General features: G+C 35.6%; 1 protein-coding gene across 2 annotated transcripts; it reads right to left on the bottom strand.

Annotated features, from left to right (window-relative positions):
- Nucleotides 1-22,375: 22,375 nt before the first annotated feature.
- LOC149542596 (large ribosomal subunit protein eL43) lies at nucleotides 22,376-31,533 on the bottom strand. 2 transcript variants are annotated; one of them, XM_089797490.1, is made up of 5 exons: nucleotides 31,405-31,533; nucleotides 23,427-23,466; nucleotides 23,204-23,292; nucleotides 22,895-22,977; nucleotides 22,376-22,701 (listed from the first exon to the last, which is right to left on the bottom strand). In XM_089797490.1, the coding sequence occupies exons 1-5, from the start codon at nucleotides 31,405-31,407 to the stop codon at nucleotides 22,638-22,640; spliced, it is 279 nt and encodes a 92-aa protein (XP_089653616.1). In that variant the 5' UTR covers nucleotides 31,408-31,533; the 3' UTR covers nucleotides 22,376-22,637. The 2 variants fall into 2 exon arrangements, with proteins under 2 accessions (XP_089653616.1, XP_089653615.1); XM_089797489.1 differs by lacking the exon at nucleotides 31,405-31,533 and having other exon boundaries at nucleotides 23,427-23,475.
- Between the last annotated feature and the right edge of the window lie 40,556 nt (nucleotides 31,534-72,089).

Raw genomic sequence — 72,089 nt, forward strand, 5'->3', positions numbered from 1 at the left:
TAATTTTTTTTGTTTTATAATCACTGACCTTACACCCCCAGTATTTGACTAATATCTCTTTGATGCTTTCTGGCATTCCCAAGCTATCTACTAGGGGATACCCATCCCACGAATCTTCTAAGAATAAGGCTTCATCACCCTTTCCAATGTCCCAAGTTAGATATTTACTAATAAGGGCTCGGCTTTTAACTATAAAGTTCTAGCTTTCAGATCCTTTAGGGAGGGTCCTCATCCTAAAAATGGAATAGGGATTAGCTACATTAAGATATTTGTCAAACATAATTTTAGCCCATTTATAATCTCTTTTTGCAAAAAGGCGCCAGGTGAGTTTAGCCCCTAATGCTTCATTTTTCCAATTTAAGTTTTTAATACCTAAACCTCCAAGCTCCTTTGGTTTACATATGTTGTTCCATCTTATGAGTGCCAATTTTTTTGAGTGATGACAATCATTCCAAAGGAAGCTTCTAAGTTTTGCCTCAAACTTCATATTGATATGTTTAGACAAAAGAAGATAGGAGAGTGGATACGAAGGAATAACAGACAACACTGATCTAATCTTGGTAACTTTATCAGCTTTTGTAAGAAATTTATCTTTCCATCCTCCTATCCTAGCATCTAATCTATCTAGGTACTTTTCCATGCCTTATTAGATTTACTACCTTTTTCTAACTCAATTCCTAAGTATTTACGTGGGAATTTTATACCCCATGGTGTCGTAGATATGCATTTCCATTTCAAGTTTGGTGTTAATGAAAAAGATTTCATATTTTGTTGCATTCACTTTTTGACCCAATGCTTCCATATACTATTGAATGATAGACTTGATGTTTAGGGCCTCTTTTGTTGAACTTTCACTTGGCAAAATGGTATCATCTGCATATCGTTGATGGGTAATGTTGGAGACATTTTCAATAATAGTAATTCAATTTATTTTTCTCTCATTATGTGCCTTGGTAATTTCTCTATTGAAGGCTTCTGCCATGATAATGTATAGGAATAGATATAGGGATCTCCTTGTCTAATACCTCTTGAAGTGTCAAAGAAACCTTCACAGGTTCCATTAATAAGGACTGAAATTTTAGTAGTAGAAATGCATTGATAGATGAAATTAATCCATTGGTGCAAGAATCCAAAGTCTTCTAAGGTTTTAAATAAGAACCTCCAATCAACCATGTCATATTCTTTTTGGATATCCAATTTCATAAACATGCTAGCTACTTTACTTTTCTTGGCAAAATGTAACATTTTTTGTATGATGAGTATTCCATCTAGAATCGATCTACCTGGAACAAAGCTAATTTGTTCTTCTAATATAATCTTGGGTAGAATCAATTTAAGTCTATTTGCTAAAATTTTTGATAAGATGTTATAGATAGTATTACATAGGGCTATAGATCTAAAATCCTTGGGGTTTTCAAATTCATCTTTTTTAGGAATCAAGGTGAGAAATGTGTAATTGATTTCAAATAACAATGATCCACCATTTCTTGAGGCTTCAATGGCTTTCCACAAATCAACACCAATAATGTCCCAACATTTTTGGTAGAAGAATGTTTGGAATCCATCTGGACTTGGAGATTTGTCAAGGTTCATGTTGAATAACACCAATCTGACTTCTTGCAAGGAGATAGTTTTGTTTAATGATTCCATCTGGACTTGGAGATTTGTCAGGGTTCATGTTGAATAACACCAATCTGACTTCTTGCAAGGAGATAGTTTTGTTTAATGATTTATTATCTTCTAAACGTAACCACTCTAGGCATAGCTTCGTGTTTAATGATTTATTATCTTCTAAACGTAACCACTCTAGGTATAGCTTCGAGCATTTTTGCTTGAGCTACCCTATTTGAGCAATCATAGTTGTTCAATAAGTTCTGAAAGTGACTCACAAAAATCTCAGCTACTTTGTCTAGATTTTCAGTGGTAGTACTTAGTGGATCTTTGATTTTTAGTATTTTTCTTTTGGCTCTATTATGAAGGTTGGAGTTATGAAAAAAAATTGTATTTTGGTATCCTTCTTCTAATCATTTTTCTCTTGACTTTTGTCTCCAAAAGACTTCTTCTTCTTCCGATACATTTGCCTACTTGGCAAGTATTTCTTTTTCTAGATAAAAGCTATCATTATTCATCCCCTTTTTAATTACTTCTAAATTTAGTTCTTTTAATATTTCCTCACTCTCTAATTTTTCTTTAAATATATTACTAAAGTGCTCTTTGTTCCATTTATGTTTGTTTTCTTTAAGCATTTTCATTTTGGAAACAAAAATATAAATTTTAGAACCTTTAAAATTACCTTTATTCCACCATTCTTTAATACGTTCCAAAAAAAATGTCTAAAAACCACATTTTTTTGCACTTGAAAGGGTTTCTAACAAGTTTAAATGATTTAGAGTTCAATTCTAATAGGGTAGTGGTCTGATCCTACTATTGGTAGAATTGAGGATTGGATATTGAGATTTAATTCACTTAGTTCTCCTTTGAGAAAAAATCTATCCAATTTCTCAGCTATATACGAGAAATCCTTCCTTCTATTATTCCATGTGAACTTCCCATTATTAAGCGGGATGTTGATCAAGTTGTTAAGGTCAAACTAGTTTTTAAAATCTTTTGAAGCTTGGGAAGTTTGCTAGGTGCCACCAAACTTTTCATCTATATTTAAGATAGTGTTAAAATCCCCACCTAAGAGGATACATCATTACTATAATTATTGATAAGTATACTAATTTCATCCCCTAAGTTTTTTTATTTGTATTATAGACTAGACCATAAATGTTTATGAAAATGAACTGTAGGTTAGTTTTGATGCTTTTGACTCTGCTGCTCATTCACAAGTTATTTGATTTTAATATTTTTAGAGTGACTTTCTTGGGGTTCCAAATCATACCTAAACCTCTTGATGCTCCTCTAGATTCATGTATGTTAATGTTCCAACTACCTAACTTATTTTCTAGCTTAGTTCCTTCTTCCTTATTCTCCTCTAGATTCATGTAAGTTAACGTTCCAACTACCTAAATTCTTTTCTAGCTTGGTTCCTTCTTCCTTATTCAATTTTGTTTCTTGTAGTATAATAATTTCATATTCAAATTGTTTTAGGTTATGTTTTAGTAATTGTTTCTTACTAGGGGTGTTTAAGCCCCTAGCATTCCAAGTAGTGATCTTCATGCTTCCTTGGGAAGGATCTTCCCCTTCCCTAGATTAAGTAACTGATTGATCTTTTGCTACTGTTTTGCCTACCCATCAGCTTCTCTGAGTTCCTTAAGATATTTCCTACCTCTTTTAGCTTTCACTTTTCCATACCTAGGAGAAGTTATCCCTTCTTGGTTCATCTGAATACCTAGCTGCTCTATGTTCCCCTACACATTTAAAGTAATTTAGGATTATTTTCCTTCTTTTTCATCTTTATCTTCATTTTTCAATTCTTGTAATATTTGTTCTGCAAGGTCTATCTGATCTTCTATAAGTCTATCATTTGTTAATGGTAACTTCCTGATGCCACTCTCCTCAAAGTCATTACCTTGATCTGTCACTAGAGCATTTTCGGATATCTGTAAGGTTTTGCTATTTTTTTCTTTACCCTCAATAATTAGTAAATCTCTTTTTAAGTCTTCATAAGAGTTTTTGTCTCCACCTAGTTTTCAAACTCACCGCATTAGATCCTCTTTCTGTGACTTACTGCTCTTGTCTATATTCTCAAAGCTAAGTACTTGAATCAGTTCCTCAATTAGTAATTCCAAATTATCTTTCTCAATCTCATCTAAAATTGTCATTTCCAAGTCTTCATCCATTGTCGAATCATTGTTTAAAAATTCTTGAAATTCTTGTGTTAAGGTTCTCTCACTCTTGCTCTGATCACTTCTCTTTGCGTTGTGATCATTGGAGTTAAGATCAGGGGATTCTGCTCTTGTGTATGGAGTCTGCCAAAATTTAGTAAACCTGTTTATTGTCTCTTTATTGGATATTCTAGTTTCCTTCACAAGTTCTTCTATCTGTTTCTGTGGAATTTCCATTTCCTCTTCTATATACTTAAACTTTCCTTGTTATGAAGCTTCATCTACAAATAAGAGTTGGTTTTCTCTTTCTTCGATACTATTGACCAAGTTATCCAATGGCTTTTTTTTCCTAAGGTTTCGAATTTTTTCCTGATGATTTTTCACCTCATTTATTATTCTTGTATACTTGTCCTTTTTAAATTTTTTTGATCTTTTCTTGAGTTTTTGGCTACTGATGATTGTTCCTTGTCATCTTATATTAGTCATATCTTGATTAACTTTCCCTTTTTCTCTACTAAGTTCTCTGGAACTTTGATTTACATAAGTAGTCTATATTTTTTAAGTAGGATTGATTCCTATACAATCCTCCATATTTGGTAATTTAGTAATTTCTTTGTTGTTTTCTGAAATTGGGAGTTTTTCCTCTTCTATGTTTTGAGATTCTTTCTTTTTAGCCTCTTGTGTTATCTCTACTGCTTTCTTCTAAACTTCCTTGGGAGTTAGAGGTAGGTTACTTCTGATCTTTATCGATGGACTTGGCCTTGTTGTCTTATATGTTCTTACTACACCACTCTCAAGTATTGGCTTTTCTTTCCCTGTTGCATCCTGACATATCTTCTAGAGACCTTTCTCATATATGCGATTCCTCTAATACTCTCTCTAATTCCTTATGTCCATCATAGGGAATGTATTTTTAAGGTTCGTAATTAATTGCAACTTTTTAAAGAAGATTTTCCTCTCATTGTCTAGTCTAATTATCTCTAAGATTTTACCTTCACATCTATGGCAATTTAAATGATAGATTTCTCTATTTATTATTACTTTAATAGGTTTAAATTCCAAATTATTTACCTTACAATTGATCAAAAGTTTGATGTTATTGCAATATTTAAAAGATGCATCCATTCCAATCAAATCACCCATTAAGAGCCCTATTTTCCTGATATTTTCTACATGTACTAGTTTCAGTGGGAGTGATTGAATGGAAATCTAGGTTGGGATCAAGAAGTCTAATATTTCTTCCTTACAATTCGATGACCACTCAAAGAATTTCACAACATAACCTTTAGAATAACAGTCAGAGACGAAGAGAAAGTATTTTTTGACATATTCATCACTATAGTGAATATATACTAATATATCATAATGGTGAGAGATACTTGGCTGTTGTTGAATTCTTGTAACCAATTGATGAGACTGATCTTTTCAGATTTTGGCCCATTCCAAAATACAAATAAACCAACATTTTGACACTCATACCAAGGGTCTTTGTTATCTTGATTACTAATAATAAGGAAATTTTCCTTAAATTTGTTTGAATTGGGTTTAGGAGCCAAGAGGGGTTGATTGTCAGGATGAGTGGGATATTTAGATGCAGAGCTTCTGTGATGAGGAGGAATATATGTATTGGGTGTAGCAGAGCGGGAATTGAGACTTATGATCTTAGTCTTACTAGGGTGACTCTTGTAGAGATCTGGGGGATCCGTGAAGGAATCAGATAGAAAACCTAATTTTTGAGAAACCAAAGCATTTTTATTTTGTTTTATGTATTTAGTGAGATTGAAAAACTAGATTTGATTATCAAGGCTTTTCATAGAGAAAATGATAGGGTGAATACTATGTGGGCCTAGGGAGTTGAAAAGTTTGGAAGATTCATAATCAGGAAATTGGGGTTTTATTAGAGGTTAACTAATCTTCTTCGATTCAAATGGAATAGAGATACCTTATTCAAGACCAAAGTGGATCTGGTGTTGACATTCCCATCTACTATTGTCAAATTCTTATATCCTATCTTCTTTGCATTCTTTGCCGAAATTTCTATTGGAGTGGCTCCTGATCTTTTGAAGTTTATTCACTTCGCTTCTAGATGTTCCAATCCACTTTGCTTGTCTAGAACTAAAAATGGGTTTGATCTTTTAATAGTGTAGTTGATTTTTGTAGGGAGATTGTTATTGAAGCGGGGTGCATCGGTGCGAATTCTCCCCAACTTTTTCCTCTTCTTGCTAGGATTTCTGAATTTTGGCAATGGATATGACACTGAACAAACATTAGGTTTTGATTTCTTCTCAAAAAGCACTATCTTCCTAGCTTTCCAACCTTGATCGCATAGTCATTTGTCTTTTATCACAACAATCGTGTTAGGATTAAACTAAGGATAGAAATAACAATTACATGCAAATATAAACAATATCAGAAAATAATAGATCACACAAAAAAGAACACGACACCAATATTTAATGTGGTTCATCCAATCCCTGGGCTACGTCCACCAAACAACGAGTCCAATATTATTACAATACAGTGATTACAACTTGATTATAATCTGTAATACCTTACAGCTCAATACCACTGCAAGAACCAATTTTTGCATCACAATAATTAAACAATCCCTAACCCTAAGCCCTTTTATACAAGTATTTTTATGCCACTTTAGGGTTACAACATGTTAGCCATATGTCAACCATACGTTGTCAACAACGTTGGCCATGGTAAAAAAAAAAATTATGAAGTATGTAAAGTACTTCCCTAATTAGTCACCACAAACTAACAATCTCCCACTTGGGGACTGATTAGACTCCATACTAGACAACAATTTCCCACTTGGAGACTGATCTTGTAGCAATACCGCTACCACATGGGGCTCCCACTAGATCAAACCACCCTGAACTTTGATGTTCTTTTATTCTTATTCAGTCTAGAAGACCAACCAAAGTTGAAGAGGAGTTCAACTTCTCCCTTGTTACTACCTTTATAAACATATTTGTTGGATTATCATCTGTATGTATCTTATCCAGCTTTAATTATCCATCATCCAAAACTGACCGAATGAAATGGTACCGCAAGTGTATGTGTTTGGTCTTTGAATATAGAGCTGAATTCTTTGCAAGGTGAATGACACTCTGACTATCTATAAACAAATAATTATTCCTCTGAGGGTGTCCCAACTCTTCCAAGATTAATTGAAGACATATCATCTCCTTGGTTGCCTCTATAGCAGCAACTTACTCTGCCTCTGTAGTGGATAAAGCATTAACCTTCTGTAACCTAGAAACTCAGCTCACAGTTGTCCCACCAATAGTAAATACATAACCTGTAGTACTCCGCCTGGTATCAATATCCCCTGCCAAATCTGAGTCAACATAGCCTTGTAAATCAGTAGTAGAACCCCCAAAGTGTAAACACTTATTGAATGTTCCTCTCAAATATCGGAGAATCCATTTGACTGCATTCCAATGCTCAATTCCTAAATGACTCATATACCTGCTAATGACTCCCACTGCATGTGCAATATCTGGCCTTGTACATACCATAGCATACATCAAGCTTCCTACTGCTGAATTATAGGGCACCTTTGACATCTTATCCTCCTCTTCTTGTGTCTTGGGACACATCTTCTTAGTCAACTTCAAATGATCAAGTAAAAGTATGCTAACAACTTTAGCATTCTCCATAGAGAAACATTGCAACACCTTCTCAACATAATCAGCCTGAGATAGCATCAATTTTGTGTTCTTCCTATCTCTGCAAATCTTCATACCAAGGATTTGTTCTATTTCCCCTAAATCCTTCATAGAAAATGCATGTGCTAACTGGCATTTCAACCCCTTAATCTGATCCATGTTAGACCCAACTACAAGCATATCATCAACATATAAACATAAAATAATGTAGTTGTCATCATCCAACCTCTTAAAATAAACATAATGATCTAAATGACACCTATTGTATCCATGCTCATGCATAAGACTGTCAAATTTTAGATATCATTGTCGAGGTGCTTGCTTCAAGCCATATAAACTTTTCTTCAATTTGCATACTAAGTTCTCCTAACCTTTGACTTCAAAACCCTGTGGCTAAGCCATATATATCTCTTCATCCAAATCACAATGAAGAAAGGTTGTTTTAACATTATGCTGCTCTAAATGCAAATCTTCAATAGCCACAATACTTAAAATAGTACATATAGAAGTCATTTTAACAATAGGAGAGAATATCTCATCAAAATCAATGCCCTATTTCTATGCAAATCCTTTGACAACTAACTTGGCTATAAATCTTTTCTTACCTCCATCCTCTTCTTTTAACCTACAAACCCATTTATTTTGTAAAGCTCTTCTACCTGCAAACAACTTGCATAAATCCCATGTCTTATTCTTCAGCAAAGAGTCCATTTTGTCTTTCATTGTAGACTCCCACTAAATCTTATTATCCACTTGCACAACTTCATCATAACATTTAGGTTCACGAACATCAGTTAATAAAATAGAAGACAAAGAGGGAGAAAATCTTTCTGGAAGTCTAATTTACCTTGTTGTCAGTCTAACATTCACTGGTGTGTGTGGTATTTTTTGTTGTGTTTGTTGCACATCATGAGGAATGGCTGGAACATCATCTTTTAGAGTATCATCTAGCACTACATAATCATCTTCTTTCTTCTCATGTTTTTGCAACAGATCTTTGTACAATACTTTCTTGATCCGTACTTTTCGAATAATTTATAGAGTATGTACAGTACTTCCCTAATCAGTCACCACAAACTAACAATTTGCATTTTTTGCATGAATGTTATTTGCTCTGCTTGCCATTTTTCACACATATTTTTGAGTGAACGTTTCACAACATTCTCTCTTATGTGATTACTAAATCAAATTATGACAAACCAAAATTAATATTTTATTTACATTTATATTATCTAAAAAAATATTTAAATTAATTAATACTTAGATTTTCACAACAAAAAATTAAATTAAAGTAGATAGTAATGTACACATTTATTATAACTCAATCTACTATTTTTAAAAGAAAATTTGAATTTAAACTAGAACCCAATTAAATAAATTAAATTATTAAAAGGGATAAAATTAAAACTAACATGTTGAATAGAGCTCCAATCGTGAAACAAAAAACTAACCTAACTATTGTGTACATCACAATTAATTAAAATCAAGCACAATTTATATTTCTTTAAATCTCTAAATAAAAGTTCTTATAAATTATAATTTTCTAACCAATCGAAAAAATCCTATTCTAATCGTCAGACCTTTTGTAATTTATAATTCATAAAAACTACAAATTAATTAAATGTTAAACATGTAAGATGGTAAATTATTAACTACTCGCTCAAATGCTATAATAGCATTTTGTCACTTGTTTGATGTAACACATAGTTCATTGCAAATGGATAAACAATAGAAAGAAAGCTATGGATTATAATCAATTCTTCTAAAATTAAGGAACTCGGTCTTTATCCATCTACTTCTCAACGTTTGCTCACTCGATATTTTCACAATCATTATGGAATTAATGACTCCAATGCGCAATCATCTTCAGCATTCCCTTATATGAGCTTGATAAACTCATATTGACCTCAATGGTCCATAGTCCACAAAAGACACTAGAGGACCATTGCACAATCTTAAACTGTTGATTCTTTTTATGTCAAATATATGGATTTATGTTGTCATTCACCAACTGTACTTTGTGCTTTGTGAAATGCACATGGTGCTTCACCAACCACTCAGCCTCCTTCCAAAGAATATTGTATAAAATTCATGCTCTAAGATAGTGACAAATTGTAATAGTTTTAGATTTAGGTAAAAACAAGTTTTGAAGGGACCCAAAACCCTTTAACAAAAGTAAAAGACCAACATTTAGAACATACAAAGTTTTACAAGGACCTGAAACCGCAAGTTTAAATCAAACACACCTAGGTTTTACAAGGACCTGGAACCTATAGTTTTAAACAGAAAGCTAGAAAATAAAAAAATAGAACCAGCAAATCCACTCAAACTAGCAACCACGACCAACACCTACAGCAGTTCCTTGATGCTCTTTTCGACCTTCTTGCTTGCTTCTACAATACTCTGGATAATATCAACTGTAGCAGAAATAGGAACCTTAGGAGCATCAGCGATCTTTTTCCTCACTCATTACCCCAACAGTGCCTAGAGACATGATCTCCTCATTGCTTTTCTTGCCTAGACTGGTCGCCACAACGCACACACTGGAAGTAACCTGCTCCATTCTCTGCTCGCTATCCATTATAAGTTGATTGAGTTTCAACTCATAATCCTTTAGTTTTTTAGGGATGTTCCCAACTTTTTTCTCTAGGTGGGCTCTCGTAATGCAGGCTCTCGTAACGCGTTCATGGTCCAGCTCTTTCTAAATGACCCCAACTTTTTTTCTTGAGCGTCGTGATTTCATTATATAGCCACGAGTCTTCTTGTAGGGATGCTTTGGCTTTTAGCTTGGCAGTATGAAGAAAAGAAAGCTTTGCATGGTGAGGCTCATCCCTATTTCCTTCTTCAGTCCTAATCGCAACGTCAATGGTAGTGTTATTGACCTAGATGTCTATGTTAGCATCCTACTTCTAACATATTATAATAGTTGTGGGAGGGAAAGAGATTGGAAGCAATGACATTTGAAGCTCGATCAATGGTGTTGTTAAAAGTAGTGATTTTGAGGTGATTCATGGTCAGCGCAAGTGGCCTCAACCTCATAAATGTCACTCTTCTCACCCTCCACAATGACGAGAAGGATGATTTTATCTCACATAGCATTGCATACTCCGACACTATTAATATCTTGTAGTTGTTATAGTACATAAATAGGTTTAGCGTTGAAGTTGAGAGGGGCAAGTAGTGTTCAGCAACACCCCATTGTAATGGAGCTCCATATGACCTTTTGCCTCCCTATAGAGCTCAATCATATGCCTTCACTACTCTTCCACTTCTTTACCCAATGCCCACATATCCATTTCTACCAAGCAGTGGAGAGTGCAGAGAGTCGCTAGCCAAGTGAGCAGCGCATTTACAGTCCTTGGTGGTTGGTTGCATCAAGCGAGGTATGAAGGGGGTGTCTTTATTATTCTTGTATGCTATTTATTTGCAATGTATCTCTTCCATTGTCAAATCATTTAATAAATATTAGAGGTGGGTGTATTGGGTTTTGTTATGTCAAATCTCTAAGGCGGGCCCAAGACAAGTAAATTCCTACGCTCCCAATTCCTTATGATGCTATAGTCAATTGAATGACTGTGATTTGTTCGATGGTCATCCAGCATTTGCATGTATTTTTAACCCTCAATTTTCTAAATCGGGTACTTCACTTCATATTGGGAACACCTACGGTGTAATTAGTTATTAATCAGTGGTGGTTATATTTTTTCATTTATTTAATTATTTAACTAATGATTAATTTATATAGATTTGATAAAAATATAATTTGTATTGATAATTATCTACTACTCAATTATCTTAGAATACCTAATGTATAAATTTATTTTATTTATTAAAAAATCAATTAACTATTATATATCATTCCTATTTATTACAAGTAAGAATATCAATATTAGATTTTATTAATGGAGGGGAATATTGCACTATAATTTACTAAATAGATATTATTATTTTTAATATTTCCTTTAAAAAATATAAATTGATTTAGTCTTTTCATAACACCTCAATTTGGAATATATTATTTGAATACTTAAACTATAATTATTTATGTAAAAATCTTTAAATGAATGGTATTTATAAACTATATATGTGTGTGTGGGTAATAGATTTTGTTAAAATATATTTTATATAGAAAATTATTATAAATGTTTAAAGTCGGGGTTATTTTATAATATTGATTAAATTACATTATTTATTAATTTTTAGCAAAACTTTATATTTATATTAATAATAACTAGTTCAAAAATGGCTCCCAGAGAAAAGAACCAAAAAAGAAAAACGCTGGTCATTGTCTAATACAAAAAGGATGTAGAAGAAGAAGGACTCCATCTAGAGAGAGTATCTATCAACACTAATGATTCTTGTCATTGTGAATCCCAAATCTAGAACATTATGATTACAAAAGAGCCAAAAAATCATATGAAGACAATTATTAATCCAATCATTATTTGGTCCCAGAGAAAAGACCAAGAGGCAAGCCAAAAACTAATATAAAAGTTTCCAACATTGATCTTCATCCAAAATTCCAGTTGAGACCGTGATATTAGTAAAAGGCCATTTGGTGCAAGTGCAAGCTAGGACCCTAAATTGCATACAATATCTCAAAAGAACAAGTGAAATCCAAAAAAGTAAAACATGTGAAATTGCAGAGAAGCCGTGATTTCCTATCAAATAATATTTGAGAAGGGTTGAACATGATTCTAAACATATTATTTTGTCATTAAATTAATCAAGTTGGGGAAATCAAGGAGATTAAGTGGAGAAAGTAAAGAGTTAATATAAACCCCATCAATACCCAAATTAGCCAAACAATCAGCTAATAGGTTGCCTTCTCTATAATTATGTGTAATGTAACATTCAAAGATTGAATCAAGAGACCAAACTTGATGCAATATATACTGTATGGACCAATTATACATCTGATGTTTAGTACACGCATTAATAATAATGGTTAGATCCATTCAACATGCAACTTAGATACTGATAGTGATTTTGCAAGTTCCAAACTAAAAAGAAAGGTTAGGGCCTCAGCTTTTTTATTAAAACCCACAGAGAGAGGAGATGATTTTGCTGCAATCACATGACCTTTAAAGTCTCTAATGACTGTGTCATAGGTTTTTATTTTTATTATTAGATAAAATTATAGATAATAATAGTGTATTTAAATTGTTCTTTATTCTACTAAAGTTCTAAGGTATGACAAATATGAGGGCATATAAAGATATTGTTATTTCAAGTAGCTCTTTGATGAACAATATAGATAAATTTGAAGCAAAAGTGTTAACGTATCAATGAACATCTCAACCTCTATGATTGGTTAGGTAATTACAAAAAAAATGTTAAAATATTTACAAATATCCTATCAAATTGTTGGGAGACTACTCAATGATTAAAGATGGACAAAATGTAAAACATTACAAAGTTCAAATGGTGGGAAAGTTTATTTGTAATTAAACATCACAAATAAGGTGCAATATTTATGTCAATAGGAAGATATGCTTGTACAATATATTTGGGGGCAAGGGAAAATTTGGGAGAGCACGTGCATTGGTAACAGCGAATATCTCTTTTTCTATTAATGGTGTCTACCTTAGGGATGAAAAGATGAGGATAAAAATGTTGTGTTCATATCATCCACTAGAGTGCAGAAGATCTTGTGTTTCAAAATGCATCGTTCTTTTTTTAATCGACTCAACTAAAGATGAACCAACATGAATTGATTTTTGTAAAATGAAGAATTTTAATATCTAATTTAAATCATTTAGGTGCTACCAATACCAAATTGTAGCTGAAATACACAAGAGTGAGAAATGGAAATGCTAAATCTCTAGATTTACGAGAGAGAAATGAATAGATTGGTTTGTTATAGAGAGAGTTGTGGCACACAAGCTTCCTCTTTTTTCCTTATAATTATATCTAGCTTGTTTGTAGTTTTAAGTATCTTCATAGGTGGATGTTGATTGTATGCAAAGGCCATTTAATGACTTTGACTTAAGAAATCTCTAGGAATGTCGTGCAATGCTGCCAATATGGATGGTTTATTTTTGCAATGTTAGCACTTAGGATTTATGTATGCTTATAGCTCGTAGAATGAAGTTGATATCAAATTAGTTATTTTCTACAAAAGGTGAATCAAAAGGAACTAATTTTTGCAAAACAATGAATTTTAAAATTATTACCAATAGGCAAAAATCAATTCTTGTTGGCTAACTTTTTGTAGAAAATAGGTAATATGGGTCAATAAAAAAAATACCATGTTTTTTTAAAACACAAATTTTCTTACATTCCACTTGATAATATGAGCACAACATTTCTCTTTCAAACACAAGCATATCTCCCTATCAGCATAACCATTGCACCTCATTTAGGTGCAACTGCTAGTATAAATAAAACAAGTATCAAAGAGATTTGCATATGCAAGTTGCAACAAGCAACAATTAGATGGTTGTCTGACTAGTCAATAAAATGCTTTAAAAGGAAAACTGACTACTGGCATCTATCATAGCATGTGCACCTATAGCTATGGAAACCACAACTTGAGCATTATCTAGCCGACGTCTTGAGATAATGCCTACACGTAGGAGAGGACGAATGAGAAGTGAGCCACCTGTCAATTTATTGCTCGAGCTAGTGAGGAATTGTTCTGAGTCATTTTGTTGTAGAGCCTTACTAATTTCTTTTGTCTTGTGGTAGATGATTTTTCTTTTTTATTCTATTTTTTAAATATCTTAACCCTCAGCAAAAAGGCTGAATTTTGATGAATAGACCTTTCCTATTAATTACATATTAAAGATACATATTCACAAAAAAAAGGGGGATACAAGATCACCTCGCGAGTTCACTCGACACGAAGCTAGATAGGACAATTGTTCATCAAAAAAAAACATAAACAGAAAACATAAAGCCCTCAGGCTGCAAGAGCAGTGCCAACCAAGGGAGGATGTTTATCATCAAAACCCCAGAAGTCCTTGGGGTTGGTAGTTGGCTTAGTGGAAGCCCAACCATTAGCAAGGGTAGTAGCAGCATCATCAGTTTCTTTTTCTCCCTCTGGCCTAGGCAAAGAGATAGCTATGTCCAACCAAGGGAAAGCCCACTTAGGGTCTTTATGAACAAAAGGCCAGCCCACATCAGGGGTAGCAGGCTGAGCCACAGGGGACCAACCTGTACGCAACCTCCATGGAGGCGATGTCGAGCAGCGGTGACCACTAAAACCGCCACTAGGAGAGTGACGATGAGGCTATGCTCTAGGAGTATGCAAGCGGTGCGCAAAACTACTTCAACCTCTCTGGCGACTACGAGGAGGAGTACGATCACCAGATAAGGCATCTGGTGGCACCCTAGCAACCGTACAAGGGGCATTTCCCCAATGTGCTAAGAACTCCTGCAAGTGAATGACCTCCAACGCGACCTTATCTGTCTATACTTGAATCTGCATCATGACATTATTACAAATGTGTGTTTTCGAGTACATAGCAACATGTATATCAAGAAAGTCGTGAGAAATAAAATAGCATTGCGGTCCTTCCAAATAGTAAATTAAACCTCCATTCTAAAAGCATGCCATATCCAGAAGTACTTGAAAGGAAGTCTTGGCAAATCTCCCAGCACAACCATATGCCATGTAAAAGCCTTTGGGCAGAAAGGCTAAAAAAAATCATGGATCTAGAGCCAATAGTTCTGGGCTTGCCTGCAAAACCAAAAAATGTGAAGGAAGCTTTCCGACTAACCAAAAAAAGGACATCTTGGGTCTTGGCCTCCCAGATGTCGAAGCTGAGGGCCCAAAGGCAACCCCTGGAAAAGGAGGCACAAGGCAAAGTGAGCTATTTTTGGCTTCATGATGGTGTTCCAAACAGTGGCAAATCTAAGACTCCAAGTCTTGTGTGAGAATTGCAAATGCCAACACTAATTGAGAGTATCAACCATCGGAAGGTGGGGAACCAGCCACCAATAGCCCAACCTAGGTTTGTAACTAGTCATAGGAGTGGTAGGATACCACTTCCAATCTTTCCACCAAGGGCGAGATGAGTGAATTCCAAGCTTGTGTAACATATGGGGAGACATCGTTGAAACTAGATCAATTATTTGTCGATCTAGAAGGATAAGCTCGAACTGAATTTGCAGGTCTCCCCATGAGCAAAGGCTCGTGGTAACCCAGGAAAACAAATCTTTGGGTGTCTTAATTACCCTTCATAGTAACCACAATGCACTAGCTCCTTGAACTTTAGCCAGTGGAACACCTTGAACGACAAACAAGGGAGACTACCACAAGCTTTGTTGGTTCATAGAGAGCCCATCTTTGAACCTATTGCTAGCCCAGCAAAGCCACAGCTTGATGGCTTCCCAAGCTTTCCAAATGCTTTTGGCAACAAAGGTACCTTGAATCTGCACAAGTTCAATGATCACGAGAAGGGTTTGAAAGCCAATCCCCTTCCAAGGAGGCCAAATAATCAGAAAGCCTAAAGATATGCAATGGCACAACAATATTTCCCAGGCCTCATCACTAGTGAGAGCTTGAATGATCCACTTAGCATAGAGGACAATCCCTTATTTGCGAGTGGAAGCAGTCCAAGACCATCAAAGTCTTTGGGCAAACAGTAGAAATCCCAAGCAACTCTTTCAAAGTTGTGATGCACAGCATTAGAGGCCCTGAGGAAATCTTTTAAGAGACGCTCAAGCTTGTACCATTGGATGGCAGGCCCAGAGGCAAGGCGAAAAATATCCAAGCATTGTAAGGCGTTGGCAATATTATCCTCATCCTCCAAAAGGGTGAGGAAGGAATCATCGGCAAAATGACCATTCACAAGCTGTTTAGTGGAGTCTGGAAGAGCAATGTCACACACTAGACCTCAAGAGATAGCATTAGCAAGAAGATAGCCAAATCCTTTAGCCGCCAACACATACAGAGAAGGCACTAAAGGGCAGCCCTGGCGGATAGATCTGTAGAGCCCAAAGGCTTCAAATTTCCAACCATTTATGGTAATACAAGCAGAGGCATCACCACGGAGCATTTAAACTGACTACAAGAAGATTGGGCCAAACCCCAACGCTTGAAGCATGGCCAAAATGAAAGGCCATTCAATCCGATCATAGGCTTTGGCAAAATCAATCTTAAGAAATAAGGTTTGTTGTTTGGACTGTCAAGCCCACTCAATACCTTCCCAAACAGCAATAATATTGTCCAGAATGTATCTGAACTTAATGAAGCTAGTTTGCTCAGGACAAACACTCTAAGGGAGTAGATGCCAAATTGTAAGGGAGAGGGCCTTGGCAATAATCTTCTCCCCACTCTGGACCTTCGCTCCCTTGCCTCCCACACCTCCACCCTTTATGATATTACTGGCCAGCCCCCTCTCCATCTCATCCTCTCCCCCACCTGTTGTCACCTCTTCTCCTTTTCCCACATTTGTGAGGCAATTAGAGTTATGAACAGTAGCAGATTTCCAAATGAGAAACGATTCCAAGTTGAATTCTTCAAATTGGGTATCTCAGAACTAGGTCCCTTTCTTATAGTGCTCTTTAATCAAGTGGTTTGTGTTGGCTTTCCCGACTCTTGGTCACAACATATTATCTATCTAATCCATAAATCTGAACTAGACTCTGACCCCGAGAACTACAAGATCATCATGGTTGGGCGTACCTTCGCCAAACTCTATATGACTGTGTTGAATGATATCCTATCCAATGAGTTCGATCAGTGACATTGTTGGGCTAGGGTCAGGCTGGGTTTCGTACAGATTTCCAGACCACTTATCACATTTTGACCTTACAGGCCATCGTTGAGGAGGCTCGACAAAAGTTTATTGTTGTTTTGTTGACTTTCGCAAAGCCTTCGACTCTGTTCCTCGAGCTTCTCTCTTTCAACATCTTAAGGACATTGGGATCTCAGAGATTCTCCTTACAGCTATTATAAAGTTATACGAGTGTGTTGTGGGTAGATACAGGACCCCATAGGGCTTCTCTGACCCTATCAAGAGCACTATCGAGGTGAAATACGACTGCCCTCTCTCCCCCACTCTCTTTTGCATCTACATCAACTAGCTTAAGGCATTTCTCTGTGATTGCTCGCTCCTTGGCGATGGTTGTTACTTACATCAGGTGTTTATCTCTATTCTCTTATTTACTGATAATGTGATTCTCCTAGCATCTTCCCCCGATGGTCTTTAGCGGCTCCTTAATGACTTGGCCTCTTTCAGCAACTCACATGAGCTAGTTGTAAATTTGGGCAAGACTCGGGTTATGGTCTTTAATTGTTTGAGGACATCACACCTCCATTTTTACTGCTCCCTCACTATTCTTGAGCGACAGTGCTTTCGACACCACTTCCAAGACACCATGACTAAGATGTTCCTTCTTGACTCCATGGTCAAGTCGACTGTCCTTTATGGCTCTACTATTTTGGGCCCCTCCCTCTTGGAGTCTGACTGGGCCTCTGTTGAGAGAGTCCAAACTCTTTTCCTTCGGCGCTTTATCAGATGTGACTGGTCCACACCACACAACATTGTTCTAGCAGAGTTTGGTGCTCACCCTTTCAAATTTGGGACCATCTTTGATTTAGTTTGCCTTCTTCACCGGCTTTGGAGATTTGTTGATTCCTCTGACGATCGTCACAGATATTCCTACTTGGCTTACTATTCCTCTATGAAGGTTGCGGGTTCAAACTCTGGCCATAGGCCTCATTGCTGGTACACCCAAGTCTCTACCCTCTTGAGCTCGATTGGTATTAGTTTGGATAGTCTTCCCCCCTTTCAGTTATCATCTTCCATCTCAACGAGAGTTGAATGAGCATGTTAGACTTGACATCAAAGAACAGTATGTTATCATGACATGGAGGAATCCCCTAGGTGGGCTCCGTTTGTGTATGGCCTTCTATGCTGAGCACTTCCTTGATATCCAAGATGGGATCATCTTATGCCCCTGGTACCTCACTCGTTGTTGGCCTCACGCTCTTCGTATCTCCTTGGGATCTCACTAGCTATGTATACAGACTGATCACTGGATCCGCAAGGAGGACAAGATCTGTCAGCTTTGTCACCTCAGTGAGGTTGAGACCGAGTCTCACTTTATTTTCCGTTGTCCCATTTACTATGAGATCCAAGGAAGATTCTACTGTTTGTTCAGAGAGTGTCGATCTCTTTCCTCATTCTTCAAATATTGACCAACATTGTCTTGCACTCTATCTTTACGAGTCCATGCAGCTTTGCGAGCAAACTATACAGTTCCAACTTTGCTCAACATCGACCCCTATGCAGCTCATCACCTCTTTCTTCAGTTCTACAATCACTGCCCGAGGATTGAAGCAGCCTCCCTGCATTATCTTAGTTCACACCAAATCTATGAGACCTCGCAGGGATCACACTCAACAGCGTCCCTCTAATAGACCTCAAAGGCAACCTTCCAAAGTAATTGATTACTCTAATGCCCACCTTTCCATTATGGACTACTTCTCCCCCGAGGAGTTCTTAGTTGTTATTTCTTTTCTTAGTTCTTTTATTGTTTTGTTTTCACATTCTTTCTACAGACGCCTTTTGGTGCTCCCCCTACTGGTATTTGCCCTTTGTAATGTTTCTTGTCCCTTAGACCCTCATTGGTCTCCTATTGGACATTAATAAATTTATCTTATCTTATTCAACAAAGAGGTAGGCCTCCAATTGCAAAGCTCCTCAAGATCACTGGCTTTAGGTATGAATTTGATATTACTCTTATTAATGTTGCCTAGGAAATGAGAATTGAGAATTGTAAGCTTCTTTATACACTCGATGCAAATCAAGGCCAATATCATCCCATTGGACTTCATAAAATTCACATGGGAAACCATTACAACCAAGGGCTTTATCATCCGCTATGGAGATGACAGCTTCCTTGAGGTCAATAAGTGTGAGCTTTTTCTCATGAAAGGCATATTGCTCAGGAACAAGCCTATTGGGAGTAACAGCAAGGTAGGCTTGAAGAGCCTGGTCACGCGCTGCAGAGGATCCTTGATTGATGACAACCTCCTCATAGAGATGCACAAAAGCCTGAAGGATGCTAGGCAAGTCAGTAAAGCATCTACTAGTCTTCCTTTATGCGTTTGATGCCTATAGCCGAATAGCGAGCCTGCACAGCATTAAAAAATTCTCTAGAGCTTGATCGCCAACCTCCAACCAATGGAGACGGGCTTTGATCTGAGCTCCCCTGGCAACATAGTTGTCTAGAACTTGTTTCTGGTGTCAAAGATTGGCAAGCCGAACCTGAAGATCCGTATCAAACAGATTCATAACGAAGGCTTCTGAGGCCATGCGCAGATCTTTAGCAGTGGCCTCATAAGATCTTCTACGGTATATGACCAATTGTCTATTGTAAATGCGAAGAAATCTCGCAGTGCAGAGAATGGCATCATTCCACCATTGAATCTACCCACCCTGGTTGTGGGGTCGAGGCTCGAGATTCCAAACTCGAAGAATGTGGGCAACAGCCGACAGATGGGACAACAAGGAGGCATTGAGATAAAACTAGGTTTTGCAAGGACAAGGTTGAGCAGTGTGCCAAGTGATGGAAAAGGGGATGGGGTAATGATCTGACAAGGTCACATCTAGCAAAGGGGTGATAGGTAAAGCATCCTCATGTGAGAAGGAAAAAAAATGACTAAGTTGAAAGCAAAGCCCTATCAAGTCTCTTTAATACTCTGTCTAAGCCAACTCGAAAGTTGAACCAGGTATGCCAAACCCCATCAAACCGACGGTGGTTAGCATTGGGATCAAACAGGGCTAGCTTATTTTACATGTAAAACCAAGCCTCTCGCTCGCCAGCTCCCCATCGAAAAGGAAAGAGTCCTTCCTTGTTAGTTGCCAACTCAACCATATTGAAATCCCCACAAAAAACCTAGGTCACAGGTGACAAATGATCTGCCAACCAATGCCACAGGTGTGAACGCTCAACATCATTAAGGGCATAAATGTTAACAAAACAAAAGAATGATTCTAAAAAGACAAAAAAATCCAAACAATCCTCTACATGGGCTCAAAGCCATGTGAAATAACAAAAGAAGTAAATGAGGAGAGAGAAGAGTAACAACGCCACCTCATCCAACCTCATGCTAGGAAGCAAATAAGGCATTGTCCGACCAAACAACACAACAGGAGAAAGTGAGAAGAAACCCAACAACTTTAGCTTCTTGAAGACAAAGAACATCAGGATGACCAAGTCGACATCTAGTGTCTCAAACAGAATATTTCTTAGGGAGGCCTATCAAGGCCCACACATTTCACGAAAGACAACTCTTGGTAACCCAGCTTGCATGTCATCCTCGTCCCCAAGAAAGGAGAAGTTGTGCAAAAATGTGGGAGCATCAAACGAAGGGTCTCCATGCCCTGTTGTATCTTCTCCGCATTATGATGAACCTCATCGCAACCTTCTAGGCTGCGAGAACGACAAAGGGTCTATGATGAAATCATTGACACCGCTTGTGGCGCTCAAACCCACAAAAGGCGAGGGTCAGGGGTGTGAATGCCTGCTATCCCCTGATCACCAGGGTTTGAATAGGTAGAAATGGAAGCAAGGGGACTGAAGGCTCTAATAACACGAAGCTTGAACTAGGTCTTCCATTATCCGAGGGCAAAGAGCCTACCTTAGCCGCAATGGTACCCTTGCCCTTTTCCACAATTGTAGTCCATTCGTCTTTTTTGGCGACCGAAGTCAGTTTGGCTTTGGAGACTGGTGGACGATTGCATTCCAATAGTGGACAATACCTAATCTTGTGATCCGCAAATTGCCACTGATAGCAAGTATTCTAGAGTGTTTTAGGTAAAGCACCTTCTAAGTGAAAGTGGTACCACCTATTTGTATTTTCATTGATTCTTTGAGATCCTTGGAGAGGTCGACCTCAACACACACCCTATGTTGGGGCCGAGCATAGAAAAACTTGTCAGGCTCAAGGCAAACAAGCTTGTCAATCAATTTGCGCAATGGCTTGCAAAAAGGAGCAGCATGGGATAGGAAGCCCAGGGAACTCCACCCATATGGGTACCTTAAGTTTGCAATCATCATAAACAACAAAATTGTGAGCAACACTGAAAAACCAGAAGAGAGGACTGGACAATCCAAGGACCTTGAATAAATACATGCTCAAATTGGCCAGGGGTGTCAAAACAAAAAACAAAAAAGCCTTTTGTAAGGCTTTGAATGCCTTCAAGGCGACATCCTGAGGTGTCCAAACCTTGCAAACTCATTCCTACAACATGCTTTCAAGAGTGCAACCCACAAAATACCCATTCAGGGTTTGTTGTTCTAGCCAAGTGCATGCAATATCAAGGGAAGAATTAACTTGTGGAACACACTGGGTACGAACTTCCATGAACATTTGTTCGACGGAGCCATTCTCTCCAACAACAGCAGCTCCAACACCAGCATCAATTGTTGGGCTGAAGAAGGCCGAGGCAGTATGACAGGTGGCAAACCAGCTAGGATTCAGACTAAAGCCATACAAACACATTTTCTCCCAAGTAAAAAAAAGGGACAAATTGAAATTTGTATAAAGAAAATAGTTTTTAAATAAAAGCAGCTCTAACTTTATGATTTGGAATTTTAAAGTGTCAAATTGAATTTGTATAAAGAAAATAGTTATTAAATAAAAGCAGCTCTAATTCTATGGTTTGGAATTAAGTATGCAAAATAATGCACTTCAGCAACTGCGAACATAAGTTCCTGCCTTAAAATGAGGACAAGGACTAATAATTGCATTTGACATCAAATATTGTTTTTAAAACTAAATATACTAAATATTGTCCAATGTGAACTTTTTTTTAAAGGTCAATCCTTAGCTTGATTGGCTTTCCAATGAAGCATATTTTTGCAGCAAGGGTTTCTTAAAGTACTCAATTAACCTTACAGTACTGGCTAAATATGAACTATAAGCCATTCAAGATCAAGACTTACAATCACATTAAACATATAAGACATCCAAAATCTCCTCTTTCTTTAACTCTGAAGTTTTCCTAAATAAACATATTCATTTCAAGAATTTCGAAAGGTAAACAATTCTCAAAATGAGCAGACCAACAAAACTCAAACAATGTAAATCGCTTGTATGGTTCCGAAAGGACGAAAAAATGAGGCAAATTTCATAAACTGAATTTTGGCTCTTCAAAAAAATGTCATTTCTTTCTAGTGCATTCCTTCCTACTTATCAAAACTGCCTGAAAACAACATAGAAGAATCAGCTTTCTGTCTGCTCCCTCAACCTTCTGATAGTGCTGCGCACTGTTACAGCACTGGGAGTGCTGCAAAAACACAACCAACAAAAGAATATAGAAAACTCAAGAAAAAGTGTGCACAATATATCATCAAAACCATAATTGCCCAATACTGCATGTATATATCAAATTACTTGGAAGCATTTTGACTAATTTCAATGTGCGAAACTTGGTGAACTTCAATGTAACATGTAAAAAGGCTGACTTGAAGGCAACTTACTTCAATGTGTATGCACCACCTGCCTTTACTTTCCCACAATCCTTACATCCCCATATACCCACTGCTTTCCTCTTCACTGCAAACTGCAGAATGTATGCATGTTAAAAAGAGAAATCTCCTTCCAAAATGTAACCTTACAATTGTAACCCATTCAGCCAAAATAAATTTCTCATTCCATTTGGTCTACAAAATTGAAAATCCATTTAGAGCTTAAAACAAGTTAACTTTAATATCATATCATAAGCAACAAGAAAAACTGTAGTTATTAAAACTATTCAAGAAAAACCGAAGATATGAAAACTGTTCAACCTTTCCACAGAATTCACAGAAATACTTAGAATGCTGGCTCACTTCCATCTTCTTGATCTGCTTTCTGAGACTGGCACCATACCTGGTACCTGAATTAAGCAACACAATGGCCCACTTCTCATTCATTGTCCACCAAAAAACAAAGACCATCACCACAAATGTCCAGAAGTACACAAACAAATTTAAATACATACATGGATTATCCACATGCACACATACTCACCATATTTGCCAACAATGCCAACCTTCTTTGTTCGTTTGGCCTGAAGCATCCCAAGGAAGAGATTAGAAAGCACGCATTATCAATATTTATCTCCCACTTACTAGTATTTATCAATCAAGAAGGACTACATGGCTACATATACACAAGTTAGGATTAATGTTAGCAGTAGCAGCCCTGGTTCATTAGGCACTAAGAATTAATCTCCTCAGTTGCAGAAGAGCATATGCATGCCAATGATCCATGTAATACCAAATTGATTTAGTTTGCATATCAGTCTCCTATTAATTAACCATCAAAATGTCCATTAGCGGTGCTCCCTAGAATTTGATTTGCCATCCAAACCAGTTAATTGATCTTACCAAATCCTATGCGATTGTAATTTATTTGATGGCAGCAACAAACTAAAATAGATATGAAGTCCCAAATTAATATAAACATCAAGTATTAAAGTTTGAGACTATGAAATTATACATTTATAAACTTAATCATTAACCATGGGACCTTGCAACAATTTTTTTTGTTGGATAAAAGCATATAGATATTACATGAAAAAATAGTCGCAGCAGTAGAAAACAGTCATACAATGAGTAGGACAATTAAAGGTATCAATACAATTAAATTCTTCAGTTGGGACAATTAAAGATATCAATAAAACCTTCCATATGGAGTAGTTAAAAGGAAAATTGCAGAAATGAAAAAGTATTAAAGCAGAGAGTATATACAAGAAATTCTATGGAAAATGAGACAACCATGAAACTGAGATATTTGAATTTTTAAATTTTGTCCAGCAAACTCAAAAAGTTGGTTAATAGTATACATACCCATTAGAAATAAAATTATTAAGAAACAAATAATCAGATCCTGCAATCTGAAGGTCTCTGATTCCTGTACTCATCTTGACGCCATTGAAATCTTAGGGTACAACCGTTGTCCTGACTTTTCATAGATGTATTAATTTCAAGTGTGACCCTGCCTGCAGATGTCATTGCTCTTTTAGAGTTTCAACTTTCAAGCTAACTATTCCATCTCTGTGTACCATAGTAACGAGACTCACCAGGAGTCACCCAGGTCAGCGAGTCAAGTTACCCCTGTCGGGTCAAAATGACCTCTGACCCTGACCCGCCAAGTCATCAAATATTTAATATTTTTCTAAAAACTTTCTATTAATATACCCTGACTCACTGAGTCACTGCCAAGTCATGACCAAGTCCAAGCCAGGTCACAAGTCGAATTGCCCTTGCCGAGTAAGAGCCGAGTCCGAGTCTCATTACTTTGCTTTGTACTAAGAAAAGAATAACTATTTAATAGCATTTTGTCTGTCAAACCAAAATAAAATCCTAAACATCTTAACAATTACTTTGTTGTCCTTGAATTGATTACACTTGATACATTTTTTTCAAACTTGAATACTTTCCAGAAAAACAAAGTTCATGTACTTGTTTGAATTCCAATGTTCAAAGGCTGCATCCTCAAAATCGCGTTTCTAGGACAGGGACATTTCCAAGATGCGCAGACTTTGAAAAAACTTCCGACTATTGTGCTGTCACTACGGAGATTCCATCAAGATGTCCAGGGAACTCCAAGGAGTCTCTTGACTGTCTTGCGGAGACCCAAGAGTCTCCCATGATAGGACAGCTATAAAAGTTTTTTTATCTAAACTTTTTGTATCTGCACCCAAGGTCAAACCCTAAAGGCCTATGGGCCCCACCTGAACCCTACAAACCCTATAAAACAAACTCAAACCCTCATTTCAACTCACAGAAACAAATCAACAACGAGCTGATAATTGGATAAAATTCAGGCAAGATGTAGAGCCAGAGGAGCCAGCACAAATTGATTAGGATGCCACACAAAGAAGGCTGATTGGTATTAGTTTGGAGCAGCTTGACTATGTGGAGTCCACAAGTTCTAATGATAAGGATTTTGAGGATGAGTTTATCAGTTCACTCCTTTAGTTAATTAGAACATTTTTTGTTATCATTTGTACTCGTTGCAATCCTCATTATGGAATCTTGAATAGTATAATTTTCAATTCAATATTTCCATTGTTCAATGTAAGAATGTTAATGTTAACAAAAAGTTTAGTAGTTTCTAAGTTTTACTAGTTTGCCAAAGTTACAATTGTAAATCTTATGCATCTTTTTATTAAAAAACTCAAAGCACTACATGTAATTCAGTATCGCCTCCCAACATTGTTCCCCTGTCATCCCCATACTTGCGCCCTTGTCATCCCCATACTTACACCCTTGGTCCTCCAGTTGGGATTGTAAAAATATCACCAATCCAGGATCTGTTTTACCCCTCATGAATTTCCAAACTAGTGTAAAGCTCGTATAATCTCCCTATCACTATTCATTTGCCTACTCAACATCCCATTTTTTTTTTCCTTTTATCCAATTGTAGAATTTTGTCTCCCAAATATGTCCATTACAATGCCCCTAAAGAAATTTGGGATGTCATATAAGTAAATTCATAAGCAAAAAGAATAATAAAGAGTCCTAACTTATAATGTAAACAATATCGACAAGACTCTCTAGAAGTCTCTCCAACAAAAGAGAGCCTACATATAAATTACAACTTGTCAGCTAGACATAGTGCACCAAAGGAAGAAATTAAAAGTCTACCTGAAAAACATTTGTCAAGAAAAAAATTGCACGATGACATAAAAAGACATGGTGCATCAAAGGAAAAAATTGAAATTATGCCCAATGAATATTTGTTAAGAAAAAGTTGCAAAGGCTCATTGAGTAGACATCTAAGTTTGAGAAGACTATGGTCATATCACCCCAATCATGAAGGTCACACTGATTAAAGTAATATTGCATTAAGAGAATAAAAACACCATTAGGAGGGCATACGACATTGAAAAGACTCCCCTCTTCCATAGATAGCATATGTCACAATGATGAAAGAAAAGTTATACAATTAGATCTATATCATCAAGAAGAGCTCTTGTCTACAAAATTCTCAAAGTGAGATAAGAAATAAAATTCATCAAGGAGACATGTGACTTCAATGAGATTTCTTTTTGTTACACTGACAATGCAAGTCATATCGATAGAGATGATACTTTGCTATTGATGCATAACATCAAAGAGAGTCTCTTTGAAACTATCATGAGCAAAGATATGAAAACAAAACTCATTAGAAAAATGTGAGACTTCAAAAAAGCTATTTTGTGGTCTTTCCAATCCATTATGGCGAGGCAACATTTCATCGAAAGGACATTTAAAATCGATAAGACATGTTTCAAGTCCCATCTATAAATGCGAGGCAAGCTATAAAATAGATGGTACCAAAAGGATAGGATCGAATCCAAGGATGGGATATCACATCAAAAAAGCATTTCAAATTTATAAATCATTAATGATTGTTACTAGCATTAATGGCCACACGAGGAAAAACTTTAAGTATACCAAATTAAAACAAATATATAGTTCCTACAAATTATCATTTGAGAAAATTTAAGAGCTTGCAAGAACTCAAAGCACAAATACCCGGTAAGCAATCAACTAGTTCGTTGTGAATTTTCATCCAAGTAAGCACGTGAAATCTTCCCTTGAAAATTTTCATAATTGTGAATAGAAACAAAAGAGGGAAGAAAAGAAATTGAAAAGAAACAGAAGAGGGAAGAACAAAAATTGAAACCAAAATAAAACAAGCAACAACTACAAGAAATAGACAAAGACCAAAAGAAAAGAAAGGCAAACCAAGATCTCTTGGACCAGATGCCTAGTGCAAGGCCAAAATCAAGCAGGGTTGCACGATTGAACCCTAATGCTAAGAGACTCTAAAATAAGCATAAAGACCTTGAACACATTTGGATGCTTGATAGAGGTTATAACATGTTTATGTTAGATTACAGAAGGAGAAAAGGTCATTCACTTGTATGCAACCAATGGTACCTAAATCTAGGTAAATTGGTTTACACCAAGTGCGCATGTGAACGTAGAATTGGTACGAACCATTGCAAAGCATTATGATCCACAACACGACGAATATATGATGCCTACATAGAACCTTTTTTGGCAGTCAGCACATAATATCTCTCAATTTTTTGACCAGATGATACCCATGACGAGGAAATAATATTGGAGGAAGTTGAGGAAGAAAACTACAAAATGGACACCACTTATAAAAGGTGGAGATCACCTCTACATCAGCTTAAAATAAATGAAAATGAACTTCACAAATTTGAAACTGAAAATTAGCCTCGCTTCTCAATTGAATTATATTAAGGATATCTTCAATGTACATGTTACCCAACAAGTTATGTTATGCGAATAGATGTCCCTTTACTCATGTCAATTGTTCCAATGATTATAGCAATAGGTATCTAGAGCCCTAGTGCACATCTATTTGAATTTGCAAAATACATAGCCCAACAAATTGATGCAAGGCTAAGAGTTATCCAAGGCTACCCTAATTGTATATACTTCCAACATTATTCTTTTCTTATGCATATGATCCTATATATGGGCCAAGAATTGAAGATATGGCCAGAATAGCCTAAAATCATTGTTTATGATCAAAATAATCAAATGAGACCGGCAAAAATGTGGATTGCAGTGAGGGATAGTAGGTGTGCCCAAAATGGGTATTTATGGAATATTTTATCAAACAACTCTACCAAGTTGGCCACTAATGTGACTATACTTTTATCATTAGAAGTTCAAAAGTTCCTTAAACCTAAGGAAAAGGATGAAAGGAAGGAGGTGGACTATAACTGGGGAGAGTTTAAGGATTTGAGAATAATCCTTTTCTTCTCCCAAGAACAATGCCAAATAAAATACCCTATTTGGAAATTCTTAGGCAATTATATTATTCCAACTTTATGAACATGAGCTCTTACAGGAAACAATCCTTTATGCCAAGGATATTACTGGAGAAGGTTATGATATTATTGTTGACAAGTTAGCATAGTATGGATTGAGGAAAGGAGCTTCGTCAACTATATTAGAAAGAAACGAAATTTAAGAGGGTATGGTTTTGAACCCTTTCTTTATGATGATATTATTAGAAACTTGGAAAACTCAAAAGCCAAAAAGGCCACAAATCGTTATAAAGGATCGTGAGGGTAGAGGCACAAAGAATAATCATGATTCATCTTATCCTAGTGCTTTTATAGTGATCATGTTGTCAAAGCTCAAGCTCTAATTGCAAGTGTTAATAACTTGATTAAGGGGGTCCCTTCCTTTGCATTTAGATCCAACACAAATGAATTGAAAGGAAAAGAAATCTAAGAGGTGGATCAATCCCTTGTTCTTCTCTTTTCATCTACCAATAATGACTCTTTTGTTGAAGAGGATGTTTTGCCAAATGAAGATCAACCAAGTAAAAAATTTGATCAGATTTTTGGACCTAGGATTACAAGTACCATACTCCACTGGATAGGATGAAAGCAACAAAACAACCACCAAATGATGAGGATGTTGATGCATGGCAAATTGCCTGACAATGAGTTTGTTAAAAAATTTAATCCAAGGCCTTCTTGTACAAATACAAAGGAATATTGTTGAGGCATATTGTTGTACATTTTACATTGGTTAATGAGCAACAATTATTACAAGAACCTAAAAATGATACTGATAAAGAAATGAACATGACAACCTTACAAAGGGGAGACAAATTTTACAAGAAGCAAGCATAATGATAGTTCAAGGATGGCATAATAGCTCAATTTTGGTCCTTTTTTATTGGTAGCTCAGCTTTGGTCTTTAATAATTCCATCAACAATTCAAATTCCCATGGCATTATATATTCTAAAGTTATCAATAGGATATATAAAACATCAAGTTACAATCCTAATGAAAAGAGCTTACTCAAACAAGCACTCTACCCAACTAATAAAAGGCCATATGTTATTGAAATTGGAAGGGCTTTTAAACAATGGATGGTACAGCAAGTAGGGGAAACACACCCCATGGACACTATAGATTTGAATCTTAATGTTGCTAAAGTTCAAAAAGGCTCAAGTGGAGCAACTCATTAAAGAAAGGATACATATAAGATCAAAGTGAACATTTGTGGCATGAAAATACCACATTAAAAGATAAACTCAAAGATAGGCCCAAATACTTAACATACTAGTCAAATCGCTTGAGTGGAAATCCTTGAGAGAGGTACCACTAATATTTGTCAGAATGACTGGATAATGTTTGAACTCGGTCAGTGTTCCATTTTTTTAATGAACCGATTCAGATGCAGGTATTGTGTGGCATCAGCCATTTAGGGTTGACTTTTAAAGGAATCATCAAAAAAACTTGTTGAAAAGTTTTACCAACATCTGGAATCTATCTGGAGTTCAAATAATTACTTAGGCAGACAACTGTTTTTGTCAAAGAGTAAAATATATTTTGAAGGGATGCAAAAACTTGTTTACAAAATGCAGCCAAAATAAGAGACATAGCCAACCAGCAGCCAAACAAGAAACAAAAGAGAGTGAACAGCCTAAGCATAAAACAAATAGAAGCCCTACAGCATTTTTTTCCAAGGTCTCTGCCACTTCTATTTCCTGCTCAAAAAAGTTCTTAAGAAGAATTGCCAGGCCCAGTAGCTCATTTTTCTCCTCATTATAGAGTCTCTAATTGCTGCCTCTTGTCAGGAAGACGATTGTTGTTAATCAACAGTATGTTACAACAAAAACACATTGAGCAGCTGAAATCCATTTTCATTGCTAAATTCTATGTAGGTCTATTTCTTAGCCCATAATACTGTAATGAAACCCGCATTAGACTGTGCTCAAAAGCTTATCTAGAAAATATATTCCATAAGGCTGCATCCACATTTCCTCATCCACGTGGTGTAGCATCTTTGATTTTCTTAATCACAACTCATTTCTATATTTGGGGGCTACTTCTAGGCCTTAACTATTGTTTTCACACTTTTCCCTGATCCCTACTAAAAAAAGCTTGGTGAAGCATTGTCTAGACAACTGAGATTGAATCCTAGATTTGACCTTGCACTCGGTTTCTTGTCCATTGTGGTTTTCAACATTCTGCTACTTACAGGGAGCCACTGCACAAAGTTAAACTATTCTCTAAATGGAACTCGTACAATCAATTCTCTAAGGTACGTAATATGAACAGCTCTCTCTACGCAGTTCTCAAACTACATCAAATCAAGCCGTGGAAGCAATCCATTCTTCTGAAGAGATTATTGCAGAATTCTAGTACAATTTTCACAAATTGAACAAAGAATTGGGGTCTCACTTAATACAGCTGACACTATCTCATCAATCAATTACTAAGTAAAATAACAAAAAAAAATTGAACAGTTCTGCCATTAAAGGATGCAACTCATAACATTTGCACATGCAAAATTTAAGAGATTTGTCAAACGAGAAAATTAATAATTGCTAGAAGAAGGAGAAAGCAAGACCGCTTTTATATCCCCGTCAATCAAAGAAAAACCCTGTCTCACTCGAGAAGACATCATCCTGAACAATATTTCTAAAGATTGCAACAACGATAGGTAGTAACAGTAAATCTCGTCAATTTGCCACTAAAACCAATTGGCATCACTGTGAGCTCTTGCAACATGAAATATCCACACATTGGATTATGATTTTAAAAATTATGGGATTAAGCTGTAGGACTTTTTGCAAAAATATCAGTTGACTAAATACAAAGGTAATTTTTAAGCCCCAGTCTACCCAACACATCTCCCCAGCAGCATAAGAGAATCGTACATCGTAATTAAAATCATGTGCACAAGAAATGACAACTTCCATCAAGAATCAAAAGCTGTTTTCCACAATAAGCTTAATAAATAAATAAAAATCCAAACCTCAAAACACTAAATAATAAATTCCTCGATATTGAGAACTAGCATTTTCTTTTATGTTTTATATTTTCATCTTTAGTCGTTTTAAGAAAATTAAGTTGAAGACATTACCGTCTGTTGAATGTTTTACAGAATAACCATGAGCACTGGTCAACCAAAAAACTGAATAGAGAAAAGGGCTGAAAAGACTCACCATTTCTGATGGACTGTGCTGTGAAAAAGTACTTGAGTAGTGGGAGCTACTCCGTTACAGGCCGGCCGAAATTAACAGATCAGGGCACCAAAGAAACACAAAGCGGATTAGGGCATCAAGAAGAAGAACAAGAAGATTAGGGCAAACAGAGCGAGAACTTTGATTTTGCAGTCACAAGATCGTGGCCGTCGATATTGACACGTGGCTCAGTACTGTTAATAAAAAATATCAATATTTTTTTATTTTATTAGTCCACGACCCTTAATTGAGTAAAACTAATTCTGTAGGTAGGGGCTGTTAAATTTAATTTTATATATTATTACTCTATATGAGGGATCTCATATAATTACTTTTTTCTCTCAAAAAATTGTCACGTTAAATTGTCTCTAATAATTTTAACTCTAATTTCACTCTAATTTTAACTCTTATTTAATTTGATTAGATATCATCGTTAACTTTTTTTTTTTCTTATTTATTAACTTAAAAATTATAACTATAAAACAATAAGATATGTCATACATTATTTAAATATTTCTATTTATTTAGCTTGATTAGCTATTATTTAACTCTCATTTTTTTATTTATTATTTAACTTAATTAGTTATCTTTATTTTTTTTTAATAAATATTATTTAATTTTAATCAAAAATTATTGAGATGAGATTTTATTTTATTTATAATTTATAATTTGTCTCTAATTTTAATTCTTGTTTTCCTATTTATTTAGAAACTTATTTAGTTGTTATCTCCACTTTTAACTTCCATTTTTCTTCCTTTTATTGAACTTTTAATTTCTTAAATTGATTGAAGTTTTAGTTAAATAATTTTTTTGTAAGTAATTGGCCGAAGCCTTGATTATTTATCATTTATTTATTATTATTTGTGAATATTAATTATTATCATTCGTTAAGCTTGAGTAGTTTCGAACCCGAGACCTTCCTAATGAGAGGCTCAAAAGTTACCATTGTGTTGTAGGCTCTTGCTTTAATTAGTTTATGAGAGTTGCTGCTATTTTTTTAATATCTTTTTATATTTCTCATATTAATTTTTCATAATTTTTTTTTTATGAAGTTTTTTTCCAATGATTCTTGATTTATATATTTAAGCCAACGAACTTTACATTAATTTAGTTTTTAGTTTTTATAATTGTTTTAATTTATTTTTTATTATTCACTTTATACGTGTTATTTGTTTAGATGATAATTTATTAATATATGATCATTTAAATAAATAAATATTATTTATTTAGTTTATCAAAAGAATTAAATTTTATTTTACTTACAATTAATTTTAATTTAATTTATGCACATTAAATTATATTTTTAAAAAATATTAGTAAATATCTATTGGTTGATGTTCCAAGCACAAAAGCTTGGAACTGCTAGTTATTATGTATTTTGATTAATTATTATTATTATTATTGTACTTGCCTATATACTATTGCATTCAATTTCTCCTATTAGTAATCAATTTCTACAATCACAAATATTTACTTTTAAATAATTAAAATATGTCTAAAGTATTATTTATTTAAGAATTTTATATAAAGTTTGTGTTATAAGAGTTTTTTTAGAGGGTTCTTTTTTGTGAGGTCAAATTTTAGGTACAGATTATATAAAAATTATTAACAATAATACATCTTTACTATCAAATCATAAATATATAAATATATTTAATAAAGCTATATAATGTTTAAATCATAAATATATAAATATATCTTATAATATTAAATAGTCGAAGCCTAGATTAATTATTGTTATTTATTGTAATTAATTATTTTTATGTGTTAAGCAAATTTGAACCCAAGACCTTCCACATGAGAGGCTCAGAAGTTATCGTTGTGTTGTAGGCTCTTGCCTAAAATAGCCTATAATATTTAAATCAATATAAATTTATTACATATTGAGTATAAAGGAGATAAAATAATATTTTAGCCGATAGGCTATTAGTGGGAACTTTGTTTCTGGAAATTGAATTTTTGACAAAAAAGTTGTCAAATGGCCAGAAAAGTTGTCAATTTGGCCGAAAAATTGTAAATCCTTCCTATTAATTATTTATCGGTCAGTTTTTTTTATTTCACTCTACTTGTAACTCTTGTTTTCATATTTATTAGTTGTTACTCCACTTTTAACTATTATTTTTCTTTTTCTATTTATTTAAAAATAATAATTAGTTGTGATCTCCAACTCATGTTGTCATCTCTATTTATTTAACTTTTAATTTTTTTAATTGATTTAGATTTTAATTTTTTATTTCTTTTTTAAAAAAGTGTTTCTATAATTTATCTAGTCAATAAGATATTTGTTAGAGACATTGCTATTTTTTTTTACATTATTTTTTTGTATTTCTCTTATTAATTTTTCATCATAGGTTTTTTTATGGAGTTTTTTTAAATAATTTTTTTTTTCATATTTTATAAATTGAATTTAAATAAATAATATTTATTAATCTATTTAAAAGATTTTAGTAAATATTATGTTATTTAAATTAAAAATTATTAATAATCTAATTTGTTCACATTATTTAAATTGAATTTTTTAATAGGTAATCGGTCGAAGCCTAGATTATTTATTATTCAATTTTTATTATTGTTAGGATTAATTATTATTGTGTTAATCTCAAGTAGATTCAAACCCAGACCTCCCCCGAAGGTTCGCAATTTACCAATTCATTATAGGCTCTTGCCTATTTAAATTGAAAATTATTAATAATCTAATTTATTTATATAATAAGATTGTATTTTTAAAATATTTTTAATATCGAGCACCTATCAACTTATTGTTGCAAGCGCAAAAATGTGCAACTACTAGTATAATATATCACTATTATATATTCTAAAACATTTATTATATGTAATATTTAGATCATTACTAATATATGTAATTTATTAGTGTAATATATAATATATATTTAACTTTATTTAAAATTTTACATATATTTGATTATTTACAGTACATAAAATATTCTTTGTAAAATATAATTGATTTAAAATATATATAATGTTTTCACTGCACTATAATTCAAAACTATAATCCCAAGTCCTAGCCACTTGTGCACTTATTCTTTTTAAACTTAAATCATATACACTTGTCCAACATCACATTAATATTTACCCTTAATAGTTTGTAAATAATATAAATAACTATTTAATAATTAATTAAATATGACAATTATTACCAACTACAAACATAAAAAGTTGCAAAGGCTATTGAACAATTATAATATTATATTGGCATTCTTAAATAGTTCTAAGAAATTAATCAATAACGACAAGTACACACCACTATGTGGCACTTGTTTATTTACTTAATTCAAGTATATTTGAATCCAAGACCTCCCCAATAAGAGGGTCACAATTTACCATTGTATTGTAGACTCTTACCTTAACTTTATATATTATTGTTGGTAAACAAATTTGTCACTATGAACTTACTTCTAAAACTAGCCATGTTCGCCTTGCGAACAATGATAATTGTGCCAATAGTTGGAGAGATTGCAACCAATCACTATAAACTTGCAATCTTCCTCTACATTTGAGAGGGTCAACTCCCTCATATGATGGGTGTATTTGTCATTTTAGGTGTACTTTTAACTTGAAAGTACATAAAGGAGAAAGCATAAAATTTAAACAAGAGAAACCTCACTGATAGACATATGAGCACCATGTTGGGACTCAAAATTAAAGCCCTAATTTTGAGTACCATTCTATGAATTGAGTCAAATTAAGCCCCTATAAGAGCTTTTCAAGCATATGTACCTGGCCATCACTTTGAGGCCTATGAAGTATTTCATGTTTCTAACACCTTGCATTTAGTATATGCATGTGTCCCATAATGATAAGTTATCATTCCAAGTCATTCTATGAAATTTCATTTTGAGCATTGCTCAAATTTGTATTTTTGCCCAAGTGTCAAACAACAATAGGAAGCCTAGTTTACAATTGAACATCTTGCACCCAGTTAAGTTTCATGACTCACCACTTTGGGAATGTTTATTATGCATATTAGAGAACCTGTGTTTCCAATTTCAAGTTGTTTCGATATGTTTGGACTAGATTTAGAATCCCTCAAAGTTGGTTGTTTATTGTTGTCATGTTGATGCATATTTCTCAAAAATTTGAGTCAGCCTTGTTTAACTAATTATAACTTTGACCCAGTTGACCCTATTGACAAAACACTTTTTGCACTGCCTAAATTTGAACCTATGACAAATCTATTTGACTAGTTTTCAAATGTGATTCAAAATGCAACTTCTAAAGTTTTACTAATGTCTAAAAATATAGATTGGTCAGTAGCCTAGTTTGAGATGCCATAACTTTGAATCCGTAATATATTACACCAAATGGATTGTACCACTATGTTCTACTCTAAATAGACTTTAAGTGTACCAATTATCAAGTCTTGACGAGTCCATCTGCACATTTTCCCAGGTCCATTTTTTTTTGTGAAAATCGTTATTATGTTAGCGTTCCTAGTTCTACAAATCCAAGTACCCAACTTTGAACACCTTCCAAACGTGCCCATTATCCCATTATTCATCATAAGCCCAAATCATAAATTTATACTCTCCACATGGATAGTGAACTAATGCCCCAATGTTTATGCCTCCAAGTGATCATTTGACCTATTTTCAAAGCCAAAACCGAACACACTTTATTATTTGCTGACATGTTTGCAGGTAGTTTGAGGTGAGCAACTTTGAGGGTCGACATCTTTTGATCAGGATATCGTCATGAAGTGAAATTTTGCAGATTGAAAGAATGTTTGCAAGAGAGAAAGTATGTAAGTTTTCAGGGATATGTCAGGTTGTTTGGAAAATTTTTAAAGCTAGTTTCAAAGGTTTCCTAGCAGAAAATCATAGTTGTTAGAATGGTAAAAAAATGAGCTTTCGAATGATTAATCAATGATCAAATCTCTTTCTTGATTAGTATGAGGAGTTGAATGGGTCAGTTTGAAATGTTAGTTGTTTGAAAATGCAATTTTTTTAGCCAGCCCCACCTTGGGATCTGACTAGTATCATCACAAATGTTGAGCTATTGATTGGGGAATAGAGGATGTTCAAGTAACGCTATAATTTTCTTAATTACCACATCATTTTAGTATATATGCAAAACATTGTAAATCAAATGGATATGTGGGATCATATGCACAATGAGAAGTAAAAGGGATTTGTACACTCCATGGAAATCCTAAGATCCATATATTTTGAGGTTTGCTTTAGAATGGCTCTTCCTATAAGAATGAAATCTAGAGCTCTTCCCAGTCTAAGTGAAGTTCCAACGGCTTCATTAAGGAGACTTGAATGCATAAACGAGATCTAGAGGTTTATATTTTAGATTTCCAGTCTAATATCAGTCCTCTCAAATTACATTTTAACATATTTTTCAAGAAATAATGGTCTATCCATTTTGGAGTTTTGTTCCAACATGTTTGTTGTTCAAACGAATGGAGTGTTGCATCGACTCTTGCAGAATTCAACAACTGAATTTGGGATGAAAAGATGAAATACAAGAAGTGTATGGAATTGTGTGACAGCTCACGATTCTAGTAGAGACTTATATGGTGCATGAAGAATAAGTGGAGAGAGGCCAGACATTGCATGCATAAGACAAAATTGATGTCTCTTCCCAAGTTGTTCGCGGCAACCCACCTGAATGTGCCAGATGTAAATTTGAATTGTCACATGATTTGATACACTATGGTTCAAAAAGTGAGTTTTATGAAATTGTATGCCAAAAAAGTGCACTATGTCTTCTACAAAGTTAGATATGTGGTTGAATTATTTCTATTCTCCTCCTAATTATTGTGTATGAAATCTAAAGAAGGGACAATGGGTAAATTGTCGATGAAGATGTGAATGAATCGTGTAAAAAATGGCATACATTGAAGGGCTTGGCAATGACCATTAGAGTGATGTAGACTCCTTGGCTATATGCATACGTGTATAAGCAAGCATTACCTCAGAGCAAGAAAAAACACATAAATATAAAGATTGCCTGAAATGTTCTCCACCGAAAGCATCATACATCAAATTGAGAGGTTAACACCACTTCAAGGGAGGAGAGTTGGATATCCAAAGATCATGTAATTGGACAACCTACCGAGGGAAGGGGAAGAGGCATTCTGAACACATGGGGCAGTAGATTGCCTCATTTGTGAAAAGATTCAAAGAGTAGATGGATGGGTCTAATGCATGGATAAAGGATCATAACCTCATTAGGAGACATTGTAAGGAGTCTTGCTACTACAAATCTGATAAGATTGTTCCTTGATATGAAGCAGCTCATCAAAGGAGCAACTGATGAGTATGTTGTCATCTTGATAGTCTAGAACGATCGAAATTTTCCATTTTTCACATGCGAAATGTCAAGCTAGTGGTCATCTGCATAAAGGAGTAGTTTTATGGCAAACTAATCATAGATGGTATTAAAAAGATAGTCCATGCCTTAGTGAGAGTGCTCCATGCGTAGTTACAGTAGATTTGAATCCCATGCTTAAATTAATCACTCTTCACTATACCCACAATAACATTACCAAGGATCTAATTCACACATCAACTAGGGACATACTATTTTAGTGCAAGAAACAAAAAGCCTCGAATAGGACATTTGAACTTTCTTCTCACCTTCTAGTTTTGAAACCTCAATAAAATGATTGTGCCAAATTTGGAGAAGGGCATTGGTTCATCAAGAATGAACAACATCTCAGCTAACATCATAAGATGTATGTCATTTTTAATCCTTTTTGTGCTTGAAAATTGTGTACACTTAGGATTGAAAAGTGGCATTGTTTGACTGAAAAGGTGCAACTGAATTAACTTCCACCTCCATCCACCATGTCCTCCTCTCAATTCGTAAGCATTTCCTTTAGAATGTATGCAGAGCTCTTAATCCCACATTGTCTGTGTTAAGACCTTTTACAATGTTTTTATACCAAAGTACTTCAAATGTAAGTGTAAGTGTCTTAAAAGACACAGGCCTTTTGAGGCATCGAGCTCATGTGTATGAGGCCCATGACTGGAAGGTGAGTGATAATAAATTTTAAATGAAGTAAGGCGTAGAATGCTCTAACAAGATGATGATATGGCACCAGGTGGATGAATAGCAAGATGACATGTAGCACACGTTTCCAACCTTGGCACAGATTTTGAGGTGGTGAGATGGCAAAACAAGACAAGTGGCGCAATGTCGCATTCTCACAAAATATGCGGTAGATGGTGACTCAACATGTGAGAATGCAACAAGATGACATGTGGAGGGGCTCTAAGGTGGCACTAGTGATATGGTATGCAGTTCAAGGTAGGTTAGCTAGCAGAAAAGGACAGGTGTCACGCTGTCGCATTGTCACGATGATGCAATGAAGTGTTGACTATGTACATGACACATGATAGAGGTGGGAATGTGGTAGTTCATAGATCGACACTCCAAATCATGCCACATTGAAAAAATCAACGGTTCTCACAAAATGAAGATGCTCACCTATTAAGGAATGAGGTGGTGACATGTGGTAGCATGTCAGAGGCAGGAAAGCAGTTCGCGGGCCAATCAAGATGCATCGCATGGCAACTACTTGGTAGAGGGGTCCAGGTTGTGCTGACATGGCATTTCCAGCCAATCAAAATGTGACACGTGTCATAGGTCGGTCAAACCTAGGTTGACTTGGATTCAAAAAGGGAGGAAAAATCCATAGTTCAGAAAAAATCATTTTTTCAATATTTTCCTTCTGAACGTGCATAAATCATTTAAATCAAAATAGGTTGTATGATAAAGTTTTTACTTTACAATAAATTTAAATGTTTGAAAAAAATTCAAAGGTCTGAGAATCAATCTACCACCTGGAGTTTCAAATGGCTATCTAGGGCATTTTTCTTAAGCAAGTATAGGACTATTATATATCAATGAAAACTTCTCAGAGTCTAGTTTCTAGATTTTTTGTTTGTTTCTACATAGGTATCAGTGGATAAAAGTTATATTGGATTTTATCCTAGGTGCTCCTTCTACAACTACATTCTGGTATAGGCATTTCATTTTCAGCTTCTGATAAAATCGTGAATGAGTAGGCATCAAATTTGGAGAGGGCCTTAGTAGGGACGTTGTTTTGCCTCCAAAGTTTTGCAATGACAATTTTGGCAACTTTTGGCATCAAATCTAATAGTTTATCAGAAAGGGGCTTTTCTCATCATTCAAGAAGATATTTTCAGATTTTGTTGGGAAGAATGATGAGATCTTATCTAGTTTTCAGTTCTAGAGACATGAAAGATGTTTTGCAACAACACTAGATGTAGATTCAAATGGACAAGTGTCATTTCCAAATCAGATTCGAGATTTCTTCCTCATCTATATCTTTCTTTCTTCTCTCATTGTACAGGGTTGGTTCCATTTTATTGGAAGTTGGTTCTAGTTTATTGGAAGTTGGTTCTAGACTCTTGGACAAGTTTCCATGGCTGTGATACCACCAAGGTTGAATGTTGTTGGTTTCCATCTATTGAGCAGAGCTCTAGCTATTATTCCACCATTCTTTTAGTATTTCTCTTGTATGAACAACAATAAAGAAATATAGAGTATAGTTTTGATCTATTGGTGTGCTTTATAGGTCTTTCATGCATCTTGAATGTATTATTTTCAAAGGAATGAATACAAAAAACAACAAATTATTTAGTGTCATTCTAATTCTTGTCTGATTTCTTTGTTGTTTGCAATTTATTGTGGTTTATGGACAAAGAACATAGATCCAATTGCATCTTGTTTTAGGTTGTATGTCTTGATGTGATTTGTCTTTGATTCAAAGAACCATGTAAATGCTTGAAACATTTTGACAAGGTTGTGAGTTTCATGAGAATGATGTTCGGTACAAGTATGAGGTTCAAATTGAACACACATGTCTAATTCACAAAGTGATAGAATAGATCTGATATCTTGATGTATGAGATATGTCATTGATATACTGGATATGTGTTGTGATTTATGGAATACCCAATGGATAGGGCATTGATTAGCTACAGGATCAATTTAGTTTGTTGTTGCATATGACGGGTTTTTTGATCAAAAATTAAATAATCAATAATCCATTTTTTCTTTTCATTTAGGAGCTGAAAGGATAACCTCACCCAACTTGTGGATTTCATAGGTTTTGTAATTTGGAGAAATAAGGGTTTTATTTGCTTTGTATGGATTCAAATATATGTTTTTGCAACTGGTACCATATGAGTGAATCTAAAGGTCTACTGCCCAGGTTTTGTAGAGCCTGAAGTAGGAGTTCAACCTTATAGTTGGCCCGGGTTCTTGACAAATTATATCTATCATAGGAGATAGTTACCCTTAGATGCAATCCTGTCTTGTCTACTTGGTAGTTGAAATCATTGTTAAATCAGGAGCCAACACGCTGAATGAGATTTTAGGATGAATAATGATTACAAAGGAGATAATTAACACAACATACATAGATGACAAAGAATAGATAAGGGACCCTAACATATGAAAAGATACACCATCCTAATTCACATTGATATACCATGACATGAATGTATTTCACTACACCGATTACATAGAATATTTATAACCCACATATATGTATAAAAGAATCACCGACTTGACATATAAGAAATTAGTGACCATAACTCGGGAGGACATCTGGACATATGAAAAAATGCACTCTTTATTAACTCTAAAATATACAAACTCAAAATCATTACACATAATGTAGAATCAAAGGTTAATTAATGTTCACTGAAAATTCCTCTAACATTTTCCCTTTGCTAAAAAATTCCCCCTTTACATTACAAAATGCCTTATATTTATAGGCTTCATTAGATAACTACCTTCTCTCCAAATTAATAACTAACTCCAATTCGCGTGTTTTGGGAGAGGTTAATTAACCTCTACAAAATTAACCCAAAATGAAAAAATTTGTTATTTACAAGATCATACTTGAAAGACATAAAATTTAATAGAACCATGAAATAGATAGCCTCGTTGACATGAGAGTGTAGATTTCTTCCAATTCATGAATCACATATTTACTAGCCATTTGGCCTTGAAATATGTGCACTTTAACCACATATGCTAAGCACCTTGTTAACCATTATCATTCCTTAGAGAAACGTCTTTTTGAGGAATTTGATTTGAAGATTAGGAGATTTTTTAATGTTCCAACTACTTTGAAGGTATTATGGAGCCAAAAGAGCCTGCTACTATAGTGGTCACATGCGACCTCCATGAAGAAACCTCTTTTTCTTAATATATATCCATTCTTCAACTTATAGATCACTATATATTTGCCTATCGATTGAGTTTCCATTCTACAAATATTCATTCTCTCTTAGCCTCTGCAACAATGTTGCTTTGATTATAAATTGTCAAACACATTAGATGCATTTCCAACAATACATATTACAAATCCGTTGCAATCTTGTAGATTCAACTTTATATCAATTGGGTGTTCTTCAACAAGAATGCTTGATACAAATCTATTGATAAATATAATTTGATGATTTCCCAAATATTGTTTAAAGGCCTCCACTTTAGTGTAGCACGAGCAGGGAGGATGGTGATTATATCTCTACAAAATCTCATTTTCTTCATATTCCCTTAATTACCATTAAGTCTCTTAACTATGGTTCTCACAATCACTCTACTCCATCCTTCATATATAAAACTTATGAGTGCCTTGTGTCTACAATCATTACATTCTCAAGCGATTATCCCAAGTCTCAAAAGTTATTTCTTCAAGTATTTTTTTTCCACAAGTTACATGTTATTATACTCTTCCACATTTTACATGCATGTTGTATTTCATGGAATTTTCAATATAACTTTAAAACAAAAGTCATCTTTCCATGAGCGATTTTATGCATGTTTAGAAACCATTTCTTTCATTCCCTGTGGATGACATTTGTTTGTGAGATTTGTGCTGAACAATCTGGACAATTACCTTTGATTCCTCATGTTGATTGATATACATATGCTAGGACAAGTTGAGATGACACTAACATACATAATAGGGTTTATGCTATGCTATCCTTTCAACTTGCATTTGCCAAAACTTTCCAAAGATATTCCTTCAGATACATTGTATAATTCGTATTCCCATCCGCCACAAAATAACTAACTTTTATAGAGGTTAATTAACTTCTTAATTTTTAACCTCTAGCATTTGGTAGAGAGGTTAAGAATTTTCTCCAAAACTTGTGTGTTGGATCTCTTGCCTAACCTTATTGGTTGTTTGAGGTTAATGTTGGGTGGCCAAAATACCTTTTTGGAGTGCATTCATTAACCTTCTTTTTGGGTTAGGGAGGTTAAGAGTTAGAGTGAAATTATGTGTTTTGAACCCCATTTGTTAACCTCTCAATGTTTTAAAGGTTAATGTTTGATTGAAAACATGTGTTTTGAGAACTTTCACCAACTTGTCATAACTTGGGACTTAGGTGTCAAATTTCAAAAATTCGAAGTGTTGGGTGGAGCTAGAGATGAGTTAGAGGCATCAAGGCCATAAAAATATAAAAAAGATAATAGATTGTGGACTCTTTTAAAACTTGAATTTTAACATACTTGAATTTTTTTGGGCTCAACGAGATGAAGTTTGGCACAATCTAACAGGTTTGAGAACTAAGGCAACAATTGGCTCTAACTAGGGACAATAGAAGAAAAAGCTTTATCAAAAGGTTGTAAAGTAACCCAAAAGGAAAGAACAAAGGGAACTCACTAGAGGAATACACAACCCAAAATTGGGGCACACAACAAAAACTCCTAACTAGACTATGTATAAAGTAGGTGTCTGTACCCCCAATGACCCAAAGTATAATCATGCAAATCCATTCACTGGTCAAGGGAAATAAATACCATGATGTGAAAACAAGTGTCGACTTTCAAGTGATTGTGGAATCATTGGTACTCTTTCTCTTTGAATTCGTGTCTCAGTATTTTCAATATGTGCAACTGTCCTAGGCAAGGAAACACATCGAAAAAACCAAGCCTCATAAAAAACTTATGAATTTGGAGTAAACTCTTCTTCCTATTGCATATTATTGATAACTCCATTTTGAATGAGTTTAAGTATCAAAATTTCAAGCTTTTCAATACTTTTCATATCATTTGGTCCATTTGGAAAGGCATCTTCTTTGATTTCTTGTGGTTGGTCATCATGAAGCCCTTAATGGTTTTCTGATAGTAGGTTCTCTTTATATCCCATTGGCATGATTGTGTTTGAATATTCCCTAAAATTATTGCAATCACGATGCACATCCTTGTCAATTTGACTTTTTTCTTTCCCCAACAAAGTTGCCAAAAATCTGTTGGTAAAGAGATTTGTCACTGTAAAGTTACTTCTAAAATTGACCTTGTTCGCCCTATGAACAATGATAACTATGCCAATAGTTGGAGAGATTGTAACTAATCACTAACAACTTGCAATCTTCCTCTGTGCTTGAGAGGGGAAGCTTCCTCATATGATGGGCATATTTTTAATTTTATGTGTACTTTTAACCCAAAAGTACACAAAGGAGAAAGCATAAAATATAAATAGGAGAAACCTCACTAATAGACGTATGAGCATCAAATGTGATTTTGAGATGAATAATGATTACAAAGGAGATATTATGCACAACACACACAGATGACAAAGAATGGATAGGGTACCTTGACATGCAAAAAGATACACTATTCTAATTCACATCAAGATATTAGGACATGAATGTATTTCAATCCACCAATTACATAGAATATTTATGACTCGAATAAATGTATAAAATAATCACCAACCTAACATATGAGAAATTAGTGACCATAACTCAAGAGGGCATTTGGACATACCAACAAATACACTCTTTATTAACTCTAAGAATATACAAACTCAAAATCATTACACATAATGTAGAATCAAAGGTTAATTAATGTTCACTGAAAATTCCTCCAACATTTTCCCTTTGCCCAAAAATTTCCCCTTTACATTACAAAATGCCTTATATTTATAGGCTTCATCAAATAACTATCTTCTCTCTAGGTTAATAACTAACTCCAATTAGTGTTTTTTGGGAGAGGTTAATTAACCTTTACAAAATTATCCCAAAATGGAAAAAGTTATTGTTTACAAGGTCATACTTGAAAGACACGAAGTTTGAGAGAACCATGAAATAGATAGCCTCGCTGACATGAGAGTGTAGATATCTTCCAATTCATGGATCACATATTTACTAGCCATTTGGCTTTGAAATATGTGCACTTTAACCACATATGCTAAGCGCCTTGTTCACCATTTTCATTCCTTAGAGACATCTTTTTCAGGAATTCGATTTGAATGATTAGGAGATTCTTTTATGTTCCATCCGCTTTGAAGGTATTATGGAGCCATATAACCAAAACTGCCTGCTACTATAGTGGTCATGTGTGACCTCCATGAGGAAACCTCTCTTTCTTAATATATATACATTCTCCAACTTATAGATCTCTATATATTTTCCTACCCATTGAGTTTCTATTCTACGAATATCCATTCTCTCTTATCCTATGAAAAAATGTTTCTTTAATTATATTTTATCAAATACATCAAATGCATTTCCAACTATACATATTACAAATTCGTTGCAATCTTGTAGAGTCAACTTTACATCAACTATGTATTCTTCAACAAGAATGTTTGATAAAAATCTATTGATCAATATAACTTGATGATTTCCCAAATATTATTTGAAGGCTTCCATTTTACTGCAACACGAGCATGGAGGATGATGATTATATCTATGCAAAAGCTCATTTTCTTCATAGTCCCTTAATTACCATTAAGAAGTCACTTAATTGTGATTCTCACAATCAGTCTGCTCCATCCTTCGAGATGACATTATCTTTGAGGTAATATATTAAACTTTTGAGTGCCTTGTGTTTGTGATCATTACATTCTCAAGCGATTATCTAGAGTCATGAAAGGTATTTCTTCAAGTTTTTTTGTCCACAAGTTATATGTTATTTATACTCTTCCATATTTTACATGCATTTTAACTATCTAGAAGCTCCCATTTTCTCACAAATCTATTTGCCAATGCGCTAGATTGGATGCACATATTATATTTCTTGGCTCTCATGTTGTTGTTGGCTAACCTTGGGTGTGCACTTCTTTGCTTCTCATGTTGATGTTTCTGAAGAGTTGAGAGATTGGTTGGGGGGTGGATTGATATTTGATCCAAGAAGACATTTGTACCATGAGATGATGTGTATATTAATGCACTTCAAATAGTGTGTTTGCAGAAATGTCCATTTTGTCACCTATGTGAAATTGTTTGCATGCTTGTACAACATTCCATTAAACAGTTTACATGCATCCCTTAATGTAATATTAGATCAAATGATTTCAAGATTATTTGATGTACTTTCTTTCTCTATTTTATGGTGACATTTCAATAGTCAAGTTGAAGATACTTTTGTTGAGTATTTGAATGCCAACAATCATGGTTGTTTTCCCTCCACTTGTATTATGTCTCTCCAGCTGATCATTTGTGATCTATAAATGCTAATGGCATCTATTTGTAAACTCATTATATTTCATTAATATAATTCCTCTAGTCTTAGTGTGGATGTAATCACAATTTGTGGTGAACCACAATAAACATCTATATTTATGTGTCTTGTTGTTCTGCACATTTTATTTGCATTCTTAATTAACTTACAATTGGTATCAGAGCCTGCAATCGATTTCGGTGATCGAATTCTGAAGTCATGGAGGAATCAAGAGTGCATAAATTCTTGAGGAGGAATTTCAATTTTTGGAAGGTACATATACGATCATTATTGGTCAAGCATGATCTTGCAATAGCAATCAGAGGTAAAGCGAAGAAGCCAACCTCCATGACAGATGAGACTTGAAATAAAATTGATGAAAAGGCAATGGTAGAGATTTCTCTCTCACTGTCTAAGAATGTGTTATTCAATGTGAATAATGAAACAACAACAAAGGAGGTATGGGACAAGCTTCAAAGTATGTATGAAATGACGTCTACTGCAAACAAAAATTTTATTATGAAGAAGCTTTACAAGTTGAAGATGAAGGATAGAACAACCATGTCAAATCACATTAATGAGTTGAATACTCTATTATGTCAGGCACACTTCATTGGTATGCCTCAAGATGACAAAAATAAGGTGGTCATCTTATTATGTTCCTTACCAGATAGCTAGGATGGTGTGGTAACTTCGGTTAGCACTTCCATTATCGACAAAAACAAGCTGGTCTATGATGAGGTGGTTTCTACTTTTCTTAGTAAAGACATGAGGAGAACCAATAAAGAATCTTCATCCAACAATGCACTAATGATGGTTAATATGGAAAATAGAGGAAGAACTCAACATAGAGGCAAGAATAACAACAACCAAAGGTCACAATTAGCTAGATGATCATAGTCCTAGGGTAGACAAAGTGATTGTTGGTTCTATGGAAAGGGCTGGTCATGTTAAAAAGGACTACAAAAAATATAAAAGGGCTCAAGAAAAGGTTTTGAATAGTAGAGAAAACATCATTCATGATTAGGGTGATGGTGTTTTGGTTCTTGCAACAAGTGACACAACTTCAAATTCATGGGTAATTGAATCTAGGGCTTCATTTCATTCATTTCATGCATCTTCTTACAACGAAGCCTTCACAAAATATAAGGGAGGTAAATTTAGGAATGTCTATTTAGGTGATAACAAAGCTTGTGAAATTGTAGGAAAGGGTGATATTTTGTTATCAATAGGAGGTTCTCAATTATTGCTTCAGGATGTTAGGCATGTTTCCAAATTGAAAAGAAATTTGATTTTAGTTAGTTAGTTATATGCTCAAGGTTTTCGTACACTTCTCACAGACACATGGAAAATTACCAAGGTTCCATGGTTATCACCAAAGGGGATAAAGTGGGTAGGCTATATGTTGTCAAAAGTAGTGATGAGGTGGGAACTACGATGACTGTTGTAGACAATGATGCTACACTTTGGCATCAAAGATTAGGCCACATGAACAAAAAGGGGCTAGAAATTATGCTTAATCAAGATCAACTTTTGATTCTCCAATCAGTAGATTTAGAATTCTATGAGCATTGTCTTCATGGAAAACAAAAACATGTAGTTTTTTGAAGAATGGTCATGACAAGAAGACAACACCATTGGATTTAGTGCACTTGGATCTTCGGTCCGATAGAGGTAAACTCTCATGGAGGCACAAATTTATTTGTTTCCTTTCTTAATGATTGTACTAGAAAGGTTTGGGTCTATATGATGTCTAGAAAGTCTAAAGTTTTCTCAAAATTTCAAATTTTTAAAGCTCTTGTTAAAAATCAGCGTGGGCACATAATCAAATTTTTAAAATAAGATAATAGAGGTGAACTCTGTTCATTGGAGTTTGATAAATTTTGTGCAGATCAAGGTATTCAATAGGTGAAAGTTGTGCCAGTCATCCCTCAAGAAAATGGAGTAGTGGAAAGACTAAATCTAACTATACTTGAGAAAGTTTGGTGTGTGCAATCTAATGTTGGTTTAGGCAAAGAATTCTAGGTGGAGGCCTACACTATTGCACATGTTGGTTTAGGCAAAGAATTTTGGGTGGAGGCCTACAATACAATAGTGTATTTGATTAATCAAAGTCCTTCATCTCATTTGGACTTTGAAATTCCAGAAGAGGAATGATTGGGTAGAAGGATTTCCTACTCACATCTTTAGGTGTTTGGGTGCCAAGCATTTGTTCATGTTCCTAAAGAAAAAGGGAGCAAGCTGGATTCAAAATCACAATCGTGTATCTTCATGGGCTATGGTGAAGATCAGTTTGGATTTCAACTATGGGATCATGTTGCATAGAAGATTATATAGAGTAGAGATGTGGTATTTATTGAGAAAATTTTTCTAGCCATTCAATCATAATCCTAGGAAGTATCTACAAAAGAATTTATTCCTATGTCTTTGTTTAATGAGTATAATTCTTCATTAAATCCATAATCTCAGCCTACTCTTTCCAATCCTACCTCTATTTTAGCTCCATATCCTGGTATCAGTAGTGATTCAGAGCCCTCTTCTAATATTATTCCATCACTACACAAACAGAGCATCTTCATCAACATGGTAGAGGAAATGTTTTTGAAAATAGGGATTTCACCCAAGATTTTGTAGACTCCACACAAGTCACTCACACTCACCTTCTTCCTAAATTAGGGCCACTTCATATCTCTACCCCCTTATGCAACATGGACTGTAATGGATATAATAGCCCTGCAAATGCTCACGGTTTGGACTATAACGTGCATCATGACAATTATGGAGGTGTCAATGTGTTTAAGAATGGACATCTTTAGTCTCTTAGTCATGATGATGACAATAAAAACCATGATGTGTGGGTCACTCATCCTCCTTTTACTCCTCCTAAAGATTGCAATGTCTCGCATGAAAACCTTGGTGAATAGTCTTGCCACCCACTCTGCTCCACAAGGCAAGTTAATGCTTATGCCCACAGTGATATAGAGTCATTTTCAATTAATGAGACTCCTCCACACCTCTCTCACCAATGCGGACCATCCACTCGGGCATCAGACCTCTTTGAATATGGTGTTGGAGATCATCAACATCCTTTCATACCTGATTTGATCAACAATCAAGATTTATGTGGGTCTGATAAGGTGCACCCAGTGGTTAAAGGAGAAAATCTAGACCGTAGGCTTGTGCATACCTCAATGGATACCTTTGTGTTGACATTAAGGTCAATTTGTCTATTAATGACCCAACACTTATTCAATTGGTTACATTGCTACCGAGCTTATCATTTAGTTTGTAGTGTTAACCAAGTGATTCATTTGTTCCAGAGCCAAGTAGTCAGAATACAATGTCTACCAAGCACTTGAGTCAGTTTGTAGTGTTTTCCAAGCTACATAGTGCTTACCAAGCTCCAAAGACAAAGTTCAATGCACACTGAGCATAGCAGAGGCTACCGACTTATTTAGTGATAATGAAGAAGATCGTAGTGTTAACTGAGCTTTGTAGTGTTAACCAACCTCTACAGTGTCTACTGAGCTTGCAGTGTTAACAATGTGAATCTAGTGTTGACAATGTCATGTAGTGTCAGCCAAGTGATTCAATAGCTACCGAGTTTCTTAGTGTTCATCGAGTCACATAGTGCTAACTGAGTTTGACCTACTTGAAAGTGATTAGTATGGACTGAGCTTCAAGTTCAACTGAGTGCCAAATTTTGTCAAGTGTTGATAGTGTTTTCCATGTATCAGAACATCACCGAGTTTGTCTTTCAAACCCAAGTTAAAATAGTTGGGTTGACTTTGTGAATTATGATGAAATTGATATTGTAGCTGACTCTAGTAAGTTGTGATTTGGATTGGTATATATGTAATGCATTGTATCATATCCAAATAAGAATGTGGAAAAGTATATGATGAGTAGGGGTGTGAATTGAAGAGGGCTACAAGTAGTATAAGGGATATTAGAGATTTATCTATCATAGTCAGGTGATCATTATAATTCAAGGAATCTTAACCAGCAAATCAGAGTTATAGATCAAAGATTTGCCACTAGTTCATCCTAACAGGTGCATTAGTAAAATATTTTAACAGGGTAAACTTAATAGTCTTTTGCAAAATCTCTTAACTGAGTGCATACTTCATTGTATGTTTGCAAATCCTCCAACAAGGTGGACCTCACAGTCCTTATTGCTCCTAATAGGGAAGATCACCAAAAAAGGTCAATTTTAAACCTTAATAGGTTAACTTTATACTACAATACTAAGGCTTGTGGGTATCATCCCATCCCTCTTTTACTTTATAATTGAAAGCTTTTTGGGTCACCATATCTTGTGTCAAAGTGTTAATGAATGTGTTATTGCTTTCATTCTTTCATGCATGCAATTAGATCAAAATATTATATGAAGGATTTATTATTGAAGTAAGATAATTTTTTATTGGTTCTTGATTCACCCCTCCCTTCTCAGTAACCTTGCCTACTTTATATTTCCAACAATTGGTATCAAAGCATTTGGTTCTCACATCAGAAGTTTAAAAACTTTAGAAAAGATCAAAGGTAATGGAGGTATACAAACTAAATAAGGCTATTGACATTGAAATTGGATCTAGAATTGATCATTGGACAGCTAAAGAAAGCAAAGGAGAAAATCTCTCAATCATTTAAAAGAAGTAAAGTTCTTACAGTACAAATGAATGACAATCTCTACACTGAAGAAAGAATTGAAGACATATGTCCAAAAAGAAATTTAGATGAAGTTGATGAAGCAATCAAAGACCTATTAGAAAATAATTCCAATCTTCAAGAAGAAGTTGGAAAGATGAAAAGAGAGCAAGAAATCCAGTCAGTAAGATTATGTGAAGTCATATAAGAAAAAGACAAAGCCAAAGAAGAGATAGAAGAAAAGAACAATGAAATTCAACAACTATTCCTTCAACAAGAAGACTTTATTGATCAGCTCACTAATGCAAATGAAGATCTTATGAATCTAAGATTGGAGAATGAAAGATTGTAGAATGATCTTAACATTGAAAAGAAAACCTATGAGAGAATGATGAAATCTCAAGAAAGCATGAATAAATTGAATGAACAAAGTTAGTATAGACACAAAGGCAAAGATGGAATAGGATACATAGAAGAAGGTGAATCATCTCAACAAGGAGCTCAAAAGAATAAAAGACCTACTTGCAATCATTGCGGTAAGATAGGTCATATATCAAACAAAGCAAAAGTAACCAATACTGTAGGTCGAGTCGAATTGGCTAAGCTGACTCTTGTCGAATGAGACAGAAGAGGCATGAAGCTTAGTGGCATAAAAAACATGGAGCTGAAGTTAAACATACATGTCACAAAATTTATGGTTCTAGTTGGTTGAACAACGTATCATGCGAAGTTGTTGATCTTGCATACAAGATGGTAAAGCATAATCTATCCTTTGACCTTGCTGATTTGTTATTGAACCAATTCAACAAGAACATGGAGAGCATCAGAGTGTCAAAGAACAACCCATGTAAGTTTGGTCCCTTTTTGACATGTCTATTCTTCTTTGTTCAAAAGTTTTTCCCTTCCAAAGGTTTAGTAGTATGGAGGAAGGATGTTCATGTTTTATATCAAATCAATCAATATATAACAGAAATGGGTGAGAATTTTGAAAACATAATGGATAATTATTTTGAATCATTCAAAGAGAAGATGCAAAATAGGTTTACGATACCCAAGAGTTTTGTGGAAGAATATAAGCAAGATATCTATTTCATGGTTGATTGCAACAAAGTATACATTTAGCCAGTTAGACCTAGAGTAGCATGGGTTAAGCCTCTAGACTATGAGGTTAACATTGATGACACCAAGGATATCATATAAGCTCTACTGAATGATCCTATGGAACCTAAAGCCACCTATTTCAAAACATACGATGAAGCAAAGGCAAGAATTGAGCTTGAGATCAAGCTACCTCAAGTAGTAAATAAAGGAAGGAACATGATAGAAAAGTTAATGAAAAACAAAAAGCAAGCAAATTTTACTCTCATGTTGACAGAAGGCAAAGGAGATGATGCAAAAGATGATGATGAAGAGGATCAGGTAGAGGAATCTGAATCTGAGAAAGAAGAGCCTCCTAAGAAGAAGGAAGGTCATCATAACCAAACCTGCCAAATCCTCCCTTGTTGTATTTACTAGAAGGGTAGCCAAATCTAAGAAGAAGTTGAAGTTAGGTGAAAATGAACCTGAGCAAATTATCTTCAAAAGCTTTGCAACTACACTTCAAGAAAGATTGAAGAAAATGGAAGAAGGAACTTGTTGTGGTTCCACAACACACACCCCATTCCCTACTTCGGAATGAGGACCCCCTAATTTTTTTTTCGGACTCCTAAACTCACAATTCAAAATTTGAGAAAGTGTTAAGAGTCAAAAATCAAAAAATCCAAAAAAAAAAAATTAAAAATCAAAAAAGATAAAAAAATCAGAAAATTAAAAATTAAAAAAAATGAAGAGTTATAATAAAATAAAATAAATAAATTTTTTTACATCACATTAGTGTGCACGCGCGTGACCCGTAGGTCCATAGCATGCACCTACGTAGGGGTGTGCCACACACCCGCAGGTGGGTGGGGGTTATGAAACCCCTCGCCTATTGCATCAAACCATTTGCAAACTTTTATTCTCGTTTTGATTTTGCTTTACGACAAGGTAAACTTCCTCTAAATTTTAAAACTCGCGCCACATGCTCAAAACTTAGCGCTACATGCTTAAAACTCATGTCACTCGCTCAAAACATAGTGCTGCACACTTAAAAATCATGTTGCATGTTCAAAACTCAGTGTTGCGCGCTTAAAACTCGTGCCGCACACTCAAAACTTAGCGCTGCATGCTCAAAACTTGTGCCACACACTCAAAATCTGACGCTACACACCCATAGTAATATGGCACTGCATGCACCCATGATAATAAGGTGACAGCTCATGCCCATGGCACTGCATGCCTATGGTATCATGACTTAGCCTCGTGCCCACACACTATGCACCGCACGCTTTCTCTTGCGCGCGCATGCTCAACCACAAACCCTAACTACTTACTACTTCTCTCTTGTGTGTCACTTCGTGCTCGGTGCCCTGTGCTTCCATTCGTCATCGCGTGCCATGCTAGCCCTAAATCGTGAGTACACCTTTCTACACCCCCCCAAAAAAAAACTTTAAAAAATAAAAAATAAATAAAAATAGAGTGAAAAATAGACTTTAAAAAGTAAAGAAAAGTGCCCAAATTGGGCGTTTCATTTTTGTTCTTTATGTTTATTTTTTGTTAAAATTAAGGCTTTTGCATTTTATTTTTAAGTCTTTGTTACTTTAAGCTAATAAATTTTTTTTTTTACGTCACGTAGATCAAAGATTGAAATGGCATCCACATCTAGAATAACACCCAAGCCCATCATTTTCAAGTTTCAAGGCATACCATAAAAATCAAGATTCCGTGATGATTACACAGAAATTAGAGATACTGACTTGGGACATACATACCTAGGTGACTTCCTCAGAATATGCAATAAACCCACTGAGAGATTCGCATTGATATCCACCTTGATACATTCCAGGTTGGTGAGTGTTGCTTTGGCAGAATTGATCATGGCTCTGGCACAACATTTTATTTATGAGGAAAGAGTGTTTAAGAGTGTCACTGGAGAGGTGGTGTTGGACCTACAACTCAACAACATTGAGAGGGTCTTCCATCTCCCAAGGGTGGATCAATTCATTAGACTCTCCTATGAAGCTACAGAGAGATGGTACAAGGAGCACTACAAAGAGGCAATGGAAATCATTCAATCCTCCTACCTCATTAAGAAGACTCCTTCAGGCAGGATTACAGGAAAGGTTGACATGACCAGGGGATACATGAAGGATGACATTGGATACTCCATTATCCTTTTGAGTGGAGTCATTGGCTTACCAGTGACTAGCCACCTCAGTTCTTTCATGGTCAATTTCATTGAGACAATCAAGATGGCAAGGATGCCTCTAAACTCGGCTACCATACTAAGTGAAAACTTGTGTGAGCAACTGGGAGCAGTGAAGGAGAAGAAGAAGTTCTGTATGACTTATTAGATGGTGTATCTGCTTACAGCAAGGGCCACAAACTATCTCAGTTTGTACAAGAAAGGTAGTATGGAGGATCCTAATGCCTAGCGTTACATTGTTTGCCCTCAACTAGTGAGGAAGAAGCTCTCTACGCAAAGCAAGGAATACAAAATCGTTAATGATGCATTCATCTTCGCGGTCATTCGATTCATTGAGGGTGATTATGTAAAGAGGTTATTCAAAGAAACAAAAGCAAAGAGGTTATCCAAGGATTGAATCAAGAAGCCTTTTCAACTTGATCCAATACCTGACACGGTTATATTTCATGCTCAAGCCCGCCCTGAGAGAGGTAGAGGAAGGAAAGTGACAATTCCTACCTTTGCGGCCTAGTTTCCCATCAGGCTAGAAACAGTATACCAACTTGACCACCTAGTTAGATATTATCATCCTCCAGAGAGAAAAAAAAAGAAAAAGAGGAAGAGGACCTCCCCTCAAAGGATTTCAATAGAACAAGGTGAAGCACAGGTACCTCCCCAGCAACAAGAAGAGAGTGTACATGGGTCTAAGGATATTGTTGCTTCTCAAGTCCATGATGACCCTTAGTTGGCTCCTTTTGTGCCTAGCCAATCAGAAGAGGGAGAGTATCAACAAGTTCCTATTCCTCCTTCATGGGAAGAGCCAAAATCTCCTTCTACCTCCACAACAAAAGAGGATCAAGATCTGAATGAAGAAAAGGCAAAGGGTGACTAGGAGAATGATGCCTTATCCGTCCGTTCCTAAGACCATTCTAGAATGGGAAGAGGAGGAAGAAGAGGAGACAAATGAAGAAGAATAGCTACCCCTACAAAAAAGAACCCGGCTGGCCAAAGCCATGGAATAGGAAAAGAGGAAAAGTACCATGGGTGTATTGCCATCCACCCCAGCAGGACCCTTAGAAGTCTCTTCTTCGGAAGATGAAGTACAACAATGGGTGGATGAGTAGGATGAAGAGGGTGATGATTTTTTTTAAATGTTAGATTTTTATTTTATGTCCATTGGTATAGAATTAGTTAGGGATAAGATCAGGGATACCCCTATAGGTGAACCTTAACAAGAAGACTGGACACAGACGCTGCTAGATTCATAAGGTCTTGATCTTACTCCTCCATCTTCACAACAAGTTATAGTGGTAGATAAGGGTTCTGTTACCCTTCTGCCCCAAAGTTCAAAAGAGAAATCGGTTCAGAAGGAACCATCATAGGAAGAGGAACCAAAACAAAGGGCCACTAATGAAGTGTCAAGGGAGGAACAAATGGTGGAATGGTCTCAACCACCTTCTCAAGACACTGAGGTGCAAACTACTGGGTCCACTAAAATAGAGGTCGCAGAAGAGGAGCCCTCACAATAGGAAACAACTTTGAGGAGTGATAAGGGGAAGGAGGTAGTAGAACAAACCCCTTCATTTTCAAGAAGACAGTCTTCAGATGAGCATGTCTTGAGGTGGCTCCAAAAAGAAGTAGAGAGGATTGCTAGGCCTAAATTTTGTGCTTCAGAAGAAGACATTTTTGAGATTGCAGAGATTTTGAATAAACCTGAGTCTCCGACACATGAGGCAATACCATTGGCATTTGTCACTAGTACACGAAACCAAGAGTTATTTGCACAAGTGGCTATCCCTTCTGAAGATGCAAACGTAGAAAGCCTTGGTCCCAAGGATTATCAGCTCAAGGAGACCATGCTCGGGAGACCTACATAGGATACAAATTGATTAATGTTGACCATGGGAATAAAGGAAGTATTAAAGAGCATGGGGCAAGATGAGGTCGAACTCCAAATGCTTGGAAGGAAAATCAAGATCCTAAAGGGATATTTGGCCGAAGTGGTTGGACCTCTTGATCTTGAGCACCTCGAGGACACATTAAATGCTATTCTTAGAGAACGGGGAGCAATGCATATGGATCCATTTTTGAAAGCCTATCAGCAGTGGCAGGAAAGTTTTGAGGAGAAGGGTATCTTGATTGTCACAAGAAATTTGAAGTTACTGTAGGAGAACATGAATAAAATTGTCGCAATTTTGAAGCAAGACTTCAACACTATGGATGAAGTACAGGCTTGGAGTAAAGATTTACAAACTCTACAAGCTATTAAAGGGCAAAGGTACCAGGTTTTGATCGATGTATATACAAGAGAAGATTTAGATATGATTGATGATTGGATAGAGAAAATAGAAGATAGCAATAAAGTAATGGAAACATTGCATGAAGAGATTCATCAGCTCAAGGACCAAGCCCAAGAGTGAATTTTGGAAGCAGAGAAACACTATAGTGATGCATGCTTGGATATTTTTGAAGATGAGGAGTGAGAAAAATTGTTACCTGTAGAGATAGTGGTAGATAATTTTAGGAAGATTTTTGTGGAAGTTCCTGATGATGAAGACATCCAACAAGCCTTTAGAACTAAAGAAGCATTGTTAGAATTGGATACCAAACTCAGAGATTTTGCTAACACCTGAATTGAGGTAGACAATTATAGACAAAAGGTCAAGGACAAATACGAGGGTTTAGATTTACTAGATGCGGCTAAAATTGATGAGATTATAGAGAAATTCAAGGGAAAACATGCAAACATAGCTTTGGGATGAAGAAGAACAAAACCTAGATGCCATAATTTCAATTTTGACACTCAGTAAAATTTTGAGGATTTGGACCATTTTGAGGTGCATAGCTCCATAGGTACATAGCTCCACAGGTCTGTAGTTCCGTAGGTGTGCATTTTCAAAAAAGTTCCATCGACAATCAACTGCCAGTTCCAGAAATAGAACTTCTCATGCATTAGAAACGTATTTTGACAGTAGTTTAACTCTTACAAACACCCTATGAAGAATCATCTTCCATTTTTGGCACTCCTAGACACTTTCACTTCAACTCAGAGCTTTGTCTGTCATTTTTCTTTATTTTTAAACATGTAAAAGGCTCATGCATCCAATTAATGAATTAAATAATGGATGGAGTCTTACTTTGCACCAATTAGATTGTAGTTTGTATATAATTAGTTTATTTTGTTAATTAAAAGCATTTTATTGCATGAAGATATCTCTCACTCTTAACACAAATTGAGGAGACGATTTCTTATAAATACCCCATTGTAATATGTAATGAGGATTGCTATTATTTTGCAATAAAATTATGCTTTTGGTGCTCACATTTGGAGTGTGGTAATTCTTGCCTAAATGTGTCATTGTTTTGTGGATTTATTTTCATGAAATTATGATTGAGCCAAAGGTTTATTGCTTTGTTTTTGGTTGTGCATTTCATTAGTTCTGGTGTTTATTATGGTATTGATGGATTTCGCTGCATAACTAGCTTGATAAAAAATCATAGAATTGTGCTTACATAACTTTTTATCTCACATGAGTGCACTTTTCGTGGCCTTGTGATCTGATGAAGGGTGAAACATCATATGCTCATTAAGTTTCTCACTGATGATTGCATCAATGGAATCAGGCAAGCACTGCTCCTTCTTTCATTGGTTATTTATTGATCTCTTTGAAAGCGTAACTCGCAAGTGTGTCATTCTCCATAATTTATGTCTGTTAGAAATTTCAATTTCATGTTATTTTCTTTCAAGTTTCGTTATTTGCTTTGCTAACCCCCTTTTGTTAGAGTAGGAATTCATACTAGTTGCATTGTTAGATTGAATTCATCAGAAAATACAAAAATACAAAAACATAGTTCTTTTAGTGTTATTTTGAAACAGTGTGCAAATTCTTCATCTCATTCCAAAATCAAAACAAACCAGCAAAGGCCTCCTTGTAAACAATCATATTTATCTTCAATTGAGCAGATTTTTGTACTTCGCAAGATAAGCCAGAACCTTGGAGTTAATTCACAAAATCAGCATTTCAAGAGAGGAATTCACAAGAATTCCTGCCGTTGAGCATCATACATAATGACAACTCAACAGAAGTGGCGTTAGAAGGAGGGTCACACTTTTCATTCTTGGAAAAGGAAGGAAAATTTGCCAAAGTTTCAAAAATTTGCACTCTTTTTTTGCAAAATCTGTGCTTCACACAAGTTCAAAAAAAATTCTGAGTTTTTGAGAAATTCAGGTGTGTAGGTCCACAAGTACGCAGATCCACAGCTATGTAGGAGCACAAAACTTTGTGGTGTGCAAAATTCAATGGGGTGAGAAAGTGTGCTTCTACAGAGGTGCGCTTTTTCTAGAATTGATGCAAACTAGAGGGTTCTGATCCAGAATCCCCTTTTCAATGAGCATTAAGGTCTTCACCAAGGGCACACAAGTTTATTGAGCTTACCCACTTCTGCAAACCATGTAGTGATAAGGGAGTGCCCCGAATCCAATCACTTCCATTCAAACTTTCATCATCTTTGTCAACACCACCTCCACTCCAACCACCTGGTGGACCACCACATACTCCCATAGTTCCACCTCCACAACAACCACCTTTAGGCCCACCAAATCCTCCAATGGCATTCTTCACAAATGCAGTAGACTCACCAATAAACTTGAGAGGTGCACTCCATGACCTCCCTAAGAATCCTGAGAATTTTTGTCCAAGGTTCATCTATGGAGAAACTCAAACTACTGAAGATCATGTTAAAGTTTTCAAAGAAATTTGCAACTGAAAGCAGATTGCCAATGAGGATGTGGTCCTTTGTTTATTCCCCTACTCTTTGGGGGAAGTTCCTTATAATTGGTATGTGAATTTTCCACCAGGATGTATCAGAGATTGAAATACTTTCAAAAAATTGTTCCTGGAGCAATTCAGAACATTCATCAACCTAGCTGTGATGCATCAACAATTCATATCAATCAAAAGGAACCCAGTTGAGATGGTTTCCTATTTCAACCATCACTTCCATATGGCATATCGCAAGTTGGAGGTGCCATGTACTATACCAGTTGAAGCAGCTATTCAGATTTATCTGAATGCCATGGACTCGCTTACAGCTATCTTTCTGAGAAGGCTTCCTGTAGCAGATATTGATACATTAGAGAAGGTTTTTGCAAGAGCAATAACTTTCACCAAGCAAGCCAATCCTAATGGAGGAGGACTAATGCTCCCACCTCAAGCCATCATGACACCACCAACATACACAATTGGAGCACCTACTATTCCTAGTCCATTCGTAATAGCAAATTCGGTCCCACTACAGTAGCCACTCACTCCGCAGAACCTTACATTGACTTATCTAGGGTATGAGCCTCCTTAGACCACTTTCTTCAAGAAGAAGGCAATGGTTCTTGTAGAAACAAACAATAATTTCATTTCAAAATTTGATCAGATGAAAAAGACTATGTCACAAATGAACAATGAATTGACTTGTCTTAGGTTGTCATAAGGATAGAATAACAACTTTCAAAGAATCAATGATGGTCCTTACAACAAAAATTACGACCAAAGTTACAATAGAAACTTCAATGGCAACAACAACAATGCAGGAAACAATAATAGGGGAAATAATTTCAATCCTCCTGATCGCAACAACAGCTTCCAGAGATAGAACTGATAGTGGAACACACGTCTGAATAATGGAAGTATTCTTGCTAATAACAACAACAACAACAACATTTAGTATGCAGATGTCAATCAGTATGACGATAGTCACAATGCACCTAGCAATGATGTTTCACATTACAATGGGAATCCAAAAATGGCTCATAGCTCTTAGGAAAGTGATAATCCTACTCCCATGCAATTTAATGCCATGCTATTGGAATCTTATGACCCTACGCAAAAGCCATAGGTAGAACAATCTATCAGTGAAGAATTCTCATTTCCATTCAACCAAGAACCTGACTTTCAGCATGAAGAAATGTTTGCCTTTTGTAGTGATAATCAAAATATATACAACTTGAGAAGAAGAAAGGAACCTTTAATAGATGGGATTCCTCTAGCACTACAACCAACTCCTCCTGATCCAATGGCAAGCAACAACCCAACACCAATTGAACTACCAACTGTGGGGCAACAAAATCAGAACCAAGCCAATGTGTGAACAATATTGAAAAATCCTACTTGGTCTATTGAGAGGTACAGTGCGGTGGAAGATTTGAAATGAACAAAAGCCAATATGTCTATGTTTGACATGTTTCAAAACTATCCACAACAATGAGAGGCATTCATGAAGACTCTAGACCATACAAAGACTTCCCACAATGTGAATACCACCCCTCAGAAGGTGGTGTCACAACAAGTTAACATCGCAGAGGCATTAACCACCATGTTCAAAGACAAGGTGGAGGTGCCCCCGTTTTTGCTCAGTATAAGGATATAGGGGAAAAATCTTCATAATTTCCTTATTGATTCGGGAGCTTCATGTAATGTCATGCCATTATCCATAGCACAAAAGCTAGGGGTTACCCCTCAACCCACTAATCGGGTAGTGATACAGTTGGACAAAATGAAGGTCAAAATCATAGGCATATTGAAAGATGTGTGGATACAGTTGACGATTGACCCTCAAATTCAAGACGTCATTGACATACATGTGTTGACATTTTAGAAATGTACGGATTGCTCCTCAGTAGGGAATGGACAAAGTGTCTAAGGGGGTGGTTTTCCATGGATTTCACCCAGCTTTGGTTGCCATGGAAAGGTTTGAACAATCAAAACAAGATAGATGTGGAGCATAAGTTGAAAAAGATGATCACCAATTACAATGCCCCTAATGAGGTAGCCTTCTTACAAATAGATCTAGGCTGAAATAAGGTCATGGTTTTTGATACTATGTCAATCAGGAAACCAAACAACTAAGAAATGGACTCCACAATTTTAGTCTCAAAAGATGAGGTCGTAACACAATTCATAGACTAGATGATGGCTAACCTACAATGTTTGTGGGAAGAGGTTGATCCCAATATTCTCCTCCTTCCAGGATTCTATCAACTACATAAAGTTAGCCATTCTAAATTTGAATCTTCATCATGTCAAGAAGCAGTTGCTAGAGTGTTGACACAAATGATCGAAGTAAAGAAAGTTGATGATCCACAAAAAAAACCTACTGATAATCAAACTCCTACAAATGCATCCAATATTGTTGAAGAAATTGAACGGGAAACTAAAGATTTGAATGCATCATATAGTGATACCTCTTCAAATGGTGAAGGTTTGTCTTCTCTTCCACCTGGAATGATCAAAGTACAAAGAATAAGAAGGTACATAAAAGACTAGGGATGGACTTCAATGGTCATACATCCTCTACCGAAAGTTGATGAAATTCAAGAACTGATAAGGGAAATGTAGGACAAACAAGAAAAACACACACCTCCTCTATCAGGTATTCACAATGATGAACTACTGAGTCCACCTACTGGAAAATTACAATGGGTTCCTAAGAAACAATCCTTTAAAGCTCGAATAAAAGAGAAATTGAGAACGAATAAGCATAAGGTCAAAAAACCCAAAGAAAACTCAATTTGGCCTCTTTTCTTTGACAGTTCCATTGAAAATTCCAAGTGTAAATCAAGAGCTAGTGTAGGTATCAAGCTAGTTCCCCCAAAGGATAAATCTTTCTACATAGCATACAAATTTTAATTCAGATGCACCAATAATGTTGCAGAATACAAAGCCCTAATTTGAGGACTTCTCTTTGCACTTGAGAAAGGAGTCACAACTCTCATCGTCAAAGGAGACTCTCAATTGGTTATCCAACAAGTAAACTCATTGTACTTTTACAATGATAAGAGATTGATTGCCTATAGAAAAAGGGTATGGGACTTGTTAGATGACTTCCAATATTTGAACATAAAGTCTATTCCAAGAAGAAAGAATATGGTAGCCGATGCCCTTGCCATTTCAGCGAGTGTGTTGCAACCCGTTGAAGGGATAAAGTTGAAATGGTTTTTAGTCGAATTGGTTTTTGCTCCATCTATTCCGGACAATATCATGAACTTTCAAATTTTTCAGGATGATCAACACATACTGGAGTTTATCATGTGTAGTGGTCACTTTAAGGGACAAGAAATAGATGACGCCCTTGATGATGAATCAGAGGATCCCAAAATTCAAGACGAAGATGGAATCTTGAACCTAAAGACCAATACTATTCCTAAGGGGATGGTTGAATTAGAAAGTATCTTTGATTGTGATGAATCGGTGCTCAACAAAAGAATTTTGGAAGAAAAGGGGACTAACAAATGTGATGAATACAATTTAGGAACAAAAGATGATCCCAAGATGGTAAAGATTGGGAAAGCATGCAGTTTGTAGGAAAGGGAAGACATGCTCAAACTACTCACTAAATATAAGGATGTCATTGCTTGGAGCTATGAAGATCTGAAGATGTATGATCCTTGAATCATTACACATGATATTCCCCTCAAACTATATGCCAAACCTTTCTGACAAAGGTAGAGACCAATTAATCCCATCCTCGAACCTCTGATACTGAAAGAAGTCAAGAAATTGTTGGATGCAAAAATTATCTTCCCTATACATCACTCCACATGGGTGGTTAATCTAGTTCCTATACAAAAAAAGATTGGAGATATTCGACTTTGCATGGATTTTCACAATTTGAACTTAGCTTCTCAAAAGGATAATCACCCGTTGTCCTCGTTGGATGAGGTCTTACAGATTCTGAATGGTTCAAAAATGATGTCTTTCTTGGATGGATATTTTGGTTATAATTAGGTAATGGTTAAAGAGGAATACAAGCTAAAGATCACCTTTACCACCAAATGGGGAACCTTTGCCTACAAGAGAATGCCATTCAGATTGATTAATGCAGGAGCTACATTTCAACACGCCATGGATGAAGTGTTCAAGGGATTGATCAATAGATGTATAGTCATTTACATGGATGACTTGACTGTCTTTTCAAAAGAATGAATTACACATATTGCTAATTTGAGACAAGTGTTCAATAGGTGTCGTAAATATGTCATATCTCTCAACCCCAAAAAGTGTTCATTTGGGGTCACTAAAAGAAAACTCTTAAGTCATATCATCTCGAAGGTTGGCATCTCCATCGATCCTGATAGAGTTGAGGCTATCTTAAAGTTGTCACCCCTAAATAGTCGAAAGGAACTCAAATATTTCTTTAGGAAGATGAATTTGGTTTGAAAATTCATAAGTGGATTTGCAGATATTGTGCGTCCACTTAATAACTTGCTCAAGAAAAGAGCTAAGACACAATGGGCCCCTGAAGTTAAGAGATCATTTGAGGATATCAAGTTAGCCATTTCCATAGCTCTGGTATTGGTCAATCCCAATTACAACCTTCCCTTCAAGATATATTCATTTGCTTCAAAACATTCATGCATAGGGGTGTTGACTCAAAAGAAGAAGGAAGATGAAAGACCTATTGCTTTTATGAGTTGAGCACTGAGGAATGCTGAGTTGAAATATTCTAACCTCAACAAACAATCTTTTGCTTTGGTTAAAGTAATGAAGAAATTTTTCCATTACATATTGAGAAGTAAGGTGTATGTTATTGTGCCTGACCCATTAGTAAAGACATTGTTGATGCAAAATGAACATGGTGAAAGACAGGGTAAATGGATGGCGATACTTCAAGAGTTTGACCTAGAGATCCAACCTATGAAATTAGTTAGAGGTCAAGGATTGTCAAAGATGATAGCTGATAACCATGATGAGAATGAAAAGGAGTTCAAGTTTGATAGTGAATCAAATGAGGATGACCAAAAGAAAATGATAGTTTCTCAAGTTGATATTGGCCAAGGTGTAGTGACAGACATTTGGTACCAGGATATCATGTATTACCTCTTGCAGAATCGATGTCTGAGTTGGATGAATAGTTCACAACGCAGAGGACTTAAAATGAAATATGAGTCCTATATGTTACAATACAACAAATTGTACAAAAGGAACTATGAAGGGATCTACTTAAAATTCCTAGGATGTGAAGAAGCGAAAGAAGTCCTAAAATAATTTCGTGACAAATATGGTACGAGGCATGGTTCGGTAGAAGTGACAACTCATATGATTTTGAGGTCAAGATATTTTTGGCCCACATTATTTAAGGACACCTTTGAGCATGTCCGCTCTTGTCATGTCTGTCAAACAAGTGCAAACAAAGAAAGAAACTTGACGATGTCGTTGCAACCTGTATATGAGATACATCCTTTCGCAAAGTGGGGGTTGGATTTCATTGGTCTGGTTAACCCACCATCATCGACTGGACACACCTACATTCTTACAGCCATAGATTACTACACAAGATGGATAGAAGCAAAAACTTATAGAAATTGCACTGCCAAGGTGGAACCAGATTTCTTGGAGAAGCACATTGTCACTAGATTTGTAATGTTGTTTGCTCTTGTGTGTGACAATGGATCTGCTTTCACATCAATATTTATGACTAAATGGGCATTTGAGAATAAAATTATCATTAAATTCTCTTCAAATTACTACCCACAAGGAAATGGAGTAGCAAAATCTATGAACAAGAACCTAATCATAGTAATAAAGTGATTGTTGAAGAAGAACTCCAAAGACTGGCATACGCAATTGAAATATGCCTTATGGATGGATCAAGTAGGGGTCAAGAATGCTTTGGGGACTTCCCTATATTTGCTTGTCTATGGACAAGAGCTAGTATTTCGACTTAACCTTAGAATTCCTATTCTAAAGTCCATGAGTGGATATGTTGAAGATGCTGATAAAGTACAAATCAAATTGATGAATATTTTGAAGATGGATGAAAAATGCACAACTACACTAGAGCACATGGCTAAACATCAAGTTGTTGTGGAGAGATGGTTTGACAAGAGGGCCACGATAAAGTCATTTAGGATTTTTGACCTTGTTCTACACTGGGATAAGGCGAAAGAAAAGTCGAGCAATCATACCAAGTTTCAACGTTTGTGGATAGGCCCCTATCAAATCACAAAAATTCTTGAAGAAAACACTTTTAGGCTCAGTTCCTTATAGGGGGGATTTCTTCCCTTGCTTGTAAATGGGAAATTTTAGAAGCATTATTTTGAAGTCTAAAACATACAAAAGAAAATTAGTTACATTCTATTTATGCATTTAGCTTAGATTTTCATTTTCTGCAAGTGTATTTATTTCATGTTGTGTGTTTGCTTTCAGTTGTGTATTTTGTTTTCAAAGTTGTGTAGTCCTAGGGGGTAAGGTGTACTTGAGATTTTATCTTGAGATATTTCATTAACCACTCTTTGGTTCTGATTTTAGGAAGACGTATTTCTTTGTCAAAATATATGGATAATTGTGTGTTTTATACCAACTGAGCAATGAACATTTCTTGCAAAAATAGGAGACTTTCCATCCAAAGTTTAGGATTCCTAAACCAATGAGCTCTCAACACTTTGGAAACTTAAGAATCGATCATCTTGGGTGTTGTCCAATTAAGGTCAAAGGCAGCAAGGGATGATTCAGACTTCAAGTGGTTCATACAGGAGGGATCTTTTTGAAGGGTTACTAAGATCATTGTTTGGCATGAGAGTTTCTAAAAGTTCCAAAAGAGGAACACAAGGGATGCTCACAAAAATATCAAATCTAATAAATGACACCAATGTCTTGGCTACACAGTCTAAGCGTAGTCAGGATACAAAACAAAAAAATAAGAAGAAGAAAATGAAAAAAAAAATGGTGTTAAGACTGAAGGATTCTAAAGATCTAAAATGGCAAAAGATATGTGTTCAAAGCAAAGTATCTTGTATCCAAAACATTGCTTCATCAAAACTACATGGAGCGATTATTCAAAACTATGATGTCCGCATAAGGGACTATTGTAGGATGACTTTGTATCTAGCATAAAAGGCCCTCAAGCTCAATATCCTAGAGGAAATAAGGCAAAAGGATTCATAAGAGATGTTGCACCCCCTATTCAACTTGGATAAAATAGGAGAGAGGCCCATCATGAATGCCAAAGTTGACAGGGAGGAGGGTGATGATATTAATCATCAGGCAAGGCATGTAGTCAGAATGACCAAGGATTGGATCAAGAAACCTTTTCAACTTGATCCAATACCTAACACGATTATCTTTCATGCTCAAGCCCTCTAAGAGAGGTAGAGGGAGAAAAGTGACAATTCCTACCTTTGCGGCCCAATCTCCCATCAGGCTAGAACCAGTATACCAACTTAACTGCCTAGTTGGATACTATCATCCTCCAGAGAGGAAAGGAAAGAACAAGAAGAAGAGGACCTCCCCTTAAAGGATTTCAATAGAACAAGGTGAAGCGCATGTACCTCCCCAGCAACAAGAAGAGAGTGTACATGGGTCTGAGGATACTAGTGCTTCTCAAGTTTAGGATGACCCTCAGTTGCCTCCTTTTGTGCCTAGCCAATCATAAGAGGGAGAGTGTCAACAAATTCCTATTCCTCCTTCATAGGAAGAGCTAGCATCCCCTTTTGTCTCCAAAAAACCAAAGAGGATCAAGATCTAAATGAAGAAAAGGAAAAGGGTGACTAGGAGAATGGTGTCTTGTCCATCCGTTCCTGAGACCATTATAGAAGGGGAAGAGGAGGAAGAAGAGGAGACAGACGAAGAAGAACAACTACCCCTATAGAAAAGAACTCAACTGGCTAGAACCATGGAACAAGAAAAGAGGAAAAGTACCACGGGTGTATTGCAATCCACCCTAATAGGACCCTTAGAAGTCTCTTCTTCAGAAGATGCAGTACAATAGTAGGTGGATGAGCAGGATGAAGAGGGTGATGATGTTTTCAAAATGTCAAATTTTGATTTTATGCCCATTGGTACAAAATTAGTTGGGGATAAGATCAATGATACCCGTATAGGTGAACCTCAATAAGAAGACTGGATGTAGATGACGCTAGATTCACATGGTCCTAATCTTACTCTTTCATCTCCACCACAAGTCACGATGGTAGATAAGGGTTCGATTACCCCTCTGCCCCAAAGTTCATAAGAGAAACTAGTTCAGAAGGAACCATCATGGAAAGAGGAACCACAAAAAAGGGCCACCAATGAAGTGTCAAGGGAGGAAGAAATGGTAGAATATTCTCAACCACCTTCTCAAGACACTGAGGTGCAAACTACTGGGTCCACTGAAATAGAGGTCATAGAAGAGGAGCCCTCGCAACAAGAAATAACTTCAAGGAGTGATAAGAAGAAGGAGGTAGTAGAACACACCCCTTCATTTTCAAGAAGACAGTCTTTAAATGAGTGCATCTTGAGGTGGCTCCAAAAGGAAGTAATGAGGAGTGCTAGGCCTAAATTTCATGCTTCAGAAGAAGACATTTTTGAGATTGTAGAGATTTTGAATAAACCTAAGTCTCTGACACATGAGGCAATACCATTGGCATTTGTCACTAGTACTCAAAAATAGGAGTTATTTGCACATGTGGCTATCCCTCCTGAAGATGTAGACGTAGAAAGCCTTGGTCCCAAGGATTATCAACTCAAGGAGATCATGCTTGGGAGACCTACATGGGATACAACCCAATTAATATTGACCATGTGAATAAAGGAAGTATTAAAGAGCATGGGGCAAGATGAGGTCAAACTCCAAACCCTTCAAAGGAAAATCAAGATCCTAAAGGGATATTTGGCCGAAGTTGAGCACCTCGAGGACACATTGAATACTATTCTTAGAGAAGGAGGAGTGATGCATATGGATCCATTTTTGAAAGCCTGCCATCAGTGGTGGGAAATTTTTGAGGAGAAAGGTATCTTGATTATCACAGGAAATTAGAAGTTATTGCATGCTATGCAAGAGAACATGAATAAAATTGTAGCAATTTTGAAACAGGACTTTAGCATTATGGATGAAGTATGTGCCTGGAGTAAAGATTTACAAACTTTGCAAGCTATCAAAGGGCAAAGGTACCAGGTTTTGATTGATGTATATACATGAGAAGAGTTAGATGTGATTGATGATGGGATAGAGAAAATAGTTGATATCAATAAAGTAATGGAAACATTACATGAGGAGATTCATCGGCTCAAGGACCAAGCCCAAGAGCAAATTTTGGAAGTAGAAAAACTCTATAGCGATGCATGCTTAGATATTTTTGAAGATGAGGAGCGAGAAAAATTGTTACCTATAGAGACAGTGGTAGATAATTTTAGGAAAACTTTTGTGGAAGGTGCTGATGATGAAGACATTTGGCAAGCCTTCAGAATTGAAGAAGCATTGTTAGAATTGGATACCAAACTCTGGGATTTTGCTGACACCCGAATTGAGGTAGATAATTATAGACAAAAGGTCAAGGAAAAATATGAGGCTTTAGATTTACCAGATGCAGCTAAAATTGCTGATATTATAGAGAAATTCAATGGCAAACATCCAAACATAGCTTTGGGATGAAGAAGAACAAAACCCAGATGCTAGAATTTCAATTTTGACACTCAGTAAAATTTTGAGATTTTGGACCATTTTGAGGTGCGTAGCTTTGTAGGTCCGTAGGTCTGTAGCTCTGCAGGTGTGCATTTTCAAAAAAGATCGGCCGATAGTCAACTACCAATTCTAGAATAAAACTTCTCATGCATTGAAAATGTATTTTGATGGTAGTTTAACTCTTATAAATGCCCTGTGAAGGATCAGCTTTCGTTTTTGGCACTCCTAGACACTTTCACTTCGACTTAGAGCTTTCTCTCTCATTTTTCTTTTTTCTTAAACATGTAAAAGGCTCATGCATCCAATTAATGAATCAAAATATGGATAGAGTCTTACTTTGCACCAATTAGATTGTATTTTGTATATAATTAGTTTATTTTGTTAATTAAAAGCATTTTATTGCATGAAGATATCTCTCACTCTCAACACAAACTGAGGAGATGATTTCTTATAAATACCCCATTGTAGTATGTAATGAAGACTGTTGTTATTTTGCAATAAAATTATGCTTTTGGTGCTCACATTTGGAGTGTGGTAATTCTTGTCTGAATATATCATTATTTTGTGGATTTATTTTCATGAAATTGTGATTGAGCCAAAGGTTTATTGCTTTGTTTCTGGTTGTGCATTTCATTAGTTCTAGTGTTTATTATGGTGTTGACAGATTTCACTACATAACTAGCTTGATAAGAAATCACAAAATTGTGCTTATATAACTTTTCATCTTGCATGAGCGCACTTTCCATGGCCTTGTGATCTAATGAAGGATGAAACATCATACACTCATTAAGTTTCTCACCAACAATTGCATCAGTGGAATAAGGGAAGTGCTACTCCTTTCATTGGTTATTTACTAATCTCTTTGAAAGCTTAACTTGCAGGTGTGTCATTCTCCATAATTTATGTCCATTAGGAATTTCAATTTCATGTTATTTGCTTTCAAGTTTTTTTATTTGCTTTGCTAACCACCTTTGTTAGAGTAGGAATTCATACTAGTTGCATTCGTAGATTGCATTCATCAAAAAATAAAAAAAATACAAAAACATAGTTCTGTTTGTGTTATTTTGAAGCAGTGTGCAGATTCTTCATCTCATTCCAAAATCAAAATGAACCAGCAAAGGCCTCCTTGTGAACAATCACATTTATCTTCAATTAAGCAGATTCTAGTATGTCACAAGACAACTCAGAACCTTGGAGTTGATTCACAAAATTAGCTTTTCAAGAGAGGAATTTGCAAGAATTCCTACCATTTAGCATCATGCATAACAAGAACTCAATAGAACTGGCATGGCATGTTTCAAATTTCTCAAGTATGAGACAAGAAATGAAGAAGAGAAAAGGCAGATAGAGGATACTATTATGACTAAATTGGGAAAATGTAAGTATTCACCAAATGAGCTTGCACAAAAAATTTCTAATGAACTTACGACGACAATATATCCTAGATGGGAAAATGCAAAGAAGTCTACAAAGAACATCTTTGAACATACTTTGAGGCAACTCATGCCAAGTCTCAGTGAGAAGGAAGTGAAGAAATCCTTGAAGAAAAATGAGAAGAAGTTCATGCTCAAGTTAAACACTTGCATGATATTGCTTGAGGATATTGAATCTGTGATGAAGATAGCTACAACTACATGGAAGAGCATCTATCAGTTGCATCAACCTAGTAACTTTGGTGCACATGTTGATGATAAGGAAGGTGAAGACAAGGAAGAAGAAGTAGAAATAAAAGATGATGAGATAGATGATGTCAATCTGTATGATGATGAGGAAGAACAAGAAGCTACTGGAAGAAGCCTTCTAGTGATACAAAGTATTGATAAAACTAATGCAGAGAAAATTGCAGTAGTAGTCATGGACTCATTTCCTCACTCTTTGAGAAAAACCTTGGTGCAATTAGGCTCTAAGAAAGCTTCTACTGAGTTGGTTTTGGATACCACTACTATACCAAGCACCCAACCAAGCTTTGGATCTATTTTTCTAAGTGTTACATTGACTGAAGTTCCCAACACTTCATCTAGCAAGCAGCAAGTTCCTCCATCATCAGGCTTGACCAAGAAATAACAAGGTATTCCTGTTGTTAGTGTCATTTCTACATTTTTTGTGATTCCATCAATTTCTATAGTTGTTTCTATTCTAAATGTATCCATAGCTAGTACAATGAAAGTTGAGAACCAGTCTCAACCAAGTACTGAAGTCTTAGAGAAGGGTAAAAAAAATATTTCTACCATTCTAAAAGAAAAGGGTAAAGAAGAAGCAAAATTAATTGATCTAGATGAGGACACAGTTATTCCAAATTGGGATATCCTTGCCCTCACCCTTGATCAAATGGATACCATGGGTGAACTAGTGAAGAAGAGAGCTAAGCAGAAGAAGCTTAGAGAAGAAATGAAGAAAGAAAATCAAGTTCTTGAAGACATAAAGAGTATATTTATTGATGCTTCGAGTATTAAGGTTGATGGAAAACAACCCATTTTGGACCAGTTAGCAAAAATTATCCACAAATATAATGAAGATTTGAATGGACAGGATAAATTGTTATAAAGAGTTGAAAGAAAATTTGAGAACAAAGTGTTGGAACAAGTTGAATAATGAATTGCAATAGATCAAGTAGATTTATCTACTATTCTTGGTTCATTGGAAACATCTGTTAGTAATGTTGTTTTATTATTTGTCAAACTGAGTGACACATCTATCTTCACAAAGGAGATCATGGATAACGTGTCCAAGATAGATGAAGATATGAAGGCAAGTGCACACCAACTGCCACTTGAACCAAGTCATAGTTTTTCACATTACTCAAAGATTAGGTATTTAACAAATCTGCAGGCAGAGTTATTGAAGGAAGAAGCTAGAATCAGGGCCACACTTGGAGAAATTTAGGGTGCGATTCTTCCAAACATGGATGATAGGGTAGACTTAATAGTCTTTTGCTAAATCTCTTAACTGAGTGCATACTTTATTGTATGTTTGTAAATCCTCTAATAAGGTGGACCTCATAGTCCTTATTGCTCCTAATAGGGCAAATCACTAGAAGTGGTCAATTGTAAACATTAACAAGCTAACTTTATACTAAAATACTAAAGCTTGTGGGTATCATCCCCACCCCAGTTTTGTTTTCTAATTGGAAGGTTTATGGGTCACCATATCTTGTGTCAGAGTGTTATGAATGTTTTATTGCTTTCATTCTTTCATGCATGCAATTAGATCAGAATATTAGATGAAGGATTAATTGGTGAAGTAAGATAAAGTTTTATTAGGTCCTGATTCATGCCTCCCTCTTAGTAACCTTTCCTACCTTATATTTTCAACACTCTAGAATAGAGAATTCATACATCCTCAAAAGGTAGTGATAATGAATTGATAAGAAACAATTCTGAGAATGAGAAACACATTCCAGACTTAAGGTGATCTACAAGGAAGAGGAGGATGCCTGCTAAGTATTCAGATTATGAGTTACTTTACTCTAAGGAGGTAGATCCTGAGATTTCAATCTTTGATCAAGTGGAACCAGTTAATTTTAGAGATACTTACAAAAGTATTGATAAAAATCAGTGGATTATTGCGATGGAAGAAGAGATGAATTCTCTTAAAACCAATAAAACTTTGAATTTAGTTCTGTTTCCACCCAACCATAAAGCTCTAAAAAATTGATGGGTATATAAGGTGAAAGAGGAAGATGGTGGCAAAAAGAGGTACCGTGCTCAACTAGTTGTCAAAGGGTATGCTTAGAAAAAGGGGTTAGATTTTGCAGATATTTTCTCACTAGTTGTATGAATGACTACAATCTGGGTAGCTTTGGGATTGGTATCCATTTGGGATCTTGAGCTTGAACAACTTGATGTCAAGACGACTTTTCTAC

This window comes from Cupressus sempervirens, chromosome 8, assembly GCF_028749045.1.
Source record: "Cupressus sempervirens isolate cs-2001-9-10 chromosome 8, ASM2874904v1, whole genome shotgun sequence".
Classification (NCBI taxonomy): domain Eukaryota; kingdom Viridiplantae; phylum Streptophyta; class Pinopsida; order Cupressales; family Cupressaceae; genus Cupressus; species Cupressus sempervirens.

Excerpts from the sequence above, each read along its gene's own strand:
- LOC149542596 (XM_089797489.1), bottom strand. The coding sequence starts at position 23,475 with ATGCTTCAGGCCAAACGAACAAAGAAGGTTGGCATTGTTGGCAAATAT. Across the intron at positions 22,978-23,203 it reads TCTGTGAATTCTGTGGAAAG|TTTGCAGTGAAGAGGAAAGC; the intron begins GTTGAACAGTTT and ends TACATTCTGCAG. Across the intron at positions 22,702-22,894 it reads GGTGGTGCATACACATTGAA|CACTCCCAGTGCTGTAACAG; the intron begins GTAAGTTGCCTT and ends GTGTTTTTGCAG.